At 44.4% G+C, this 64016-nt stretch overlaps 1 protein-coding gene and 3 non-coding genes across 4 annotated transcripts; 1 reads left to right on the plus strand and 3 right to left on the minus strand.

The window, feature by feature from the left end:
- Positions 1-9510: 9510 nt before the first annotated feature.
- trnar-ucg (transfer RNA arginine (anticodon UCG)) lies at positions 9511-9600 on the minus strand. Its single transcript is given in 2 exon segments — positions 9511-9546; positions 9564-9600. It is a non-coding gene; the product is annotated as a tRNA-Arg (tRNA).
- Positions 9601-14188: 4588 nt separating this feature from the next.
- Positions 14189-14283, minus strand: trnai-uau (transfer RNA isoleucine (anticodon UAU)). The gene is made up of 2 exons: positions 14246-14283; positions 14189-14224 (listed from the first exon to the last, which is right to left on the minus strand). It is a non-coding gene; the product is annotated as a tRNA-Ile (tRNA).
- Positions 14284-20496: 6213 nt separating this feature from the next.
- Positions 20497-20579, minus strand: trnal-cag (transfer RNA leucine (anticodon CAG)). Its single transcript has one exon. It is a non-coding gene; the product is annotated as a tRNA-Leu (tRNA).
- A 29171-nt stretch (positions 20580-49750) lies between these two features.
- On the plus strand, positions 49751-60478 carry LOC137315197 (probable G-protein coupled receptor 139). Its single transcript, XM_067980076.1, has 3 exons — positions 49751-49867; positions 55871-56006; positions 59574-60478. The coding sequence occupies exons 1-3, from the start codon at positions 49751-49753 to the stop codon at positions 60476-60478; spliced, it is 1158 nt and encodes a 385-aa protein (XP_067836177.1).
- The last annotated feature ends 3538 nt before the right edge of the window (positions 60479-64016 follow it).

Consider the following 64016-nt stretch of genomic DNA (forward strand, 5'->3'; position numbering starts at 1 on the left):
TCGGTAAACACATCCCTTCCCAGGGGCCATACTGTAATTAATTACATTTCCAGGCACCATCCAATAAACACTTATGATCCGAGGGACAAGCTGGCAAACACCTAAATTCCACGGGACCATCCCAGAAACACTTTCATTCCCAAGGACATTTAAATTTCCAGGGACCAGCCGGCAAACTCTTACATTCTAAGGGACCATCCCTTGAACAATAACCTTCCCGGGGACCATCCGACAAACATTTACATTTCCAGGGACCATCCGTGCATTACTTACATTTCCAAAAGACATAGGGTAAACATTTACGATTCACATAACCTTCCGGTAAACAAGAACATTCCAAGGGGCCATCGGTAAACACTTACATTCCGAGGGGCCAGCCAGTAAACACTTAACATCCAAGGGACCATCCAGTAAAAACTTAGATTCCCAGCCACCATCCGGTCAGCACTTACATTCCCAGCGGCCATCCGGTAAACACTGCCATCCCCATGGACCACCCGGTCAACACTTATATTCCGAGGGACCGTCCGGGAAATATTTACATTCCTAGGGACCGTCCGGTAAATATTTACATTCCTAGGGACCGTCCGGTCAACACTTACATTCCTAGAGACCGTCCGGTAAATATTTACATTCCGAGGGACCATTCGGTAAAAAAAAATGACAATTCCCAGGGACCACCCGTAAACACTCAAATTCTCAGGCACATTCCGGTAAACACTTCAGTTTCCAGGTCCCATCTGGTAAACACATTCTCAGGGGCACCCGGTAAACACTTTCATTCCCAGGAACCATCCGGCGCCTACAAACCTTGGACCTGCTTTAGCTCCCGCCCCATTCACACACTGGTCACCGGCACCTACAGTCCCGGGATCACCTCTACCTCCCGCCCCATTCACACACTGGTCACCGGCACCTACATTCCCGGGATCTCCTCTACCTCCCGCCCCATTCACACACTGGTCACCGGCACCTCCAGTCCCGGGATCTCCTCTACCTCCCGCCCCATTCACACACTGGTCACTGGCACCTGCAGTCCCGGGATCTCCTCTACATCTCGCCCCATTCACACATTGGTCACCGGCCCCTACAGTTCCTGGATCTCCTCTTCTTCCTGCCCCAATGACAGACTGTTCACCGGCACTTACAGTCCCGGGATCTCCTGTACCTCCCGCCCCATTAACACACTGGTCACCGGCACCTACAGTCCCGTGATCTCCTGTACCTCCCGCCCCATTAACACACTGGTCAAAGGCAACGACAGTCCCGGGATCTCCCCCACGTGACGCCCCAATAACACACTGGTCACCGGCACCTGCAGTCCCGGGATCTCCCCCACCTGACGCCCCATTAACACACTGGTCACCTGCACCAACAGTCCCGGGATCTCCCCCACCTGACGCCCCATTAACACACTGGTCACCTGCACCAACATTCCCGGGATCCCCTTTACCTCCCGCCCCATCAACACACTGGTCACCGGCAGCAACAGTCCCGGGATCCCCTTAACCTCCCGCCCCATTCACACACTGGTCACCGGCAATTACAATCCTGGGCCCTCCTCCACCTCACGCTCCATTAACACACAGGTCAACGGCACTTCATTTTTTTTAATTTCCCTGTATATTTCATTTACTTGTAATTTCTCCAATATGATCAAACATTTGGTGAAATTAGTAGCCTCCTATTATTTTACAACTTATAACTGCATGAGATGTAAACATTCACAAACGCTGTAAATTGAGTTCAGAGTTAGCATCAGGTTATAAATGTTTCATTGATTGCTGGATACACAGTCTTTGCAGCACCGCGGTCTGAGCACATTGCGGATGCCCTAACTATCATCTTTCAAAGTTCTCCAGATTCAGGAACTGTCCCTCTGAATTGGAAAATTGCACATGTCACTCCGCTTTTTAAGAAAGGAGAGAGAGGGAAACCGGGGAATTATAGACCAGTTAGCCTAGCATCTGTTGTGGGGAAATTGCTGTAGTCTATAATTAATGATAGCGTGACTGAACACCTCGAGAATTTCAGTTAATCATGGAGAGCCAGCATGGATTTATGAAAGGTATGTCCTGCCTGACAAACCTGATTGAATTTTTTGAAGAGGTGACTAAAGTAGTGGACCGGGGAATGTCAATGGATGTTATTTATATGGAATTCCAGAAGGCATTTAATAAGGTCCCACATAAGAGACTGTTAGCTAAGTTAGAAGCCCATAGAATCGAGGGAAAAGTACGGGCTTGGTTCGGAAATTGGCTGAGCGAAAGGCGACAGAGAGTAGAGATAATGGGAAGGTACTCACATTGGCAAGATGTGACTAGTGGAGTGCCGCAGGGGTCTGTCTTGGGGCCTCAATTATTCACAATATTTATTAACGACTTAGATGAAGGTTTAGAACGTCTCATATCTAAATTTGCCGAAGACACAAAGATTGGTGGCATTGTAAGCAGTGTAGATGAAAACATAACATAACAAAGCGATATTGATAGATTTGCTGAATGTGCAAAACTGTGGCAAATGGAATTCAATGTAGACAAATGTTAGGTCATCCACTTTGGATCAAAAAAGAAGAGAACAGGGTACTTTCTAAATGTTAAAAAAAATAAAAACAGTGGATGTCCAAAGGGACTTAGGGGTTCAGTTACATAGATCATTGAAGTGTCATGAACAGGGGCAGAAAATAATCAAGAAGGCAAATGGAATGTTGGCCTTTATATCTAGAGGACTGGAGTACAAGGGGGCAGAAGTTATGCTGCAGCGATATAAAACCCTGGTTAGACCGCACCTGGAGTACTGCGAGCAGTTCTGGGCACCGCACCTTCGGAAGGACATATTGGCCTTGGAGGCATTGCAGCGTCGGATTACTGGAATGATACCCGGACTTCAAGGGTTAAGTTACGAGGAGAGATTACACAAATTGGGGTTGTATTCCCTACAGTTTCGAAGGTTAAGGCGTGATCTGATCGACTTTTATTGGATGTTAAGGGGAACGGATAGGGTGGATGTAGATAAACTATTTCCGCTGGTTGGGGATTCTCGGAGGAGGGGGTGACAGTCTAAAAATTAGAGCCAGACCTTTTCGGAGTGAGATTACAAAACATTTCTACAAACAAAGGGTGCTAGAACTTTGGAACACTCTTCTGCAAAACGGCAATTGGTACCAACTCAATTGCTAAATTTAAAAGTGAGATAGATAGTTTTTTGGCAACCAACTCTATTAAGGGATATGGGCCAAAGGCAGGTATATGGAGCTTGATCACAGATCAGCCATGACCTTATCAAATGGCGGAGCAGGCACGTGGGGCTGAATGATCTCCTCCTGTTCCTATGTTCCTAAAAATTAAAGCCTGGATTTCAGGATTGAAGTTCGGAAACACTTCCTCACGCAAAGGGTTGTTAAATTTTGGAACTTTCACAAACGGCAGTTGATGCTTGTTCGATTGTTCATTTTAAATCTGAGAGTGAGAGAATTTTTTTTAACCAAAGGTTAGAACGGATATGGGATTAAGGCGGGCATATCGAGATGGGTCACAGAACAGCCATGGTCTCATTGAATGGCGGAACAGGCCCGAGTGGTTAAATGGCCGAATCCTATTCCTTTCTTCCTATGTTCCTGTGTTCATTTTTAAAAGGATAGAATTGTAAATGAAGGAAGTTGTTTTAAACTTGAATAAAACCTTTGTTAGACCACGCTTGTAGTACTGTGAACAGTTCTTGTATCCATATTATAAAATGGATATCGAGGCAATGGAGAAGTTGCAAAACATATTTACTTGGATGATACCGGAAATGAGAGTTTATACCTATTCAGAAAGATTGAACAGGCTGAGGCTCTTTTATCTTCAAAGGACAAGACTGAATGTGACCGAAAGTAGTCTTTATGATCATGAAAGTGCTTGGTAGGGTAGACGAACAGAAGATGTTTCCCCTTGCGGGGGAGACCTGAAATCGGGGCCATCAACATAAGATAGTCACCAATAAACCCAGTAGGGAATTCCGGAGAAACATCTTTACCCTGGGAGTGGTTAGAATGTGGAACTCGCTACCACAAGGAACAATTGAGTCGAGTAGCAAATACGTATTTAAGGCGAAGCTGAATTAACACACGATGGAGAAAGGAATATAAGGATATGTTGATGGGGTCAGATGAAGAAGGGTCGAGCTCGTGTGGATCATAAACACAGGTTTGGACATGTTGGGCCGAATGTCCTGTTTCTGCACTGTACATCCTGTCTAATTCCATGTAATTCAGCGACTAGAGAGGCTTGTAACAAAAGCAGAGATGTTTTACTGGGAGACTTTAATTTTCTTTTAGATTGGGAAGAGCCGAGTAGATCAATTCAGACAGGAAGTTAATTTCTTGAGTGCATTCAAGATAGCTTTCTATAGCCAAATGTTATCGCACCAACAATAGGCCAGGCCATACTAGATTAATAATGAATAAAGAGCCAGACATACTTGAAAATCCAACAGTAAGTGAACATTTTTCTGTCAGTGGTCATAATATGATCGAATTCAATATTAGGATTGAAACGGAGAAACGTAACAGTTACTAAGGTTCTTAATTATGGTAAGGTAACTTAAATTAAATGAGACAGGGACTGACGCTGGTGGGAATCCCGCATGCAATTAAAGCCAGCGGGATGCCACTTGACAGTATTTATTTCGCTTGTTCAGTTCATTAACTGACCTGATTAAGGGACTGTGTGTGATTTTGGAGAAACATGGGACTGTTTCACACACTGGGGGAAACAGTCCTCGTTGAACTGGACGTGTTGCAGCCGTCAGCCTGTGGCAGCTGCAAAGGTCCATTTAACAGGTGGGGGTGGGGGGAGACCCTCAGCCATTGCAGGAGGCCGCTCTGTCACTTGGGACAAAGTGTGGCCTCCACCACCCCACTCCTGACGGTCAAAGTCACCAACCTGCACACTCACCCCGGGGTCCGGAGACATGTGTCTACCTTGCGCACCCCCTCAGATGTACATATTGCGGATGGGGGCCGTCGTAGCTGCAGTCATGACCCCCTCGGAGGGGGAACAGCATCACCAGCCTCGCCATCCATGCCGTCCACCTCTGACACGTGGAGCTCCACAACAGAGTGCTGTGACACATCCACCTGTACAGCAGGAGGGAGGACGACCGCAGAGAGAGACGCGTTGCAGAGGGCACTACCCTCACCACAGGGTCCACAGACCGAGGCGCAGCTCCCCGGACCTCTCCGAGCAGCAGTGCACACGGAGGCGCAGATTCACTCGACATGTAGTCGTGGAGATCTGCAGCCTATTTCATGCCGAGCTGCTCCTGGCTGGCCCCAGCACCATCTGCTTACCTGTCGCTGCCAAAGTCACCACTGCCCTCCACAACTTCTCCTCCGCATCCTTCCAGGGTGCAGCCGGGTACACCGCCGATGTCTCTCAGTCGTCTGCGCAGAAGAGCCCTGCAAATACACCTGCACCTACTCTGCAGTAACACAATGGGTGGATTCAGTGGTGGGTCCTCATACTGATACCCAGGAGCGGGCAATATCGGACACAACAGACAGGATTCGCGGAGACATGGCAGTGGTGGTGCCAATATAATGTGTGATGATTGTTGCTCTGAAATTCAATATAGGTAACACCCATGGCAAACCCTCAGACATCCTTGTGCACCCCCTTCATGCTCACGACACGTTTGCCTTACGCTGCCTACTGCACATATGTGATGCATGCCCTGTGGCTACAGCACAGGTGGTGGCAGGTTGAGTGAGGCTGGCCGTGAGGGAGATGCACGACAGGGTGAGTATGGGATAGAGCCATGAGATTGTATGAGGATTGGGTTGCGTGTTAGTGGCGGGGTGAGTACTGGCGAGGTGAGTAGATGCAGGTAAGATGAGGATGGGGTTTGAGTGTGTATGAGGGGTGATGTGACAGAGTAGTCTTGGCGCAGCCGAAGGAGATGTGGGGTGGGGGCAGTGTTGTTGCAGACGGAGTGTAGGTGAAAGACTACGTGTTCTCACAGCGGCTGAACTACTGCGGTCATTGGAGCGCCTCCTGCACTTTATGCAGGTGGGCGATATGTTGGTGGCGCTGGTGACCCCCTCTGCCACCTCGAGCCAGGCCTTCTTGGTGGCAGAGGCAGGCCGCTTCCTCCCGCCCGCCGGGTGGAAGATCTCTGTCCACCCCTCCTCCTCACCCCATCTGATGATACCTGGGGTGAGGCATCATTAAACTGGGAGCAGCCTTCCCCCTGGGCTGCTCCATGCTGTAATTTGTTCCATTGGTTGCGGCATCTGTCAGTGGAGGACTGCCCCTTCAACTCGAGAGCTTCCAGCTGACAGATTGTACTGCGCATGCGCAGCCTTCCCGACGCGCAGACCAGCAGCGCGGACCCCGGAGGAGCAGGTAAGTGATTCCAACTGGTGCATTGCCTGCTACGATCGTGCGGGCAACCCACTAATTTCACCGGGCGCGGAGGCCACGCACCCGAAACCCAACCCGCCGGAAACCCGCAGGCCTGCTAAAATCAGGCCCGAACCGTCTGAAAGGATGGCTGATCGGCTGTGGGTGGCAGCGAAATTTTGCCGTGGCTGCATGGTTCAATTGCCAGCAGTTCGTTGGTCTACGGGTGTAAATCTCGTTTTGGGGCTTTCATTGATTGATAGGTGAGAAATCCGCGTTTCGAATCCCAGCCAAACCTACCTATGCTTTTGTTCTTAGTCAAAAATCATCAAATCGCTTCTCTCAGAGTTGTGGATTGCAGAAGCGCCATTTTCCGAGAAAGAACTGGAACAAAATGTTGCCCCTCAGAGAAAGAGAGTGAGAAGGCAGGAGAGAAGCAGAGAGGCTGAAGTCTGTGACTTTTCTCAGTCATTTCTTGCTGCCTTATACTTCATTTCCCCTTATTGTCCAATTGCAAGTGGCTGCGGCGCGATTAATGACGAAAATAGAGAGAATGCGCGATCGCCGTTGACGGCAAAGGTGGGCTGAGCGACGAAAACAACTTTGTTTATTTAATCGAGCCTTTCGGAGGAGCGGCGCAAATGTTCTAGAAATTATGGGCAAATCACCACATCCCGTATCTCACTTGCTACAACATTTTCCTCTCGAAAGTGGCGCACGACGTGAATGCATCATTATGGCTCGAGGTTCCAGCAATTGCACGATTGTTATGATAGTGAAATAATTCTGGTCCAACAAAAGTTCGAACTTGTTCCACTCCTGGTTCCAACAGTCTTCTCTGTCCTTGCTCTGTCCACTTATCCCAGTTATTCACACAGAAAATGAGGCAGGTCCAGTATTGGAATAACTTGGTGAAGGAGAAAATCTGTCTCCTTCACCCGGAGAGAACCAGCGTCGAACAGGGAACCAAACCAAATGGTGGCTGAGCACAAGCCCGGAGATCTCAGTGAATCAGCCGTCGGTGACATTAACCTCCCGATCAAGTCAATAAACACCAGCCAGTTGTTTCTATCTCTCTGCCTGGTGCTGAATCCAGATATAAACGGTGGTCCCAGGGGCAATTGGTGAAAGCAGAGGGAAACCGATCAGGGAGAAAACAGTGTTGGCGACCGAGACCAGACCGGGATCCCGAGCCACACGGGCTGGATCCAATCACTGAGCAGCTCATCGCTTCAACCACCTTCGCGCTTCACTCTCGGATCAGTTTCACCAAAACCGCTTCCTGTTTCTGGGTCAAATTCAATCTGATCGAGGGGATCAAAAACCAAAATCGAACTCATATTTCTCCAGTAGCGTCGTCGGCAAGATCTTATTCCAGATCCTATTCCTGAGTCTTGGAACACGAATCCCTAACTCGACAGCACGGGATGCAAGGACAATTTTGATTTAATAGCAAGAACTGAGGGTTTTCAATCAAGTCCCGAGGGCCAGATTTACTGCAGCGCTCACTGAAACCTCTGTGGGGAAACACCGTGGGATTTCTAGGATTCCTCAGAACATTAAGGACCCGGATTTCAGTGAACACTCGGGAATATGCTCCCAATATTTCTCAGTGACTTGGATGAAGGAATAGAGAGTTTTATATCCAAGTTAGCAGATGACAGTAAGATCGGAGGCACAGTTACCTGTGTGGATGGGATCAGGAAGTTACAAAGGGACAGAGACAGATTAAGTGACTCGTAAAACTGTGTTAAATTGAGTTCAATGCTGGGAAGTGTGAGGTAATTCACTTTGGATCCAATCAATCGGAAAATGTTCTAAATGTCGAGAGATTAGGAACAGTGGAGGAGCAAAGGGATTTGTGTGTCCATGTACACAAATCACTAAAAACTCGTGGACAATGCAAAAGGTAATCAAAAAGGCTAAAGGGATGTTGGACTTTATCTTAAGGGGACTGGAATATAAAGAGGAGGAAGTTATGCTTCAGTTGTATCGAGCCTTGGTCAGACTACATCTGTGGGACTGCATTCAGTTCTGGGCACCGCCCCTCAGGAAGGATATATTGGCCTTGGACGGGGTGCAGCGCAGATTCACCAGAATCATACCTGGTCTTAAAGGGTTAAATCATAAGCACAGGTTGCAAAAACTTGGATTGTATTCCCTTCAGTTTGAAAGGTTGATCTGATTGAGGTATTTAAAATGATGAAACGATTCGGAAGAGTAGATACGGAGAAGTTATTTCCTCTGGTGGTGGGGGTGGGGTGGGGCGGGACATAAAATTAGAGCTCGGATTTTCACTGGTGAACATACAGACGGCAATGTAGTTTCTCATCTAATATATTCGTCAAAGTCTTACTTGATAATGCAAGTCACACATTGAAAACGATGTTGGTAAAGAAGGCCTGACAGTGATCGATAGTGTACAACATGAATTTCGATGGACAGGGCAGAATTTCAAAGTTTCCAGATGACACGAAACAGAAAAACATGTACAGACTTGGTGGAAATCTAATAACTGGACTGATTCAAGATTGTTGAAATGTTTTGAAATTAGATTTCTTCCTGATGGATAAAGTTAACCCTTTATGTTCCAACTCCCTTATCATTTGTTATTCCCATTAATCTTTCATTCGCTGTAAACCCCAGGGGCAGCAAGGAAGGACAAAAAGACTTCTCTCCGATCTGCCCTCCCTACTCGACCATTATTCGATTAGGGCAGGTGAATAATTCCAATTATCCCTCTCCATTTAAACAAAATGTAAACAATCCAGAGACACAGACTTAAAACACTGGTGTCGGATTGATAATAATAGCATTCAAACCCGTTTTGATTGTACAAAACTTATGTCGGTCATATCAAAAGTTCAAGACAATAACGACGCGGATGGGAATCGGACCCATACGAACACAGCACAATAGATCAGCCGATCATTTCTGAATCCAAACAGTTGAAATAAAGTCACTTTCACACTATGTCCTGACCGTGCACCCAGATCGACAATATTGAAAATGCAGAGTCAGCTTCTGTAAGCAAAGGAATTTACATATTTCCGTTCCATTCGGTCAGTTGCTGTGAGAAACGGTCGTTGCAAAACAGATGTGGTGCACGTTAGAACAAATGTAAAAACGACCGCGGCAGGACTCGAACCTGCAATCTTCTGATAACATCATCAATTAATGCCGAAGTCAGACGCCTTATCCATTAGGCCACGCGAACGCTGTTGGAGTTTTTCACCAAATGATCTTAAACCCGTGCCGGGGGTGGTTAAGACTCTGCTTGTATCTTTCTCTTACTTTCACTTTGTTGATGTTGTTAATTTATTGTTTTCTGTCTTGCAGCAAGTTGGCTCGACTGTTTCCGACTAATCAGGAAAATAAGAACTGAACTCCAGCTGGGTCTCCGAGAAACCTCCAATCAGAATAAACAATGTTCAAATCTTTGATCGAAATGTTTCTCCTCCAAAGCGAACCTCTTTCCTACTCAGTCTGCAAAATAGAGAGAAGGAAAATAAAAGAAAAGACAAATCATTAAATTAAAAATGTACACGGAGAACAACTCCGAGCGGAGAATGTGAACAGAATTTACTATCCAAGCCCGACGGGTCGAGCGGCCTCATCCTGTCCTGTAAAATACGAACAATCCCCAATTCTGCTGGGTGAGATCATTATTTTCTGCTTTTCGTTTTTTGGTAAATATAAACGCGGACAGGTTCCCGCACCATGGGGTAAACGGGTCAGATCCAGACCTGGCGCTCAGTGTTAATGTTAATATTGAGCACGGGATTCTATCCGTGTAATAATAAAATCGCGGGTTTCTTGCTATATATTCGACACATCCCCTTGCTGTGTGTTTAATCAGGGCAGGGAATGTTTTGCTGGTTTAGTGATAGTCATTTTTCAGGAAATTAGTAAACTCTTCTCAAAACATGAGATTTCCAGTTTCTATTTCGCTGAATGGAGTTGAGGTGCAGATCAGCGATGAGCTGCTGTGACTCCGCCGCGCCGGTTTAACCGGAATTAGACGTTTCAGTGAAGTGAAGTGAACCGCCTCAATCCGGTTTATTTCATTATTTATAACATTGTTTATTTTGAGTGACAGATTGATCGAAAATTCATTGAGAGTTCAGTTGTCAGTTTTCTGGTCAGTTGGAATCTGAAGAAAATAAAAAATAAAGAAAGAAAATACATGAAAAATGTCAAAACTCGAACTGATACAATCACCTTGTCTTCACCTTTTAATGTGATGACTTCTTCCTGGAGCCCATTCAATATTTATCCCTTCAGCCACATCACTATAATATTTTATCCGGTCATTGTTACATCGCTGTTTTTAGGGCCTTGCTGTGCGCAAATTGGCTGCCTCGTTTCCGACATGTGAGCAGTGACTACAATTCAAAAAGTGCTTCATTGTCTGTGAAGCGCTTTTCGACGTCTGAGTGGTGAAGAGCGCTATCTAAATGCAATCTTTCTTCCTGTGGCCCTTGTGCCAGGTGCCATAATGAAATCTGAACGGAGATCAAACATCGCACACGCAAAACACAGACGCAGGGTCCATTCCTATGTTTGCACACTGATGAGTTATGTTGAAACATTGAATAAAAGTTGTACGCAACTGAATCCCTCATCCTCCAATCTGCACGCCAAACCTCACCAATCTGCCGATCTGAGTTGGTACCAGGCCTGGAGAGTGCATCCACCAAGGTTCTCTGCTGATGCTGAGAGACCTTACTGCAAGAGGCGGACAGAAGGAGGGACATCCTATATCCGCAGAGTTTGGGGTGGGGGCGGGGTGGGGGGGGATGCGGGGCGCTAGAGGCGGCATCAATCCAAAAGGCTGCGGGAGGCAGCCGGGGACGAATTTATTGCCAGGGGAACAGCAACATGGACTTGGATGCAGTGCAGGAAGAAGTTCAATACTTTGAGAATGAGTCGTCAAGGTGAGTTATGTCAACTCTCAAGTGACGTCTCCTACCACCTGCAACACGCACGATACCCTCCAATCCGCCACATACGAACAAACTCTTCCCATCAGTGCTCAACTCTTTTAACCAGAGACTTCCTCTCACCCTTACACATTCCCACTGTTGCAAGCCGCACACCCATAACTCGCAGGTCACACACACTGGCAGCTATTCAACCATGAGAGGCACATCACACAGGCACACAATCCGAAGATGGCGCATAACAGGAGGCCGCAAGTGGAAGTGACATTTAGCCCGTCAAGTCTGTTCCACCTTTCAGTGAGATCATGCTTGACCTGTGACCTCACTCCATATCACCGTCTTTGCCACATATCCACAAATAACCTCAGTTCACAGAAATCTATCAATCACAGATTTAACATTCACAAGTGAGCTAGCATCAACTGCCGACTGCAGAAGAGCGTTCCAAACGTCCCCCAAACTTTCCGTGTCGATGCCGAGGTTTTGTGGATGCAACACACCAGGAGAAAAGAAAATGTCTCAAGATGTTGTCCAGATTGAGGCTGAAAATGAATTTATCCCAATTCACGCGATGTCATGAATGCAGAATGAAAATGCTCCTGCATTGGGCTGTAATCGAACCCCAACTTCTTGTGTGGCAGGTAAGAACTCGACCAATTTTACACCAAAGTCCAAGCAGCAGTTGGTTTCATGTGTTCACATGGAAATCTGTCTGAGAGAACATACAATCTTACAGGCCAAAAATGAGGCTGTTTGATGACAGTACCAATGCTCGGTGGCGCAATCAGTTAGCGTGCGGTATTTATATAACAGGATCAGGCTCAATCAATGCTGAGGTTATGAGCTCGAGCAGTTAAATATTTTGCATCTGAATATTTCCACCGGAGTTCAAGGTACAGCTGGTCTGTTCAATGAACCATTTCCTTCTTAGTGTTCTTCTGTGGGAACTTCAGGTGCTCTGGCCGGACGTATTGCAACAGCAGCTGTGATTTTAGTTGTTAATCGGCGGGAGAGTGGGCGATTGGCGACAGCATGAAATGGGAAAGGAGGCGCAACGAGATCTTTAAGTCTAAACAACCGAACACACAATTTTTCTTTTCGTGAAACAGGCATTCTTCTGTTTGAAGTGTCGTATTGGAATATGGGGATCGGGCGGGAAATAGATTCGAGGTCGAAAATCAGCCATGATCTTATTAAATGACGGAGTAGGCTTGAGGGGCCGTAAGGCCTACTCCTGCTTTTATTTCTTATCTTCTGATGGAACAGCTGACCCGCTCCTCGTTGCTTGGCTGTTTGTTTTGCAATATCCCGTCCCGCCTATCCGCTCGATCCAATTTGTTGCTCCAACTTTCACATTGAACTTGTTTCACTTCCTGGTCATGTGATAAAAATAGCGGATTGCAGAAGGTTCATTGCGCGCAGGATCATCAACGGTGGAAGGAAAGAAAGCAGCTCTTTTGCGTCGCCACCAATGAAGAAACGCTCACTTTTGCTTTATTTTTCATGGTTCTCTCTTAGAATGAATATTGGGGAAAGTGAAGCGAACTTCAGTGACTGTAAAATGACCAGGGGTTCTGGCTGCACAGGATGAAATTGGCGACATCGGCATCTGAGAGGCTGAAATGGTTCACATTGTTCCCGAGTTTCGCTAAGAGGCAGCACGGATTGATTTGTAGCGCTGAATGTCGCCGCATTCTACCGCCCACGGAGATGATGCTGGAAGTGTCTGCACGGAGTGGGTGGCGGTTAAAAAGTATCTAATTTATTCGAACAAAGTTATCAGATCAGCGCAACTAAACTCGGTGTTAACCATCCAATTGACAAGCTGCAGATAACTGCACCAATCCAAACATTTCCAGATAACTATGGAAAAGACTCAGATTGAAGCAGTTTATACACTAATCAATATCCGTACAAACAAAGGACGGGTGGTGTGAACGGGCAATCAGTGGCCTTTCAAACTGATCATCTACTGTCCGAATGTTTCTGGTAAAAATGGTGATCAGAGAAGATCAAAGCCCTTTTCTGAGAATGCTCACCAAAGGTCAACAAATCGCAGGCATCGTCTCTCCCGCAGTTGATGCTCCAGTGGGCTGGCAGAACTTGACAACTGTTCTAAAATTGCTCGCATGAACAGGGACTTTGAACCCTGGACTCTCAAATCAATTTTTAACTTAAAGGTCTGATGCTCTACCGACTGAGCTGTCCAGGCTCGTGGTTATAGCTGTTTCCATCATTCAGATTCATGGTCGGTCTCTGAATTATCCCTTGTGGCCGTCGACCTCGGGTGAGGATCCGATTTATAAAATTCTCAGTAACATATTGAGAAGAATCTGATGTAAGAAACATGGAGAGGAAACTCGTGAGTTTACAATTCTTCTTGTTTGTGCCAAATGTCCTGTCATTCGTTCGCAGCAATAAAAAAAAACACTTTACCCAATGGCTCAAAAGCTAAACTTGTCCCACACGGGATCTGGAAAAGTTCTCTCGACCTGTCAGCGGATCAACAACTGAAAGCGAAATAATTCCACCCGTTGCTCAGTGACTCCGGGAAACACATTTACCTTCCGAATTTTCCTACACGACACTTCAACCAGAAGAATGTCTGTTTCACGAAAAGAAGAATTGTGTGTTCGGTTCTTTAGATTTAAAGATCTCGTGCCGCCTCCTTTCCCATTTCATGCTGTCGTCAATCGCCCCCTCTCCCGCCAATTAACAAATAAACTGACACCTGCTATTGCATTACAGCCGGCCAGAGGACCGTAAATGCCCACATGAAAACACGAAGAAAGAGATGCTTCATGGAACATTCTCGCTGTCCCTTGAACTCGGGTGGAAATGTTCAGAAGCAAAAGATTAAACTGCTCCAGGTGAGGCTCGAACTCACAACCTCGGCATTTCTCGAGCCTAATACTGTTATATAAGTACCGCGCGCTAACCGATTGCGCCATTGGAGCCGCACATATTTAAAGCGCCCAGCTAACAACCGCATTTGCGGCCGGTGAGACAGTCTGTTCTTCCAGTTTGTTTCCAAGTGCAGCCAACTGCCGTTCGGCCATTGATGTTTTCGTGGTCAAATTCTTGCCTGCCACACAGGAAGCTGGGGTTCGATTACCGCCAAATGCAAGAGCATTTTCATTCGGTATTCATGACACCGCGTGAATTGGGATAAATTCATATCCAGCTTCAATCTGCACAACATCTTGAGACATGTTCCTTTCTCCATTTGTGTTGCGGTGACGAAACCTCGGCATTCTATCCTCTGGAGCTGAAACAGGTCTAGAATTAAGTCAATCCTGCCTTCTGCATCGCTGAAACGATGTGAGAAACAAATGAGTGAATTTTCACCAAAAGTGGAGAAATAACACTGCTCGATTGGGATTTGAACTTGCGACCTGTCGCATATATAATCAGCAAAACCGCCTGCAGTGAGAATTATTCCCCTCGACATACCAACCGCCACGAATAGGGCCGTGCAGCCAGTGCACAATTCGCAACCACCCACAGCCGACCACCCAGCCTTGCAGACCACTTCTGACCATCCAATCGCGTTTTCTATTCCGATGTACAGCAATGTCAAGTTGAGCACTGACTATTTCAAGTCACCAATATCAGGCTCTCTTTATCACATTCGTTTTGAATGTACCACTTACATTATAAAGTAAAACTTTGCAGAATTTATTGCTCTAAAGCGACATTGTCATCTGTCTCGCCATCCGCAGGTTGTACACTGTACCATAAGTATAATAAAAATGCTATTTTTTCACTGTGAGGGCGAAGAGCGATACGTGTGGAGACATTAGCTCCGAATTCATCAGCTTTGTTGCACCTTTGCTTTTCCTACCGTCTCAGTCTTTCTTTCTTTACCCTTCTCTGTTGGTTTTGCAGGTTCGATCAAACTTGGCCGTTCAAGGCAGCCTGAGAAGTCCATCAGGGGAAAATACAAAGAGTCAAGAGACTGAAACAGGGAGAGATAGAGAGATTAAAGTACAGGAAAAAAGAGTGTAAATGTCAACTTGTGTGAATTAGCAGAATATAAGTTGGAGCTGGGAATAATTCCTTCATGTATTTTCAAATCTTGCAAGAGACCATCGGGCGCCCAATCCAAATTGTCCATGTCGCCGAGTATCTCTCCTCGAGTTGGAAAATTGATCATTTAGTTTGAACTCAAACAGCTGCGATGGAAGGAAAATGCGAAAATTCCTAGGAAAACCCCATTAGATTACAAGTCCCACGGCTTAACCATTCAGCCATTGCTGTACGAGTGTACATTAGAATTCGTACGGTTATCACAGGCGATCTGGCAAACTGTAAATTCTTTCAGACAGGTGTCCAAAGCGACATATGTAATTTGTTGCCGTTCAGGCATTGGTGGTTAAGCAGGAAAAATCTCGCTAATTTTGCAAGTTAGTTGCATTCGATTCCCGGCCATTACAGAAACTTTTTGCATTGTGAACCCATGAGATTGCCTGAATTCGGAACAATTCACATTCAGATTCAGTCTACACACCATCCTGAGACATTTTCTGCTTTGCCCGTATGTTGTGTCGACAAACCCTTTGCATTCTGTCTTTTGGTTCTCAAACATGCTCTCAATATAAATCAATTCTGCCATCCTCAACGCTGAAACGATGTGAGAAACCAACTGGTGATTATGGACTAAAATAGTGACACAGAGGGCGCTCGTCTGGCATTTGAACCAAATGCTCATCTGTCATTGGAGATTCTCCCATTTCAATCTCCATCTACGGGCTGCGCCTGAATAAATCTGTCAGCTTGTGATTCTTTGCGAGAGAGCGGGAGATGTTAAGAAATGTGCTGAAGATTTCCCTGCATTCATTAACAGTGCACATTCTCACAGACATCAGATAATGGACTTTCACACAGACGTTCAACCCTTTTATTTATTGATCACATCCTGCTGGAGGGAGGAGCGCATTGGTACATCCGGGTTTATTGGAAAGCCTGTGCTTGTGCGGGGACCAAAGGGCCAAATGGCCGAGGGGACCTGTTTGTTCCCCGAGTCCATCACAGCCTCAGACTGACGAAAGGAAGAGGAGGTTAGTGATGAAATGGGCGAAGAAGTAGTTATTGAGTAGATTTTGAAGGTAGCAGTGTCAGTTAGCAAGGTCACTTTTCCCCAGTTCTGCCACTTCCTTTGCTGTTTCCAAGCCTAAATTACGCTTATCTCTTCTCTCCGCTTATATTGAATGGCCCGCCGTGAGTTTTTGTAATTAATGTTGTTTGTTTAAAGCTCGGTTTTACGATGAACCAATGGACGTCAAAACGTGGATGGAGGACGGTTTGATTTTCTGGAAGGGGCAAATCTCACTTGGCAGGAAAAGGGACCTTCAACCGAATGCACAGAAATAACTCCGTTAGTGAACCCCCGTCTACAGAAGCGATCGTAACTCTAAACACTTCACCAGCCTGATCACAGGAGCCAACACGGGAGACTACCTTCCTGTCTGAAATCTGTGTGTGGGAGTTAGGCCTGAATTGGTCCCCTTCAGTGTGAAGCGGCCCGGCAGGCGGCTGGCAGACACAGCTCGGAATGGGACTCGATTCATTCCTGCATCAGTGGCTGGTTCAGAAACCGCTCTGGCTGCTGCTGCTCCCACACTCTGGCTGCTCCGCGGCGGTTGGTTCTGATTTATCTGTTCTGGATCCGGCTCCAACTCTTTACTGTTGACTGGAGCGGGTCAGAGCAGTGTGCAAATCAGGACCCAAGTACATCGACTCGGGGACTGGCGATTGGTTTAATATTGTTTGAGGTATGAGCAGTTCAAAGTTTGTGTCATAGTAATTATCATAATTATTTCCAGCTCCCCCTGCTCACTGGTGCTCGGTGCTTCTCCCTATGAGATACCCTCAGTCTCACTATATACATCCTCTCGAGAGGGTGCACCTGGGCTGGTGATGGAAACGGTGAACCAGGTGCAGCAATAGATGGTTCGGAGTTACCAAGCTTACTGTCATATCCTTACTTCTTTAAATGGTGGGAGACCTTACAATTAACAACAGCTTACATTTATATAGCGCATTTAACATAATAAAATGACCCAAAACGCTTCACAGGAACGTAATTAGATACAATTTCACACAGATCCACAAAAGGAGATATTCGGACAGGTGAACGAAAACTTAGTGAAAAAAGGGCGGTTGTAATGAGCGTCATAAAGGAGGAGAGAGAGGCGGAGGGGTTTAAGTCGGGTATTCCAGCGATTTGGGCCCAGGCATCTGAAGCCAAGACCGCCAAATGTGGACCGATTAAAATCAGCAGTGCACAAGAGGCCATAATTTGAGGAGTGCAGTGATCTCGTAGGTTTGTAGGGCTGGGGGAGGCTACAGCGATAGGGAGAGGCGAGGCCAAGGAGGGATCTGAACACAAGGATGAGATTTTTAAAATCGAGGCTTTGGCGGAACCAGAGCCAATGTAGGTGAGCGAGCACAGGGGTGATGGAGAGTTTCAAAGCTGAGCACCGTGTGCAGGATCGGAGGGACAGTGCGACTCGGGATAATTGGCCTGGGGCAGTGAGAACATCTCTTGACCAAAATCTTTCTTTCCCTCCCCCTGCTTTCCTGGTAAAGGTTTTTTGTTCAGTCGCTTTATTTGCTTCGAGCATCTAATTCCCCGGCATGGGAAGGAGCAGAGGAAGCTGGTGGAAAATAACCTACAGAAGCAGAAGGAGATGGCAGGTGAAACTGGCAGAAAATGTGAGTGTCACTTGCTTCAAGTGAGGCCCGAGAGGCCGGCGTTGCCTTGCACCTTTCCAAGGAGATGCGTTGATCATTTTGGAAATGGGAACAGTTACACCAGCGGCTTGTGATAGTATTTCCCCTCACTGTCCATTCCATGTTCAAGCCTCCCCGCACTTGGTGCTTTCATTCTCTGAACAAGTCTTTCGTGTTCTTATAGTAAATGCCATTTTGTACGAGCAGCTTGTCTGGGGCGAAAGTGACCTGAGTTTGAAAGGGATAATTCGGACAAGCAGCGTTGGTCGTCTTGCTTGCAGGAAAATTGCAGCAGTTTCCCTGGTGGTCTGGTGGTTAGGATTCGGATGCAGGTCGGGTTGGTTTTCTGGATGGACCAAATCAAATAGGCCGAAAAACCACCTCGAGCCGAATGCAACAAAAATTGTTCCATCTTTGTCAAGGACTGAACGTCTAGACTGGGATCCGAACCCACGCCTCCAGATTAGCTGAACGCAGCGCCTTCGACTCCCGATTCCTGGGTGCAGTGGTTACGTTTTCTCATTTCCAGATTAAAAGCCAAAGTAATTTTCACTCATTCCGGACTTCGTTCAATGCTTCTGGAGGTCTGAGTGACTGGGATATTATTTCCACAGTAATTTCTGTCCATGTGCTCGGTGTATGGGGAGGTTTGATCAGGCCGTGTTATTTTGTTTCCCAGGGAGGGGCACTCATGCAATGTCTGAGGCTGCATTCGCTGCTTTCCGCCGGCAGCGGGTGATTGGAGAGATCGGGACCGGAAAGACGGTCTCAATGTTGCTGCTTGTCGCGGCCTCACTCACTCCGGGAGTCGGGGAGCAGCGAAAAACTGATGACTTTGTTGCCGCGGCTGAAATGCGTTTACGACCTATTGTTATTAACAGAGGCAGCGCTGCAGGATCCTTTAATGATCTCTCACAAATAAACTGAAAACATTCGGAATGTGTAGCTTGGAGAGGGGCTTTCTGCATCGTCAGAGCAGGAAATGGGAGTGATTTAGAAGCACTGCCGGTATCTGTGTAATGTTTGACTGTGCGTTGAACTGTACAGAGAAAGAAAGAACACAACGGGGCTGTGAGATATTGTATTATTTTCATTTTACCCTCAAAATGATGTTTGTAATTATTCATTTTTAATGAAGAATGTCTTCAAAATGATTCCACCCGACATTGAACCGGGAACTTTCTTTACATGAGGCGAAATGTGATCACTGCAACGGAAACTCGGCGCTATGAACCGTCATAGGAACAACTCAAAGAAGAGAATTTCGGTCTACAAATGCTTGTAGTGCGGGAAATACATTCGATTCCGGTTGAGGGAATTAAACTTCACAAAACATTTTACCATATTAATCACGCAAAACTCATTAAATTGTCAAAAAGATGAATAATTGTTCTCGTCGCCATTAATCAATCGATTACTTTTTGTTTCAGACCGAAGGAAATCCTAACATGGTAACCGAGACAGTCAAAAGTTTAATAAATTGTTGTGTTTTGCATGTGTTGAATTGTCTTCCGTTCTCATTGTGCAGACGGTATTTCAGGACTTGGTTAAAAATATTCCGTGCTTATGACACCAGGAACCTGGTGCAGCCTTTGTTAAATTCACCATCTCATTAAAACACAACGGTAACTCCTGCTCCACTCTATCATACAACCCCAACTAGTGCCCCTCATTTAAAGAACCTTAACTAGTGCCCCCCACTATTGTACAACCTCAAGTGTGGATGTGTTTATTTGACTATGATATTTATGTAATAGCAGCCTCCAATCCCTCCATGTCTTTGGAAAGTTTGTGAGTGGCGAAAGTCGAATCGCGCCCTGACAATACTGGACCGTCAATATCCGGGCTCAGGCCACTCCACCACGCTCTATCCCAATGTTGCCTCATATAAATTGCTGACTTATCGCAGGTGTGACTATGGCGACACCGTTTTATCCACATGAACGGATTTTAGTGGAAAATATCTCGCGCACACAATACAGGGAAATGGACTTCACATGTGTGTATTTCATAACATCTTTCACCATTCAGTAACCAAAGAAGTAAAACACTCACAACGACGAAACAACACTCGCACACTCTGCTTTTCATCTTATCATTTCACCAACAACATAAAAAGGTTAAAGTTCACATGCAAACTGCATGCGAAAATGAGCATTGTGATCACAGGCCCAAAGACTGTGTTCATCACTCATTTTATTCAATGCCCAAGGTATTGGACAACACTGGTCTGTGTCACAATGGATTGATTGGACGGACCGTGTTCTGCTGAACCCCAGGACTATACATTCTTACAACAAATAAAAATAAACCTGCCGTGGAAGGATGTCGGGTCGGTTTTCTGATTGGTTTTCTGGAAGGAACAAATCAATTGGGCAGAAAAATCCCTTCCAGCCGAAAGAACAAAAAATAGCTCGGTGCGTTTAATGACGAAATGTCAGAAGTGGGATTTGAACCCACGCCTCCACAAAAGACTGCAATCTGAATGCAGCGCCTTAGACCGCTCGGCCATCCTGACTATATACGTTCGAATTTTACTGACCCTGATTTTCCCAAAAAGGCCAATGGATGTTTCACTCTCTGGTTCTCGGTTCATCCTGCTGGAAGGCCGAGTGACCAAGTTCCCACCTCCCCGGATTTTCCTGTGCCTGTGCTCGGTGTTTTGGGACGTTTGGTCGGGCCGTGGAATATTGTCTGTGACTGGTTTCGGTGCTTTCCATATCAAAGATTTGGATGAGGGAACCAATTATAACATTCCCAAGTTTGCTGACGACACAAAACTAGGTGGGATCGTGAGTTGTGAGGAGGCTGCAAAGAGGCTTCAAGGCGATTTCGACAAGTTGAGTGAGTGGACAAATACATGGCAGGTGTAGCATAATGTGAAGTTATCCACTTCAGAAGGAAAAAGAGAGGCAAAGTATTATTTTAATGCTGATAGATTGATGTAAAAAGGGATCTCTGTGTCCTTGTCCACCAGTTACTGAAAGGAAACATGCATATGCTGCAAGCAGTTAGGAAGACAAATGGTATGTTGGCCTTCATTACAAGACGATTTGAGTACAGGAGCAAGGATGTCTTACTGCAGTTCTCCAAGGCCTTTGTGAGACCACACCTGGACTATTACGTGCAGTTTTGGTCTCCTTACCTAGCGTGCACCTCCCGTATCCCTTACCTCCCTTATCAACTCATCTCCTTGGAAAGGTGCAAGACAACGCCGGCCTATCATGCCTCATTTGAAGCAAGTGAAACTCACATTTGCTGCCAGTTTCACCTGCCATCTCCTTCTGCTTCTGTCTGTTATTGTCCTCCAGCTTCCTCTGTTCCTCCAGATACCGAGGGAATTGGATGTTCGAAGCAAATACAACAACTGAAAAAAAATCGCTCCCAGGAAAGCAAGGGGAGGGGAAGAACGATGTTGGTCATCGAGAGACGATGGATTTTGCAGATGCCAGGATAAATAAACACAAAGATCTCATCTCCCTGCCTCTTTTAGCTACTGAACATCTTAATGCTCAAGAGATGTTTTCACTGCTCCAGGACAACTATCTCGAGTCGCACTGTTCCTCCAATCCTGCACACGTTGCTTAGCTTCGAAACTGTCCATCACCTCTGTGCTCGCTCACCAACATTGGCTCCCGGTCCGCCAATGACTCGATTTTACAATTCTCATCCTTGTGTTCAGATCCCTCCATAGCATCCCCACTCCGTATCGCTGTAACCTTCGACAGCACGACAACACTCCGAAATCACTGCATACCTCAAATTATGGCCTCTTGTGCACCCCTGATTTTAATCGCTCCACCATTGACGGTCTTGCCTTCAGCTGCCTGGGCCCCAATCTCTGGAATACCCGACTTAAACCCCTCCGCCTCTCTCTCCTCATTCATGACGCTCCTTAAAACCGACCTTTTCTGACTAAGTTTTAGTTCTCCTGTCCGAATATCTCCTTTTTTGCACCTGTACTAAATTTTATCTGATTAAAAATGTGGTCTGTCTCACGCTGACCTTCAGCCCAGCCGAGCCCATTCCCAGCACTCGTGACCTGCAAGGAGTGGTTGTAGATTTTACTGTTTCTGATAACGCGGATAATGAGGTTGTGTCATTCCAGTGTGTGGTTCTGGACTGAACCCAGTCGGCATTAGATGTACAAGGGGGATGAGAACAGAAACAGGTCCTGCAAGAACATTAAGATCCCATCAGTCCAAGTCTCATTGCTGCTGCTGTGTTGGATTTGACACAGAATAGCTGTGCGGAAGATAGTGTGCGTTACATTGATAACAGGGTTAAAAGTAAAACGTTATATTCCTTATACCCAAGTTGACCGAGGCGCCCAGACATGAACAGTGTATTAGTACAGGGACAAAGTGTTTGACTATTCGAGATGTGGAAAGTGACTTGACACTTTGGGCTGCTTGACAGATCATCAGTGAGTTCAATCTGGAGTGAACCTGCTGAGTGAGCAGGATCAGGTCGGAGGATGGTGACTGCACCCTGTGGATTATCAAGCGATGAAATGGAACTTCGGCGGGGCGGAATTACAGGCGGCGGCACATCGGCCCTCCGTTTTGAACCCCTTGACTTCAATGGAAAGGAGAATTGAGTGGGATGTATAATAGGCGGCCGATCCCTTACCGCCTGTGTTGTGTCCTGGTCGAAGTTGAATTTTACCCCCATTGTTTCTGAGTTGCTTTCATCAGGATTTTCAGTTTTTCCACGTTTAGAATCTGCTCCTTTAGTAACTGTGGAGCTGATGCAACTGGTCGAGTAGCGGGGTGCGGAAATCTCGGGCCCCCAGGCGGGTTTGTTCTGTCTCCAGTCGGTTTAAATTAATGAGTAGAAAATAAAGCGCTGCCACTTTGTGGTTCTAAGATCGGCTTTCCCTGAGAGTGCAGCTCATCGCTGGGAGCGCCCATTCGTGGATTCAGGCCTGACATCAACAGCACTTGCAGAATGAAATTGTTCTATCACAAGTTGTTCTCAGACAGACTGTCCACACAATCGCAGGGTCTCCCATCGCACACTATTTCCCCCGATAATTACAGAATTCAATGTTCCCTGAAAAAAAAACTGGGGGTGAAATTGGTCTTCGGCAGTAGTGGAAAAAGAGCGATTGTGGAAAATGAGTTGAAACCACGTGTTGCATTGAATGGAGCATAATAAGGAAAATAGGTTAAGAATACAAAAATCAGTATTAATGTATGATGAGAAAGTATTCTGTGTGATAGAGGTTACATATGATTTAGATGAGGTCGTTAGGATTCCAAAGGGGAAGGTGTCAGGTTAATGCAATTTAATGAACCATCAAAGGCTTTGTGTGAACATTACACCTAGTTTGGAGACAATGTGTCTTACTTTCAGCTGTTATTATTCTATTAAAGTGTGATGTTTTTAACAATACAAAATTTTCTCATCTTCTCCATCAACAAAACACACATTCCAGTCAGAGCTTGTTATGGTGAGAGACATGGAAAGGGTTCATTTATTGTTCCTGTTAAATCACTGTTGCACAATATTTAAAGAAACAAGCTGAGTGGGAATGACACTAGTTGGTGTTAAACACAAAGACAGCCGTGCATTGAAGGAATTAACACCAAAATGCGAATTTCTGCAAAAAATGTATTAACATTTGATTATTTCGCCGTTACGCTTAAGGAGAAGGAGAGAGCAGACATTCGGAGGAAAATACAAAGTAGTCATTTTTTGTAAAGAATATAATTCGTGATACTATTAAATGTATCAGAGTGAAATTGGACTCAATCTGAATGTAGTTCTGATCTTGGATTTGGTTTATTTCTCCATTACTCGTATTTTTCTTTAATCTGAAACAATAGCGCTATTTGTAACAATAACAGAGCAGGACAGTGCTGCGGGACACTGTCCAGTCTGTTAACACAGCGGAAGGGTGTCAGAGTACATTGTGCTTTATTATAGGATCCAGCAGGTCACTGGGAAGGTGACACATGACACAGATTTCGGAGCAGAAAGGTGCAAAATGATTGTACACTTTAATTTGGTTCAATGCATTTTTATCTGTAATAGGTTTAATCGTATACTTAATTGAATGGGTTCTTCTTCCAAATGAAACTTCAGGTACAAACCATTGCATTATAAAGAAAACAATCATTTATTTGTATTAATGCACTAGAAGAATTGACATTACAATTTAAAGAACATCATAGGTTCATGTTCCATTTAAAATTGCTTCACTAACAATAAAACAACACATTCTGAATTCCGAAAATGCATAACAGTTTGGAAATTAAAAGTTATGGAGTGATATTGGCTCAAGCTTGCCGGGAAGTTTCCAGGTATTGTGATGGATACCGTTGTAATGTAGCCAGGTCATCTGCTTCACAGGCAATCTGTAAACCTGCATCGAGGCATCAAGCTGGGAGTTAGTGAGCAGTCATGATGATTCCAGGTGAGATGGTGCTGCAAGGAAGCAAAAGGTGAGGTTGGAGCAGCCGTAGTGGATCCGTGTCTCTCCCCAATCAACTTCTGCCCAGCTTTTAAAGATCTTTTTAACACAGAACCACAACTTTTGGACGGTGACTTGTCAACAATAGGTTCCTACAAATACAACCCACGATTGATTGGCAGTTCACTTGTTTTCTCTCAGTGTCCACAATGTAACCAAGTTAAGTCGGCAGGTGTTCAAACGACCTCTAGCCCTCCTGGAATCGTTCTTGTTGCTATGGTGATTCATACTCTGCTGTGTTATCTTTTACAATGTGTCATCAACGGTCTTTTTAAAAGTCCTTCCACCTTTTAAGATTCCTTTTCCTTCAGACATGCTGAAACCGATTTCATATCAGGCTTTCATTTATCAGGTGAACTTTTACGACACAGAACAGATGTGTAACTCCTGCAGTAAGTAATGGTCAGGGTCAGGTACGCAAGACTGAGTGACTTCATTGTTCAGCTTCCAGGCATCAGATTTAGGACTGTCAAAATTAAATCCACAGGAGTGTTACCCCAGAACAAACATGAACTGTCTGGCCTGCTTCAACTGCTGCTTTTCTGCGAGAGAGCACTCTCTCACACTCCGGGCTGATCATACACTTTATTTGGTTAATTAATGCTTTCTGTGTTCTATTTTCACTCCTGCCTCTACAATCCTGTCACTTTATATGATTGTCTGTCTTTCATTGTGTCTGTTCTTTGTGTATATCGTTTATCTCACATATTCTGTTTGTTTCTCCATCTTGATGTTACCACTTTTACTTTAATTTCTGTCTCAATGTCGCTGTTTACGTCTCTACCTTTTTCTATCTGTTAGTTTTGGCGTTTTCTTGATGCCCCTCACCCCCTGTCTGGATGTCGCTGCCTGTCTTTTCTCTCTGCCTTATCTGTCTTTTTTCATAACTGCCTCCTGCCCCTTTCGCTTGTTGTCTCTCTCACCCTCTGACTTCACCCGTCATTTTGTCTTCCACGTCGGTCTCCATAGCCTTCACTCTCTTTCTGTTTTCCTGTCTTTGTTTCATTCGGTGTATCTACTTTCCCCTTTCTTTCTCTATATCTAGTTCTTCCTCTTTCCCTTTTCATCTGCCTTTGATTCGTTCTGTTTATTTCCCACTCTCTCCAGCTCAGTTTCTCTCTACTTCTTTCTTTCTGCTGCTCGTTGACTTTTCGATCTCTTCTTTTCATCTCTTTCTGTATTTCATTCCATTTCTTTCCATCTTGGTTTTAATCTTAGCATCTCTCCCCTTCTCTCCCGCTTTCTATTTTTCTCCTTGATTTGTATTCCTCTTACTCTCTTTCTCTTATTGTCATTTTATGTCTGATACTCTCCCGTTCCGCCCTTCTGTTGCTAGTTATTTTGTATTGATTTCTTCTGTCTATTTACCTCCCCGCTTCAACCATTTAGTAATTCTCTTTCAGTGTCTTTCTCTCGTTCCGTCCATGACTGTGTTCTCTCTTTGTCTCTCGCTCTGTCTCCCAATCTATATATATCTATATATCTTATTTTTTTCTGTCTTTATTTTTCTCTCCTGTCTTAATAACTCCCTTCATTTTTCTCCGTCACTAAGCAACTCTGTCTCTGCCCCTCTTCGTTTCTATCTGTCTATCACAAACAAACGCCCTCCGTTTTATGAGAATCCATCTTGATTTTCGGTGTTTTTAATCGTTAAATTTCTTTTCTCCATTTGTTCTCTCTCCTTGTCTTTCTTTCTATTTTAATTTTTGCCTCTCTCCACATCACTTCTTTTCTCTGGCCCACCTTCTGCCTTCTCTATGATTCTTCATTTCTTTCTTTTCCTTTCTGTCTTTTTCTGACTATCTGTGTTTGTTTCTCCGGCTATTTCTCTATCTGTCTTTATGTCTTTCCAGTGGACTCTCATGTTTTTTTCTCAACCTTTACTTTCTCCTCCTCAGTCACTGTCTATTATTTTGTATGTTCCTTCCGCTTCCTTTTTATCTCTCTCTTCCCCGTTCTCTCTCTCTCTATCTCTAGAACTCTTTCTGACTTTGACTCCGACATTCTCTCACTCTCCCTTTCTGTCTGCCTGTATTAGTATGTCTCCTTGTGTAACTGTGTCTCCTCCTTTCCATGCCTCTCTCCCTACCTTTCTTTCTCCTTCGCTCTCTCTCTCATACACAAACACAAGCACAGACACACTCGCTCACTCCCCAGAAGCAGCAGTGAATATCCGACAGGGGTAGTTCTACACAAGGTAGTTACATGATTCTAGTAACAGACTTTAGGTGGACATAGACAGACTGGTGAAATGGGCAGACACGTGGCTGATGAAATTTAATACAGAGAAGTGCGAAGAGACGCATTTTGGTAGGAAGAATGAGGAGATGCAATATAAACTAAATGGTACAATTTTAAAGGGGGAGCAGGAACAGAGAGACCTGGGGTGTATGTACAGAAATCTTTGGAGGTGGCAGGACAGGTTGATAAGACTCATGAAAACGCTTGTGGCATCCTTGGCTTCATAAATAGCGACATGGAGTATAAAAGCAATGATTTAATCCAAACCTTCATGATCACCGGTTAGGCCTCAACTGAAGTATTGTGTCCAGTTCTGAGCACCACAATTTATGAAGGACGTCAAGGTCTTCGAGATGGTGTGAAAGAGAATGGTACCAGGGGTGAGGGACTTCCTTTGTGTGGAGAGACTGGAGAAGCTCGGATTGTTCTCCATGGAGCAGGGAAGGTGAAGGGGCGATTAAATACGGATAATCAAAATTATGAACGGTTCCGATATGGTAAATAGGGAGAAGCTGTCTCCACTTTCAGGAGAGTCGATAACCAGTGGACACAGATATAAGATAAATAGCAAAAGACTGAGGGGAGAGATAAGGAGACATTTGAGTTCTTTGGGGACTTAACGTACAAGGTGGATAAAGGGGAACCAGTAGACGTTGTGTATTTAGACTTCCAGAAGGCATTCGACAAGGTGAAACATAAAAGATTATTGCTCAAGATAAAGAATCACTGGATTGGGGGTAATATTCTGGCATGGGTGGAGGATTGGCTATCTAACAGGAAGCAGAGATTTGGGATAAATGGTTCATTCTCGGACTGGCAACCAGTCGCCAGTGGTGTTCCGCAGGGGTCGGTGCTGGGCCCCCAACTCTTTACAATCTATATTTACGATTTGGAGGAGGGGACCGAGTGTAACATATTAATGTTTGCAGATGATACAAAGATGGGAGGGAAAGTTGAGAGTGAGGAGGACATTAAAACCTACAAGGGGATATAGACAGGCTGGGAGAATGGGCGGAGATTTGGCAGATGCAATACAATATTGGAAAATGTGAGGTTATGCACTTTGGCAGGAAAAATCAGAGAGCAAGTTATTATCTTAATGGCGAGAAACTGGAAAGTACTGCAGTACAAAGGGATCTGGGGGTCCTAGTGCAAGAAAATCAAAAAGTCAGCATGCAGGTGCAGCAGGTGATCAAGAAGGCCAACGGAATGTTGCCTTTCATTTCTACGGGGATAGAATATAAAAACAGGGAGGTATTGCTGCAGTTATATAAGTTATTGGTGAGACCGCACCTGGAATACTGCATACAGTTTGGGTGCCCACACTTAAGAAAAGACATACTTGCTCTCGAGGCTGTACAAAGAAGGTTCACTCGGGTAATCCCGGGGATGAGGGGGTAGACGTATGAGGAGGGGTTGAGTGGATTGGGACTCTACTCATTGGAGTTCAGAAGAATGAGATGCGATCTTATTGAAACATATAAGATTGTGAAGGGGCTTGATCGGGTGGATGCGGTAAGGATTTCACCAAGGTTGGGTGAAACAAGAACTAGGGTCATAATCTTACAATAAGGGGCTGCTCTTTCAAAACAGAGATGAGGAGAAACTTCTACACTCAGAGGGTAGTAGGTCTGTGGTATTTGCTGCCCCATGAAGCTGTGGAAGCTTCATCATGAAATAAATTTAAAACAGAAATAGACAGTTTCCTAGAAGTCAAGGGAATTAGGGGTGACGGGGAGCGGGCACGAAATTGGACATGAGTTTAGATTTGAGGTTAGGATCAGATCAGCCATGATCATATTGAATGGCGGAGCAGGATCGAGGGGCCGATTGGCCTACTCCTGCTCCTATTTCTTATGTTCTTATGTTCTTATTTTTTAACAAAACGAGTTTTTATGATCTCGAATAAACTCCCTGAAAAGGTGTTGGAAGCATGTTCAATAGTAACGATGAAAAGAGAATTGGATAAATACTTGAAGGGGAGATAATCGCAGGGCTACGGGGAAAGAGCAGGGGTGTGGGATTAATTGGATAGCTTTTTCAAAGAGTCGGAACAGGCACGATGGGCCAAATAGCTTCCTACTGTACTGTATGATCCTATGACCTTATAATTCTATTATTCTAATTGGGTGATCACTACGGGAAGAATGTTGGACGGAGGGAGATCAAGAACTTTCATTTCCATAAGGCAAGTGAGGGGTATTGGTCGGGGGAAATTTCGAACGAGAGTTACAGAAGGGGAATTCTGTATAGGGGGATTATAAAATTGATTCTGCTTCAGAGAATTATGCGCTACCTGTAACTCTCCATTTCTCTATTGGTCTCCGTCTCTGCCCCTCTGAATTTATCTCTCTCTCTCTTTCTCATACTCTGTTTTTCACTCTCGGTTCACCTCTTTCTTTCTCTCTCACCTCCCACGCTATCCCTATTTATCTTGCTTTCTCGCTCTCACGAACTCGCTCTCTCTTCCTCTGTTTTTCTCTGTTTCCGCTCTCTTTCCTCCCTCACCCTCTCTCTCACCCTTTATCTCTGTCTTCGCTCCCCCGCCCAGTTTTTGTGTCGAGTACTCCCTTTCTATCTCTCGCACCCTCTGTCTGCCTGTCTCCAGCTGTCTCAATCTCTGTCTCTCCCTCTTTCTTTCTCTCACTCTCCCTCTCTCTCTGTTTTTTTCTTTCTCTTTAACTTTCCCTGCCTCTTTATCTCTCCATCTGTCTGTCAATTTCTCTCTCTCTCTCTCCCTGTCTCTCTCTCCCCCTCTGTCTCACTCTATCTCCATCTGACTGTATGCCATTTCTCTCGTTCTCGCTCTCTCCCACTTTCACTCTGTTGTCCTTTCTCCCTCTATGCCTCTCTCTCTCTCAAAGTTATCTCTCTCTACCTTTATTTACGTGTCAACATGGTTTAATAAAAGTGAAATCGTGTTTGACAAATTTATTAGAGTTTTTTGAGGATGTAACTAGCAGGGTAGATAAATGAGAAACCAGTGGATGTAGTATATTTGGATTTTCAAAGGCATTCGATAAGGTGCCACATAAAAAGTTGTTTCAAAAGGTAAGGGCTCAAGGTTTGGGCGTCATATATTAACATGGATGAAGGATTGGTTAAAGATCAGAAAAGAGAAAGTAGGGATAAATGGGTTATCCTCAGGGTGGCAGGCCACAACTAGTGGAATGGTGCAAGGATCAGTGCTTGGGCCTCAGCTACTTAGAATCTATATTAATGACTTAGATGAAGGGACCGAGTGTAATGCATACAAGTTTGCTGACGATATGTGGCTAGGTGGGAAAATAAGCTGTGATTATGACACAAACAGTCTGCAAAGGGATATAGACAGATTAAGTGAGTGGGCAAGAAGGTGGCAGATGGTGAATAATGTGGCGAAATGTGAGGTTATTCACTTCAGTCGGAAGAATAGCAAAACATAATATTTTTAAAATGTGAAACTATTAAATGTTGGTGCTCGGAGAAACATGGGTGTCGTGGTACAAGAAACACAAAAAGTCAGTGTGCAGGTACAGCAAACAATTTTGAAAGCAAATGGCATGTTGGCTTTTATTGCAAGGGGGTTGAGTACAAGAGTAGGAAGTCTTACTAGAGTTGTACCCGGCTTAATCAGACCTCACCTGCATTACTGCGTACAGTTTTGTCCTCCTTATCTAAGGAAGGATATGCTTGCCTTGGAGGTGGAGCAACGAAAGTTCACTAGATTCATTCCTGTGATGAGAGGGTTGCCCTATGAGGAGAGGTTGAGTAATATGGGCCGATTCTCTCTGGAGTTCAGAAGAATGAGAGGTGATCTCATTGAAACATACACGATTATGAGGGGGCTTGACAGGGCAGATGCTGAGAGATTATTTCTCCTGGATACAGAGTCTAGAACTAGGGGGCATACCACCTGGATAAGCAGTCTGTTATTCAAGACTGAGATGAGGAGGAATTTCTTCAGGCAGATTGTTGTGAATATTTGGTGTTCTCTACCCCAGACGGCTGTGGATGCTGAGTTTTGAATATATTCAAGGCTGGGATAGATAGATTTTTGAACTCTAGCAGAATCAAGGGATATGGTGATTGGGCGGTAAAGTGGAGTTGAGTTCGAAGATCAGCCATGATCGGATTGAATGGCGGAGCAGGCTCGAGGGGTCATATGACCTACTCCTGCTCCTATTTCTTATGTTTTCATGTTCTTATATTCTTACATGGAGTGACCCCATTCTGACCAGGCCCACAGCAGGTCAGATTGCTGGGTTTGCTTAATTTGCAGGGCAGCCATTTATCTGAAGTCCAGCTGAGCTTTTTACTGCAAATATTTTGAACAACTGGACATGTGTCGTCTGCAGAACAAATCCCGCCTCAATAGGTCAGATTATCAATAAAATATATCAGAATCAGATTTAAGATCATTTCATGGCCCCGTGCTGCTCATTTAAATTGTTCTTTCTGTCCCCTGGAAAGTGTAGAGCATTGAGTATCAAATGGGATTTAGTTCTAGTGTTTGAAACCCTTCAGCTCTTCCCATGATTGCATTAATTGAACAATTTGATTGAGTGGGTATTTCACCGCGTTCTTCAGCTCCTCTCTGAATTTCGTCTGGGTCAGTACATAAATACATGTGTTTGTGCAGGAACTGAGAAGCTGCAGCATCTTTGTTGTCTGTTCTATGATATAAACAGTGTCAGTGGTGGAGTAAATATACCGAGTGCCTTCAATTTGCGCATAAATGATAAATATAACCCAGCCCACCCATAACAGTATAAAACTGCCCGATATACTGAAGAGTAAAATGATGGATTTATTTCGGTTCTCCATCTCTGGATCATTGTGATTCTCTCCTTTGCTGCGGACCTGGAGTTCCCTGCGGACTCGGCTGGACACTAAAATACGTCTGACCGTTAAAACATTGAGCAGCAAAATCAGACAGAACGGGACACAGGGGGTTAATATGAGGTGAAACATGTCAAATGCGGCCCATGCGATGGAAGTAACAAAGCTCGGTTTAGTATTACAATACCAGGGAACATTATCAATTTCAAATGCAGGTTCATATATAAAGAACCAGGGGACACTCTCTAAACAGCCCAGCACACTCACTGTTCCCAGAACCACAGCCGCCGTTTTCTCGGTGCAATATTTCGTTTTCAGCTTCTCACAACAAATGGCCACAAATCGATCAAAGGTGAAAGCGACTGTGAGCCAGACAGAAATCCCCGCGGTTGCATACCCCAAGAACATAGTGAGGCTGCACACGGGAGTGATGTCCAGGAACGAAAATAGGTGATAAAATGGAACAATCCAATTCAATATCACGTCAGTGACAACGACCAGCAGATCGGCAACTGCCATTCCCACCAGGTAGCGACTGGTACATTTGGAGAGACCGCACTTTCCTCGGGGCAGGATCACAATCGTCACCAAGTTAACTGTAAGAGAGAGAAAAGGAAGCAGAGAAATTACTGATCAGACCTGAAGCCAAACAGCAGTTTGAGAGGATCTGGGATGAAATTTCCAGCTTTGTTGCTGCATCGAACGGTGGAAAGTGATTCATTGACTTGGGCAGCTTTTTCGGGCAGAGAGATGATTTAAACACAATGTTCAATAATGAATTTGGAGATCGATACCGAAAGTGAATAAAATGAGCACAGGATCCACTGGAAGGCCTGAGTGAGGGTGCAGTGAGGGTGGAGAAGGGAGACGCGGATTTATCGTGCGGTAATCCAGCGGATTAAACCCGGATTTGGCTCCATAAGGATAGCAATGAGAGCGAAGTGTTGGAAAAGTGATGGGACAGGGGGAGACGCGGCTAGTTTGTTGCTCTGGATCGACGCAGCCGACAGGCGCTGGCACTAAACGGGAAAGGCAGCTGGAGACCGAGCCAGTGAGTGAGATTGGGAGGGAGTCAAGGAAAAGGGCATGAAGGAGCTGGAGGGGAGTCAGGAGCAGATGGTTTGGGATATCGGATAAACTGAAGCAACGGATGTGTAAACAGTGGATTAATGCATTGGGAAGAGAGGCTGGGATTCACAGGGAGAGACTGCAGCAGAGTTTTCGGGGAAATCTAATCTAAAGGTCCCAATAACACAATCCAACTATTACATTCAACAGTTCAATTCACTGGTTATTGGTGTCAAGGAGCCGTGTTGTGAATAAAATTTGCTCAAAAAATTTACTTTGTCCATTCAATTAAAATTTAATTCAAAAATATTAAATGAATCAACCTTGTTGTTTATTGAATTCAGCCGAGTTTTAAAAATATAGTTTCCGAATAATTCGTTACGATCAAGAAATTACAGGTTCTATTTTTGAAGTACATTTTATTTATGTTTAGTGCTAAGGTAGAAAACAAGGAACATTCCCGTAAACAGACTGAGGAACTGACAGGGATATAAACATGAGGAGCGAGTCCCAAGTTAAAAATTCACCACATTTGACAACATCATAATAACACCTTGAAGTCACATGTTCTACGTTTATTTATACCAGAAGTTTCAGCCAGTCATTCTGATGAATTATTCACACCAGAGCCTCTCGCTTTCCCTCTCAGTCACCCTCTCTATCACTCACTCTACTCTTTTTTTCTCAAGTCCATATTCATATCCGATTAGATCTATCATCTTGCCCCTCCATTCTGTTCACCAGCGCCGTGTTCCTTCGAAACTATTCTCAGTGTCAATTTGTTAAATAGTGAATATTTTAATGATTCTACAGATCATCCAGATCTCCACCTGTTCACCTACACCGTTCACTTCATCTGCAAATCATGGAATAAACAGAATCTAATGCCTCTTCCAGACAGATCTCGCAACATTTGAGAAAGCTTCTACTGTAATTATAAAGCAAAGTTATAGATGGTTGGATGGTTCAATTAACGAAACGCCAAAATCATAGTTACAATCTACAGATAAATAGAAGGGCTCCTGATTCAAACCGATACAGTGCAACCTGATACAACATAACTTCTAAACATTTCATTTCACAATGAAGTCCAGTGACAGTCAGTGAATTTATCCACAGTGAAGCAGTGAAGGAGATCTGAAAGAGTCAGCAGCAAACTCAGTTCAGTAACCAGACATCTGAAGCGGTGTCAGATCCACACATAATGAAATGACATTTAAGAACAGTGATAACCAATTGAAATGCCAGTTAAATTGAACCATGATATTGGGGAGGGATGACATTGTGCTGCCTCCTTGTCATACTAGACCGTGAGCTGACTCATTATCAATCACTGAAAACACATTTATGAAATAATATTCCAGGACAGATTAGATCCCCAACATGAAACTTTTAGCAGCTCTTAGCCCAGACACCTGATTCCAATCCAATCAGTGGAGAGAATTGTCCAATAACACTGGATACACAAAGTTCATTGCAGATGTGCTGTAACTCCTACAAGACCGAACGTCTAGAAGTTGAAGAAATACCATTATTCAACAATATATACAGTACAGAGAATTATCCACTTACAATAACAGGGTTCGATATTCAATGAACATTCAGGTATGGAGACGTGCACGGAGATCTACGCACGGATGCAGAGGGCATGGCTGAGCTACAAAATGAGGGCTTTGCATCTGTCTTTACCCAGGAAGAAAATGCTGCCAAAGTTACAGTAAAAGGGGAGGAAGTTAAGATACTGGATGTGGTAAAAATTGATAAAGAGATGTACTAGAAAGGTTGACTGTACTTAATGTAGATAAGTCACCCGGACCGGATGGGATGCATCTCGGTTGCTGAGGAAAGCAAGGGTGGAAATTGCAGAGGTGCTGGCCATCATCTTCCAATCCTCTGTTGATACGGGAGTGGTGGCAGAGCACTGAAGAATTGCACATTTTAAACACTTGCTCAAAAAAGGGGTGTCAGAATAAATCCGTCAACTGCAGGCCAGTCAGCTGAACCTCAGTGGTGGGGAAGCTTTCAGAAACGATAATCCCGGACAAAATTAATAGTCACTTGGACAAATGTGGAATAATAAAAGAATGCCAGCAGGGATTTGTTAAATGCAAATCGTGATTAACTAACTTGATTGAGTTTTTTGGTGAGGGAACAGAGAGGGTTGATGAGGGTGATGCATTTGATGTCGTGTATATGGACTTTCAAATGGTGTTTGATAAAGTGCCGCATAATAGCGTCAGCAAAATTAAAGCCCATGAAATAAAAGAGGCAATGGCAGCGTGTATACATAAATGGCTATGTGACAGGAAACAGAGAGTAGTGGTGAACGGTTGTTTTTCAGACTGAGGAATGTATACAGTGGTGTCCCCCAGGGGTCGGTACTCGGACCACCGCCCTTCTTCACTTATATTTTAATGATGGACCTGGGTGTACCGTCACAATTTCAACATTAGCAGATAACACAAAACTTGCAAGTCTGGCAAACAGTGAGGAGAATAGTAGTCGATTTCAATAGGACATTGAAAGGCTGGTGGAATTGGCAGACACGTGGCAGATGGAATTTAACGCAGAGAAGTGGGAAGTGATACACTTGGGCAGGAAGAAAGAGGAGCGGCAATATAAATTAAATGACACAATTCTAAAGGGGGTGCAGGAACAGAGAGACCTGGGGGTGTTTATGCACAAATCCTTGAAGGTGGCAGGGAAGGTTGAGAAAGCGGTTAAACAAGCATACGGGGCCCTGGACTTTATAAATAGAGGCTTAGAGTATAAAAGCAAGGTAGTTATGTTGAACCTTTATAAAACACTTCTTCGGCCACAGTTAGAGTATTGTGTCCAATTTTGGGCATCGCACTTTAAACAGGTTGTGACGGCCTTGGAGAGGTTGTAGATCAAATTGACCAGAATGATTCCATGGATGAGGGACTTCAATTTCATGGATACACTGGAGAAGCTGGGGTTATTCTCCTTAAAGCAGAAAAGGTTGAGAGGAGATTTGATGGAGGTGTTCAAATCATGAAGGGATAATATTAAGTAAATAAAGAGAAACTGTTCCCATTGGCGGAAGGGTCAGAACCAGAGGACACAGATTGAAGGTGATTGGCAAAAGAACGAAAGACGACAAAAGGAAAAACTTCTTTCCGCAGCGAGTAGTTATGATCTGGAATGAGCTGCCTGAAAGGGTTCTGGATTCAATTGCTGCTTTCGGAAATGGAATTGAATAAATATTTGAAGGGAAAAAAATGCAGGGCTATAGGGAAAGAGCGGGGTGATGGGACGAAATGGATTGCTCTTACAAAGAGATGGCATGGGCTCGACGGGCCGAATTGCCTCCTTCTGTGCTGTAAACATTCTATGATTCTATGATTCCATATAATGTAATTCCTAGAAGAACGAAAGAGCATATACTTAACACATTCCATCATTCAACCGATAGAACAGAACAGGCGACTGTGTATAACATGCAGGGAGAAAAGAAAGAACTTGCCAATACAGAGCAGAGATAACACCGATTTATACCATTAACAGCTGAGATAACAGCTTACCCAGAACTCCAAAGGCTGCAAGAACTGGATAGTAAATACGTTCTATCTGATGAATTACTGGAGATCCCATTTCTGTGAGCAGCACTGACTCCGGCAGCTCCGGCAATCATTCTGAGCTGATCCAATCCAACAAGCCCTGGTTTATACAGGTGATAAGTCTCTACTGACACAATTATACTTCTCACCTGATCATTGCTATTAGTTACAGTCAGTGGAACAAACACATTACATCAGCAGCATTGACTCCAATGGAATTACTGTGGTGGATATAACACAAACAGCTCTAAGTCCAGCACATTATCTGAATCAGATCTCTCTTGGCAATAAAGTTAAACGCCGTGTTCATACAGGACTGACCCAACAATCACGAACGGCTTAATTGACAGTTTTCATATAATTGTAGTGACAATGTTCACTCATTTCGATTCATTAATAATTTGTGTCGATTTCTCCGCAGTGTGGAGTGAATCCAGGGACAGAAAAAAACCCGTTTCACTCTGTTCCTGCAATTTCTCAGTTAAAATATGAATTTTGAGTCTCTGACAGGAGGACAGACAAAGGGCAGGTTGAGGATTGCAGCCTCCAAATGGCTGTTAGTGATATTATGGGACAGATACTGAACGTGCTGCATTGCCATACCTCTCTCCGCTATTGCTCTGCAGATGTTTACCCGTTTATTTTACATTGGTTAATGGCTCCAGTAATACTGGCCCCCTGTAACAACGAACTGAGCTTATGACCCGATTTGAACTCCATCTCAAAGCCCTCGCGCTTGCCTCACACGCTTCCTTTCCTTCCACATCCCAGTGACATTGAAACCCTCAGCAGTCCCTCAGTCCCCTCCAGACTCCAGTCCTCCAATGCTCACACTGAGACCCACATGGGCCGTACAGCACCAGGCAGAAGTGAATCGTTCCCCTTCAGCCATTGTGTGTACTGTACATGTACAGGAGCCGACACCGAGACACACATAAGCTGTCTAGTAACAGATGGGTGTGAATCGTATCTCTTAACCAGAGTTTGCTGTACATGTACTAGAGGCGACACTGAGACACACATGAGCTTTGCAGTACCAGATGGGTGTGAATCGTTCTGTTTAACAGCGTGTGTACAGTACATGTACAGGAGCTGACTCTAAGACACACACTAGCCGTACAGTACAGAGAAGGAGATATAGAGTGAGGGAAACATTTTAATTAAACGCAAAGGCAGTGACTTTGATTCAGTTGCAGGCCTTAATTTTGTATTTATTCAGGACCACAATTTTGTGTTAACACAGCACTGGGAGACTTATTACAGAGTACCTCTCCCCACTCGAAAGATCCACACTGTACAGGGGGACACGAAATACAAAGTGAGACACAGGTAGAGAAAAGTTGAATCATGGAGCCTTCCAGCATGGAATGAGGCTCTTCAGTTCGGTTTGCCTGTGCCAGCTCTTTGAAAGAACTGTCCCATTCATTCCTACTGTGCAGCTTTCCCCCCATAACTCTGCAATTTATTCCTCTTCACGTACATGTCGAATTGCCTTTTGAAAGTTCCTCTGGAATCTGCTTCCACCCCCTTTCAGGTAGTGTGTGATCGATCTTAACAACACTCTGTGCAAAAAAAAAAAATCTCCTCATTACCCAGCTGGTTCTTTTCCCAATCATTTTAAATCTGTGACCTCTGGTTGCCGACCCACTTGACAGAGGAAACAATTTCTCTCTATTTGTTCTATCATAATCCCTCATTATTTTAAATGCTTCTATTCGGTCTCCCCTTAACCTTCTCTGCTCCAAAGAGGACAATCCCAGCATCTCCAACCACTCCAAATAACTAAAGTCCCTCACCCCTCGTACCATACTGTAAAACCTCCTCTGTATCCTCTGCAAGGCCTTCCCATCCTTCCTAAAGTGTGGTGCCCAGAATTGGACACAATGCTTCAGCTGCGGCCTAAACAGTGAGTTGTAAAGGTTTAGCATAACTTTTTTGTTTCTTTTTTTGCATTCAATGCCCCTATTTATGAAGCCAAGTAATCAGTACGCTTTTAAAACGCCTTATCATGCCCTGCCACCTTCAAAGATTTGTGAATATTCACTCCAAGGTACCTCTGCTCTTCCAACTCCCTCAGAATGGTATCCTTTAGATAACACTCTCTCTCCATCTTGTTCCTCCCAAAATGTATCATTTCACACTCATCCGCATCAAATTCCAACTGTCAGATCAGAAATTGTAAAAATAAAACAAAGGTGCAAATCTCATTGTTATGTTTAAAAATTAGTGTTTTATTTTAAAGTATTGAATAAACGTTTCTCCAAACTTTACCTCACATCCTCCAACTTGCATGTCAGACCCGACCAATCTGCCGATATGAGTTTGTACCCGTCCATTTCTCTGCTTCGGTATCAGTCTCTCTCTCTCTCACACAAACTGTCTCATTCAGTCCTGTTCTGTTTCTCATCGAATCGTTCTATCTGTTTCTCTGCCCCTCAGACTTTTTTCCTCCTTTTCTCCTTTCCCTGACTTTTTGACTCCCTGTCTGCTTTTCTCTCTCACACACACCCTCTGCCATTATTAGACTCTCTCGGCCTTTTTCGCCCTGTGTTTCGTGCTCTCTCCCTCTTTCAATCTGTCTCACTTTCACTCACACTACTTCTCATTGTCAATCTCCTTCACTATCTGTCTTTCCTTCTGCTTTTCTTTTTCCCATACTCAGTCTATCTGTCTCGCTGCCTCATTATCTCATTCTTTTTCTGTCACATTCTCTTTCTCTCTCTCCCATTCTCTCTGTCTCATTCACTCTGCCTCTCTCTATCTCATTCTATCTGTGTGCTGTACATGAACACTGACACTGAGACACACACAAGCCGTCCAGTAACACGCAGGAGTGAATCGTTCCCTCTTATCGGAGTGTGGTGTACATGTGCAGGAGTTGACACTGAGACACACATCAGCTGTGCAGTGCCAGAGGGGAATGCATCGTTACCTTTTATCAATTGTTTACTGTACGGGTACAGGAGCTGGCAATGAGACATACATATGACACGTACAGTGCAGAGAAGGAGATGCAGACTGAGAGACATGTTTTGAAATGGAAATGCAGTGATTTTGATTCAGGTGAAGGACTCGATTTTATATTTGTTCAGGGCGATCATTTTGTGGTAGCACAGAACTGTGAGATTTATTACACATTATCTCTCCTCACTATAAAAGACACACAGTGTACATAGAGCCACGAAATACAAAGTAAAACAGGTACAGATTTATAGAATCTTAGAGCACAGAAGGAGGCCGTTCAGCCAGTTGTGCCTGTGCCGGCTCTTTGAAACAGCTGTCAAATTTAGTAACACACTCTAACTTTTTCCCCATAACCCTGCAAATTAGTCATTTTCAAGTACATGACCAATTGCCTTTTGAAAGTTCGTTTGGAATCTGATTCCACCATCTTTCAGTTCACAATCCAGCTAGTCCCTCTCACCCGGCCTTTGCCGTAGCCCTGCATTTTATTTTCCTTTCAAGTACTTATTCAGTTCCCTTTTGAAGGCCACGATTGAATCTGCCTCCACCATCCCCTCGGGCAGTGCATTCCAGATCCTAAACACTCGCTGTGTAAAAAGGTTTTTCCTCATCTCACCTTTGGTTCTCTTGCCCAACGCCTTAAATCAATGTCCTCTGGTCCTTGACACTTCCGCCAATGGGAACAGATTCTCTCCATCTACTCTGTCTAGACCCTTCATGATTTTGAATACCTCTATCAATTCTCCTCGCAACCGTCTCTGTTCCAAGGAGAACAATCCCAACTTCCACAGCATATCCACGTAACTAAAGTCCCTCATCCCGGGAATCATTCTAGGCTATCTCTTCTGCACCCTCTCTAAGGCCTTCACATCTTTCCTAAAGTGCGGTGTCCACAACTGGATACAATACTCCAGCTGTTTCCGAATCAGTGATTTATAAAGGGTTATCATGACATCCTTACTTTTCTACTCTCTGCCTCTATTTATAAAGCCCAGGATCCCGTATGCTTTTTTCACCATTTTCTCAACCAACCCTGCCACCTTCAATGATTTGTGCACATACACCCGCGGAACTCTGTATTCCTGTACCACTTTTAGAGTTGTGCCTTCCAGTTTATTTTGCCTGCCTTCGTTCTTCCTACCAAAATGTATCACTTCACATTTTTCTGCATGAATTGCATCTGCCGCGTGTCCGCCCATTCCGCCAGCCTGTTTATATCCTCATGAAGTCCTCATGGAGCGATTTAAGAGAATTTTAAAATTAAGGGGTATGGAAATCGGAACCAGTGAGGGTCAGGGAGGCCCAGCAGGACCTGTTGCTGGTTGGACATAGACAACAGAGTTTTGGACGAGCTCATGTTTGTGGAAGGTGGAGCTTGGGTGGCCGGTTAGGAGTGCATTGGATGAATGGAGACTGGAGGGGACAAAGGCATTGATGAGGGTTTTATTGGCAATGGGCTGAGGAAGGAATGGAGGCTGTTGAGGGAAGCATGGGGCCTTTGTGATGGAGGTAAAATAGGGTCATGAGCTCAGTTCGGTATCACACGGGGCTAATTTTACTGGAGCCGTTAGCCAATTTAATATAAACGGATGGATATCTGCAGCAAAATAACGGAGAGAGGAGTGTGAATGGGGCACGTTCAGTGTCCATCCCCTCATATGACCTACTGTCGTTTCTTGGCTGCAATGCTTAACCTGCCTTTTAACTGTCCTCGTGTCAGACACTCAGTATTCATATGTTAACTGAGAAACTGCAGGAACGGAGTGAAACGGGTCTGCTTGAGTCCCTGGATTCAGTCCACACAGTGGAGAAATCGGTATAAATTATGAATGAATTGGCAGGAGTGAACATGGTCAACATAATTATATGAAAACTGTAAATGAGGCCGCTCACTATTGTTGGATAAGTCCTGTATGAGCACAGATATAACTTTATTACTGATAGAAGTCTGATTAAGATAATCTCCTGGACTTTGAGATGCTGGCGTTATATCCACCACATTATTTACATTCGAGTAAAAGCTGCTGATGTAACGTGTTTGTTCCACTGACTGTAACGAATAGCAATGATCAGGGGTGTAACCTTATCTGTGGCGACGTTTCTCCTGTATAAAGCAGGGCTTGTTGTGATGGATCAGCTCAGACTGCCCGCCGGAACTGTGGTTTCCAGGTCAACAGAAGTCAGTGCTACTCACTTATTATCCTGTTCTTGCAGCCGTTGTAGTTCGAGGTAAGACGTTATCTCGTCTGTTAATGGTGTAAATCGGTGTTAACTCTGCTGATTTAAATGGATAAGATATAATTGCGATTAAGGAGACATGGCTGCAGGGTGACCAAGGCTGGGAGCTGATTATCCAAGGGTGTCCGATATTTAGGAAGGACAGATAAAAAGGAAAAGGAGGTGGGGTGGCATTGTTAGTAAAGGATGAATTCAGACCAATAGTGAGAAAGGATATTTGCTCAGAAAATTAAGATGTCGAATCAGTCTGGGTGGAGTTAAGAAGCACCAAGGGGCAGAAGCCACAGTTGGGAATTATCTATAGGCCTCCAAACAGTAGTGGTAATGTAGGGGATGGCATCAAACAGGAAATTGGAGATGCATGTAACAAGGGTACTACAGTAATCATGGGTGACATTAATCTACATATAGATTGGCCAAACCAAATTAGCAATAAAACTGTGGAGGATGCATTCCTGGAGTGTGGACGAGATTTGTTTTACACCAGTACGTTGAGGAACCAACCAGGGAACAGGGTATCTTCGATTGGGTATTGTGCAATGAGAAGGGGCTAATTTATAATCTTGTGGTGCGGGGTCCTTCAGGGAAGAGTGATCATATCATGATAGAATTCTTCATCAAGATGGAAAGTCAAGTAGTCCAATCTGAAACTAGGGTCCTAAATGTAAACAAAGGAAACTACGAAGGTATGAGGAGTGAGCTGTCTATGATGGATTGTGAAGCTTCATTAAATGGCATGACGGTGGATAGGCAATGGCTGACATTTAAGGATCGAATGCATGGATTGCAACAATTTGCATTCCTTTCTGGCGCAAAAACACAAATGGAAACGCGACCCAACCATAGCTAATAAAAGAAATGAAGGATAGTATTAGATTCAAAGAGGAGTCATATAAAGTTGCCAGAAAATTAGCAAGCCTGAGGATTGGGAGCAGTTTAGAATTGAGCAAATAAAACCAAGAGATTGATTAAGAGGGGAAAAATCGAGCATGAGAATAAATTTGCAAGGAACATAGAAGTGGACTGTAAAAGCTTCTATAAGTATGTAACAAGAAAAAGATAGTGAATTCAAATGTAGGGTCCTTACAGTCAGAAACGGGAGAATTTTTAATTGGGAACAAGGAAATGGCAGAGCAATTAAACAAATACTTTGGTTCTGTCTTCAAGGAAGGGGACATATATAACTTCGCAGAAATGCTAGTGAACCAAGGGACTAGTGAGAAGGAGGAATTAAAGGATAATTGTATTAATAAAAAATAGTGCTGGGGAAATTAATGGGACTGAAAGCTGATAAATCCATAGGGCCTGATAATCTGCATCCCAGAGTACTAAAAGAGGTAGCCATGGAAACATGTTTTTTTTATTCGGGATGTGGGCGTCGCTGGTGAGGCCGGCATTTATTGCCCATCCCTAATTGCCGTTGAGAAGGTGGTGGTGAGCCTCCTTCTTGAACCGCTTAGTTCCGTGTGGTGAAGGTTCTCCCACAGTGCTGTTAGGAAGGGAGTTCCAGGATTTTGACCCAGTGACGATGAAGGAACGAAGGTATATTTCCAGATCTGGATGGCGTGTGACTTGGAGGGGAACGTGCAGGTGGTGTTGTTCCCCTGTGCCTGCTACTCTTGTGGTAGAGGTCGCGGGTTTGGAAATAATGGATGCATTAGTTGACATCTTCCAAAATTCTATAGATTATGAAACAGTTCCTGCAGATTGGAGGTTTGCAAATGCAATCCCACTATTTTAAAAAAGAAGGCAGAGATGAAACAGGGAACTACAGACCTGTTAGCCTAACACCAGTCGTTGGGAAAATGCTAGAGTCTATTATAAAGGATGGGATAACAGGCCACTTGGAAGATATCAACGGGATTAGACAAAGTCAACATGGATTTATGAAAGGGAAATCATGTTTGTCAAACCCACTGGAGTTTTTTGAGGATGTAATTGGTTGAATAGATAAGAGAGAATCAGTGGATGTGGTTTATTTGGATTTTAAGAAGGCCTTTGATAAAGTCCCACATAAGTGGTTAGTCTGCAAAATTAAAGCACATGAGATTGGGGGTAATATGCTGTCATGGGTTGAAAATTGGTTAACAGACAGGAAACAGAGAGTAGGAACAAATGTGTCTTTTTCTGGGTGGCAGGTAGTGACTAGTAGAGTATTGCACGGATCAGTGCTTGGGCCCTAGCTATTCACAATATATATATCAGTGATTTGGATGAGGGAACCAAATGTAATATTTCCAAGTTTGCTGACGACACATGACTAGGTGGGGTCGTGAGTTGTGCCGCGGATGCAAAGAGGCTTCAAGGCGATTTAGACAAGTTGAGTGAATAGCCAAATACATGGCAGATGCAGTATAATGTGGATAAATGCGAAGTTATCCACTTCGGAAGGAAAAACGGAAAGGCAGAGTTCTATTTAAATGGAGATAGATTGGGAAATGTTGATGTACAAAGGGACCTGGATGTCCTTATACACCAGTCACTGAAAACAAACATGCAAGTGCAGCAAGCAATTAGGAAGGCAAATGGTATGTTGGCCTTAATTGCAAGTGGATTTGAGTACAGGAGCAAATATGTATTACTGCAGTATTACAGGGCCTTGGTGAGGCCACACCAGGAGTATTGTGTGCAGTTTTGGTCTCCTTACCTAAGAAAGGATATAAATTGCCATAGAGGGAGTGCAGCAAAGGTTCACCAGGCTGATTCCTGGGATGGCAGTACTGACGTATGAGGAGAGATTGGGTCGACTCGGCCTGTATTTACTCGAGTTTAGAAGAATGAGAGGGTATCTTATTGAAACATATATATTTCTGACAGGGCGAGACAGACTGGACGCAGGGAGGATGCTTCCCCTGGTTTGGGATGTCCAGAACAAGGTGTCACAGTCTCAGGGTACGGGGTAGCCATTTTTTTGGTTATTCGATCATGGGATGTGGGCGTCGCTTGCCCTTGAGAAGGTGGTGATGAGCCGCCTTCTTGAACCGCTGCAGTCCGTGTGGTGAAGGTTCTCCCACAGTGTTGTTAGGAAGGGAGTTCCAGGATTTTGACCCAGCGACGATGAAGGAACGGCGATATATTTCCAGGTCTGGATGGCGTGTGACTTGGAGGGGAACGTGCAGGTGGTGTTGGTCCCATTTTCCTGCTGCCAATGTCCTTCCAGGTGGTAGAGGTCGCTGGTTTGGGGGGGGGGGTGCTGTCGAAGAAGCCTTGGCGAATTGCTGCAGTGCATCCTTTGGATGGTACACATTGCAGCCACTGTGCGCAGGTGGAGAAGGGACTGACTATTCAGGGTGGTGGATGGAGCGTCAAACAAGCGGGCTCCTTTGTCCTGGTTGGTGTCGAGCTTCTAAAGTGTTATTCGAGCTGCACTCATCCAAGTGGAGAGTATTCCATCACACTCGTGACTTGTGCCTCGCAGATGGTGGAAATGTTTGAGGAATCAGGAGCTGAGTCACTCGCCGCAGAATACCCAGCCTCTGACCTGCTCTTGTAGCAACAGTATTTATATGGCTGGTCCAGTTAAGTTTATGGTCAATGGTGGCTCCCGGATGTCTTTGGTGGGGGATTCGGCGAAGATAATGCAGTTGAATGTCAAAGGGAGGTTGGTAGACTCTCTCTTGTTGGAGATGGACATTGCCTGTCACTTGTCAGTCGTGAATGTTACTTGCCACTTTTCAGCCCAAGCCTTGATGTTGTCCAGGTCTTGCTGCATGCGGGCTCGGACTGCTTCATTATCCGAGGGGTTCTGAATGGAACTAAACACTGTGCAATCATCAGCGAACATCCCCATTTCTGACCTTGTGATGGAGGGAAGGCCATCGATAAAGCAGTTGAAGATGGTTGGGCCCAGGACACTGCCCTGAGGAACTGCTGCAGCAATGTTCTGGGGCCGAGATGATTGGCCTCCAATAACCGCTCCCATCTTCCTTTGTGCTAGGTATGACTCCAGCCACTGGAGAGTTTTTCCCCTGATTCCCATTGACTTCAATTTTATTAGGCCTCTTTGGTGCCACATTCCTTCAAATGATGCCTTGATGTCAAGGGCAGTCCCTCTGGAATTCAGCTCTTTTGTCCATGTTTGGATCAAGGCTGTAATGAGGTCTGGAGCAGAGTGGTCCTGGCGGAACCCAAACTGAGCATCGGCGAGCAGGTTATTGGTGAGTAAGTGCCACTTGACAGCACTGTCGACGACACATTTCATTACGTCGATGATGATTGAGAGTAGACTGATGGGGCGGTAATTGTCCTGATTGGATTTGTCCTGCTTTTTGTGGACAGGACATACCTGGGCAATTTTACACATTATCGGGTAGATGCCAGTGTTGTAGCTGTACTGGAACAGTTTGGCTTGAGGCGCGGCTAGTTTTGGAGAACAAGTCTTCAGCACTACAGCCAGGATGTTGTCGGGGCCCATAGCCTTTGCTGTATCCGGTGTACTCAGCCTTTTCTTGCTATCACGTGGAGTGAATCGAATTGGCTGAAGACTGGCTTCTGTGATGGTGAGGATATCGGGAGGGGCCGATATGGATCATCCACTCTGCACTTTTGGCTGAAGATGGTAGCAAACGCTTCAGCCTTGTCTTTTGCACTCACGTGCTGGACTCTGCCATCATTGAGGATGGGGATGTTTACAGAGCTTCCTCCTCCCGTTAGTTGTTTAATTGTCCACCACCTTTCACGACTGGATGTGGAAGTACTGCAGAGCTTTGATCTGATCCGTGGGTTGTGGAATCACTTAGTTCTGTCCATAGCTTGTTGCTTCCGCTGTTTAGCATGCATATAGTCCCGAGTTGCAGCTTCACCAAGTTGGCACCTCATTTTTAGGTGCTGCTCCTGGCATGCACTTCTACATTCCTCATTGAGCCAGGCTTGATCCATTGGCTTGTTGGTAATCGTAGAGTGAGGAATATGCCGGGCCATGAGGTGACAGATTGTGCTGGATTACAATTCTGCTGCTGCTGATGGCCCACAACGCCTCATGGATGCCCAGTTTTGAGCTGCTAGGTCTGTTCTGAATCTATCCCATTTAGCACGGTGATAGTGCCACACAACACGTTGGCGGTGTCCTCAGTGCGAAGACGGGACTTCGTCTCCACGAGGACTGTGCGGTGGTCACTCCTACCAATACTGTCATGGACAGATGTATCTGCGACAGGTAGGCTGGTGAGGACGAGGTCAAGTAGGTTTTTCCCTCGTGTTGGTTCGCTCACCATCTGCTGCAGGCCCAGTCTGGCAGCCAGATCCTTTAGCACTCGGCCAGCTCGGTCAGTAATGGTGCTACCGCGCCACTCTTAGTGATGGCCATTGAAGTCCCCTACCCAGAGTATATTGTGTGTCCTTGCTACCCTTAGTGCTTCTCAACATGGAGGAGGACTGATTCATCAGCTGAGGGAGGACGGTAGGTGGTAATCAGCAGGAGGTTTCTTGGCCCATGTTTGACCTGATGCCATGCGATTTGATGGGGTCCAGATTCAATTTTGAGAACTCCTCAGGGCCACTCCCTCCTGACTGAATATCACTGTACCACCAACTCGGATCGGTCTATCCTGCCGGTGGGACACGAAATACCCAGGGATGGTGATGGAAACGTCTTGGACGGTGGCTGAAAGGTATGATTCTGTGAGTAAAACTATGTCAGGCTGTGGCTTGATTCGTCTGTCGGACAGCTCTCTCAATGTTGGCACAAGTCACCGGAAGTTATTGAGGAAGACTTTGCAGGGTTGACTTGCCTTGTTTTGCCTTTGTCGTGTGCGGTTTTATTCTCATGATGACATTTTCTTTAGCGACATTTTGCAACTGAGTGTTTTGCTAGACCATTTCAGTGGGTGATTAAGAATCAACCACATTGTTGTGGATCTGGAGTCACATTTTGGCCAGACCGGGTAAGGACGGCAGGTGTCGTTCCCTAAAGGGAATTAGCGAAGAGATTGTTTTTTACAATAATCCGGTAGTTTCTTGGCCACCATCACTGATACTCGTGTCTCTTTTTTCAATTCCAGATTATTATTTAATTAAATTTAAATTCCCCAGCTGCACTTGAACGTATAAGTCGGGATTATTAGTGTAGTAACTCAACCACAATGCGATCGTACCCTTTCGGACTAAGGCAGGGTGAAGTTGCATTCCTCAGAGGATGGTGATGCTGTGGAATTCTCGACCACAGAAGGCTGTGGAGGTCAAGTCATTTAATATACTTAAGAAGGAGCGAGATAGATTTCTAGGCACGAAAGGCATCAAGGGGATAATTTCACTGATTGTCACCGGACTTCATTGTACAATGAAATGTTTTGGTTTAATGTTGTCTCAGTTTGCACTGTATCTGTTGGAATCTGGAGCCCATCTATTTATCTGTAGATTATAAGTATCATGTTGACGTTTTGTCAATTGACCAATCCCCCATCTACAACTTGACTTAACATGTACAGGAGAAAGAATCTCAATTATTGTGGGATCTGCCTGGAAGAGGCATTAGATTCTGGTTATTCCCTGATTTGCAGAAGTGAGCAGTGTAGGTGAACAGATGGAGCCTTGAATGATCTGTGGAAACTTGAAACTCTCCCACAGAGGCGTCAGTGTTTTACAAACTAACACTGAGAATAGAATCGGTGGAACACGGGGCTGGTGAACAGAGTGCAGGCTCAGGATGGTCGGATTTTCTGAGATCTGAAATAGACTTGAGAAAGAGAGTAGAGTGAATGATAGAGAGGGCGACTGAGAGAGAAAGCGAGAGGCTGCGATGTGACTAATTCATCAGAATGAACTGCTGAAACTTCCAATACAATTAAAAATTGGAAATATGACTTGAATATTCTATTATGTTGTGTTCTGATTTTTGCGTTTTACTGTGGGACTCGCTCCTCATGTTTATATCCCTCTCAGGTCCTCATTCTGTTTTTGTGAATGTTTCTCGTTTTCCAACATAACAGTAAACATAATTAAAATTTACTTAAACAATAGAATCAGTAATTTCTTGATCGCAATGAATTATTCGGATGCCATAATTTAAACACTCGGCATTAATTCAATAAACAACGAGGTAGATTTAATTAACACTGTTGAAAGTAAATTTAATTGAATGTACAAATCTACTGAATCAGCACATTTTAAAGCCAGCACAGGTTTCCAGGCACCAATAAGAATACAAAAGGACTGTTGAATACATTAGATGAATTGTGTTCATGGGACCTATAGATTTAATTTCCTCGAACAGTCCGCTGCAGTCCCTCCCTGTGGAACCCCAGCCTCACCTCCCACTGCATTGATCCGCTGTCTCCTCATCCGTAACTTCCTATTATCCGCTTTCCCAAACTATCTGCTCCTAACTCCCCTCCAACTCGTGCACGTCCTTTTCCTTTTCTCCCTTCTAATCTCACTCACTGGATCGGTCTCCAGAAATATAACGATTAAAAAGCGCAGAAAATTAAGGCGGATTCAAATAAAAGGGATGGAGTGTGTGTGTGAGAGAGGTTGAAACAAGGAGGGGCAGTGACACATATTTATTATATGTATCAGTGCGAGAACGCAGACATGGATGGAAAGTCAATGAGACGCTGATAAAGAATTACACTGATGAAGAATTACAAAGTGATAGAAGCGGAGAGGCAAATAGACAGAAGAAATCAATCCCAAATAACTGGAGACACAGAGTGAGGCAGAGCAGGAGAGTGTCAGACATAAAAATACAGTTGAAAGTTGATAAGTCCCCAGGGCTGGATGGATTGTTTCCTCGGCTATTGAAGGAAGCCAGGGAGGAAAAACTCTGAGGATCACTTTCCAATTCTCACTGGATATAGGGGAGGTACCGGAGGACTGGAAGACAGCAAACGTAGTACCATTATTTTTTTTAAAGTACGAGGGAAAGGCCGAACAATTATAGGCCGTTCAGTCTTACCTCGGTGGTGGGCAAACTATTAGAATCAATAAGGAGAGATCGGATAAACTGTCACTTGGAAAGGCATGGTTTAATCAAGGATAGTCAGCTTGGGTTTGTTCAGGGGAGGACTTGCCTACCAAATCTGATTGAATTCTTTGAGGAAGTGACAAGCAGGATTGATGAGGGTAGTGCAGTGGATGTTGTCATTTGACAAGGTCCCGCATGGCAGACTGATCAGAAATATAAAAGCCCATGGGATACAGTGGAATGTGACGAATTGGATCAGTAACAGGAAACAAAGGGTAAAAGTCGATGGATGTCATGGCGAATGGAAATCCGTATCCAGTGGTGTACCACAGGGCTCAGTATGGGGTGCTTTACTGTTTGTGGTAGATATTAATTATTTGGGCCTGAATGTAAGGGGAATGATTGGTAAATTTGCGGAAGACATAGCCGTGTCGTTGATAGTGAACTGGATAGCTGTCGACTCCAAGAAGTTGGTGGAAAAGTGGAAAATGGAGTTCAACCCAAAGAAGTGTGAGGTAATGCACTGAGAGAGGGCAATCAGTAAGAGGAAATACGCAGTAAACGGGAATATTGAGAGGGGGGGAGAAAGTGAGAGACCTTGGAGTGCATTTCCACACGTCCCTGAAGGTGGCAGTACAGGTAGATAAGGTTGTGAAGAAGGCATACGGAATGCTCTCCGTTATTCGCCGAGGTCGATAATAGAAAAGCAGGGATGTAATGATGGAACTGTTTAAAACGCTGTTAAGGCCACAGCTGGAGCATTGTGCGCAGTTCTGGGCACCACATTACAGGCATGACGTAATTTCTCTAGAGAGAGTGCAGAGAAGATTTACAAGAATGTTGCCAGGGTTTGAAAATTTAAGCTACGAGAAGAGATTGGACAGCTGGGGTTGTTTTCCATGGAGCATAGAAGGCTGAGGGGAGACTTGATTGAGGTTTCGAAAATTACGAGGGGCTCAGATAGAGTCGACAAGAAGTACCGGTTTCCCCTAGCGGAAAGTTCAAGAACTAGAGACATGGATTTAAGCTGATTGGCGGAAGGATTAGAGGGGACATGAGGAAATACTTCTTTACCCAGAGGTTGGTGGATGCATGGAATTCGCTGCCCAAATTGGTGGTAGATGCAGGGACGCTCAACTCTTTTAAAAATACCTGGACCTGCACATAAAGTGCTGTAAGCTGCAGGCCTACGGACCGGGTGGTGGAAGGTGGGATTAGAATGGGCACCTGGTTGTTCTTCGAGCCGGCGTGGACACGATGGGCCGAATGTTCCTCTTCTGCGCCGTATCTATTCTATGGTCCGATGGTTCTCTGGCGACAGAGAACCATACAGAGAGAGTCTAGGAGATAGAGAGAGACGCATATAGAGAGAGAAAGAATGGGACAGGAGAAGAGAGAGGTAATGAGGCATGGAAACAGGTGGAGCCAGTGTGGGAGAGAGAGATAGAGAGATAGAATGCGACAGGAAAAAAAACAGCGAATGAGACAAAGACACAGACAGAGAGAGTGTAGGAGAGAGAGAGAGAGAGACAGACAGAGGAAAACTGAGAGAGTGAAAGAAAGAGGCAATAAGACATAATGTGAGAGAAAATGACAGAGTGAAATAGGAACAGAGGAAGAAACGGGGAGAATGAAGAAGTGACAGAGAATGGCAGAGGATGAGAGAGAGGGAGAAAAACAGACAGGGAGACAAAGAGTAAGGGAAATGAGAGAATGAGGAAGAAAATTAGAGGGAGAGGAAAACTGAAAGAAGGAATACAATGAGAAACAAACAGGATTAAATGGGATAGACCGTGTGCTTGAGAGACAGAGAGAGAGAGACGAGAGACTGGCACCAAAGCAAAGGAATGGACTGGTACAGACTCAAATCGGCAGATTGGTCGGGTCTGGAATCCAGATTGGCGGATGTGTGATGTAGTGGCCAATGTTACACCCTTGTTCAAATAAGGATAATCCCAGAAACTACAGACCAGTCCGTTTAACATTAGTGGTGGGGAAACATTTAGAAACTATAATCTGGGACAGAATTAACAGTCACTTGGACAAGTGTGGATTGATTAGAGAAAGCCAGCACGGATTTGTTGAAGGCAATCCGTATTCAAGTCACCTTATAGAGTTTTTTATGAGGTGGATGAGGGCAAGGCAGTTGATGTGGTGCATATGGATTTTCAAAAGGCGTTTGATAAAGTGCTGCAAGGTAAGCTTATCATTAAGATTGCAGCCTAAGGAATAAAGGGGGCAGTAGGAACATGGATGTAGAATAGGCTAAGGGACAGGAAACAGAGAGCAGTGGTGAACGGTTGTTTTTCAAACTGGAGGGAGGAATACAGCGGTGTTCCCCAGGAGGCAATGCTGGGACCACTGATTTTCTTGGGTGTACAGGGCACAATATAAACATTTGCAGGTGACACAAAATTTGGAAGTGTAGTAAACAGTGAGGAGGATAGTGATAGACTTCATGAGGATATAAACAGGCTGGCGGAATGGGCGGACACGTGGCAGATGCAATTCATGCAGAAAAAAGTGAAGTGATACATTTTGGTAGGAAGAACGAAGAAAGGCAACATAAACTGGAAGGCACAACTCTAAAAGGGGTCGAGGAATAGAGAGATCTGCGGGTGTATGTGCACAAATCATTGAAGGTTGTAGGGCTGGTTGAGAAAATGGTGAAAAAAGCATACGGGATCCTGGGCTTTATAGATAGAGGCAGAGAGTAGAAAAGTAAGGATGTCATGATAACCATTTATAAATCACTGATTCGGAAACAGCTGGAGTATTGTATCCAGTTCTGGGCACCGCACTTTAAGAAAGATGTGAAGGCCTGAGAGAGGGTGCAGAAGTGATTTACAACAATGATTCTTGGATAGGCTGTGGAAGCTGAGATTGTTCTCCTTGGAACAGAGACGGTTGCGAGGAGATTTGATATCGGTATTCAAATTCATGAAGGGTCTGGACAGAGGAGATAGAGAGAAACTGTTCCCATTGGCGGAAGTGTCAAGGACGAGAGGACATAGATTTAAGGTGATTTGCAAAAGAACCAAAGGTGACATGAGGAAAAACCTTTTTATACGGCGAGTGTTTTGGATCTGGAATGCACTGACCGAGGGGGTGGTGGAGGCAGATTTAATCATGGCCTTCAAAAGGGAACTGAATCAGTACTTGAAAGGAAAACAAAATGCAGGGCTACGGGAAAAGGCCGGGGGAGAGGGACTCGCTGGATTGGTAACTGAAAGGTGGTGGAATCAGAAAAGGAACTTTCAAACGACAATTGGTCATGCACTTGAAGAGGACCAATATGCAGGGTTATGGGGAAAAAGTTAGGATGTGGTACTAAATTGGACATCTCTTTCAAAGAGCCGGCACTGCCACAACTAGCTGAACGGCCACCTTCTGTGCTCTAAGATTCAATGAATCTGTACCTGTTTTACTTTGTATTTCGTGGCTCTCTGCACACTGTGTGTCTTTTCCAGTGAGGAGAGATAATGTTTAATAAATCTCCCAGTTCTGTGCTACCACAAAATGATCGCCCTGAACAAATATAAAATCGAGTCCTGCACCTGAATCAAAATCACTGCATTTCCATTTCAAAACATGTCTCTCAGTCTGCATCTCCTTCTCTGCGTTGTACGTGTCATGTGTGTGTCTCATTGCCAGCTCCTATACCTGTACAGAAAACAATTGATAAAAAGTAACGATGCATTCCCCTCTGGCACTGTACAGCTGATGTGTGTCTCAGTGTTAACTCCTGCACATGTACACCATACTGCGCTAAGAGAGAACAATTCACTCCTGGCTGTTACTGTGCGGCATGTGTGTGTCTCAGTGTCAGTGTCAGTGTCAGTGTACATGAACAGCACACAGATAGAATGAGATAGAGAGAGGCAGAGTGAATGAGACAGAAAGAGAAAGAGAATGAGACAGAAAAAGAACGAGAGAATGAGGCAGTGAGGCAGATAGACTGAGTATGCGAAAAAGAAAAGCAGAAGGAAAGACATATAGTGAAAGAGATTGACAATGAGACATAGTGTGAGTGGAAGTGAGACGGATTAAAAGAAGTAGAGAGCAAGAAATATAGGGCGAAAAAGGCCGAGAGAGACTAATAATGGCAGAGGGTGTGTGTGAGAGAGAAAAGCAGACAGGGAATCAAAAGGTCACGCAAAGGAGAAAAGGAGGAAAACAGTCTGAGGGACAGAGAAACAGAGAGAACGATTCGATGAGAAACAGAACAGGACTGAATAAGACAGATTGTGTGTCTGAGAGAGAAACTGATATCGAAGCAGAGAAATGGACTGGTACAAACTCATATCGGCAGATTGGTCGGGTCTGACATGCAAGTTGGAGGATGTGAGGTGTTGTTTGGAGAAACCTTTATTCAATACTTTAAAATAGAGCACCATATTTTAAACATAAAAATGAGATCTACAACTGTGTTTTATTTTTACAATTTCTGATCTGACAGATGCAATTCAATGCGGATGAGTGTGAAGTGATACATTTTGGGAGGAACAAGTTGGAGAGAGTGTAATCAAAAGGATACCATTCTGAGGGAGTTGGAAGAGCAGAGGTACCTTGGAGTGAATATTCACAAATCTTTGAAGGTAGCATGGCATGATAAGGCGTTTTAAAAGCGTACTGATTACTTGGCTTCATAAATAGGGGCATTGAATGCAAAAAAAGAAACAAAAAAGTTATGCTAAAGTTTTACAAATCACTGTTTCGGCCGCAGCTGAAGCATTGTGTACAATTCTGAGCACCACACTTTAGGAAGGATGTGAAGGCCTTGCAGAGGATACAGGGGAGGTTTTACAGTATGGTACCAGGGATGAGGGACTTTATGTATTTGGAGTGGTTGGAGATGCTGGGATTGTCCTCTTTCGAGAACAGAAGGTTAAGTGGAGACTTAATAGAGGCATTGAAAATAATGACGGGTTATGATAGAACAAATACAGAGAAATTATTTCCTCTGTCATGTGGGTCGGCAACCAGAGGTCATAGATTTAAAATGATTGGCAAAAGGACCAGCGGGGTAATGAGGAGATTTTTTTTTTGCTCAGAGGGTTGTTAAGATCTATAACCCACTACCTGAAAGGGGGTGGAAGCAGATTCCAGAGGAACTTTCAAAAGGCAGTTGGACATGTACCTGAAGAGGAATAAATTGCAGAGTTATGGGGTGAAAGCTGCACAGTAGGAATGAATGGGACAGTTCTTTCAAAGAGCTGGCACAGGCAAAACGGACTGAAGAGCCTCCTTCTGTGCTGGAAGGTTCCATGATTCAACGTTTCTCGACCTGTGTCTCACTTTGTATTTCGTGGCCCCCTGTACAGTGTGGATCTTTCGAGTGGGGAGAGGTACTCTGTAATAAGTCTCCCAGTGCTGTGTTAACACAAAATTGTGGTCCTGAATAAATACAAAATTAAGACCTGCAACTGAATCAGTCACTGTCTTTTCGTTTAATTAAAATGTCTGCCTCACTCTATATCTGCTTCTAGCTACTGTCCGGCTTGTGTGTGTCTTAGAGTCAGCTCCTGTACATGTACTGTACACACGCTGTTAAACAGAACGATTCACACCCATCTGGTACTGCACAGCTCATGTGTGTCTCAGTGTCGCCTCTAGTACATGCACAGCAAACTCTGGTTAAGAGATACGATTCACACCCAACTGTTACTAGACAGCTTATGTGTATCTCGGTGTCGGCTCCTGTACATGTACGGTACACACAATGGCTAAAGGGGAACGATTCACTTCGGCCTGGTGCTGTACGGCCCATGATGGGTCTCAGTGTCAGCATTGGAGGACTGGAGTCTGGAGGGGACAGAGGGATTGCTGAGGGTTTCAATGACACTGGGCTGTGGAAGGAAAGGAAGCGTGTGAGGCAAGCGCGAGGGCTTTGAGATGGAGTTCAAATCGGGTCATAAGCTCAGTTCGTTGTTACAGGGGGCCAGTATTACTGGAGCCATTAACCAATGTAAAATAAACGGGTAAACATCTGCAGAGCAATAGCGGAGAGAGGTATGGCAATGCAGCACGTTCAGTATCTGTCCCATAATATCACTAACAGCCATTTGGAGGCTGAAATCCTCAACCTGCCCCTTTTCTGTCCTCCTCCTGTCAGATACTCAAAATTCATATTTTAACTGAGAAACTGCAGGAACAGAGTGAAACGGTTTTTTTTCTGTCCCTGGATTCAGTCCACAATGCGGAGAAATCGATATAAATTATTAATGAATAGAAATGAGTGAACATTGTCACTACAATTATATGAAAACAGTAAATTAAGCCGTTCGTGATTGTTGGGTCAGTCCTGTATGAACACGGCGTTTAACTTGATTGCGAAGAGAGATCTGATTCAGATAATGTGCTGGACTTAGAGCTGTTTGTGTTATATCCACCACATTATTTCCATTGGAGTCAATGCTGCTGATGTAATGTGTTTGTTCCACTGACTGTAACTGATAGCAATGATCAGGAGAGAAGTATAACTGTGTCAGTGGAGACTTATCCCCTGTATAAACCAGGGCTTGTTGGATTGGAACAGCTCAGAGTGCTTGCCGGAGCTGCCGGAGTCAGTGCTGCTCACAGAAATGGGATCTCCAGTAATTCATCAGATAGAATATATTTATTACCCTATTCTTGCAACCTTTGGAGTTCCGGGTAAGCCATTATCTCAGCTGTTAATGGTATAAATCGGTGTTAACTCTGCTCTGTATTGGCAAGTTATTTCTTTTCTCCCTGCATGTTATACACAGTCGCCTGTTCTGTTCTATCGGTTGAATGGTGGAAGGTGTTAAGTATATGCTCTTTCGGTCTTCAAGGCGTTATATTACATGAAATCATAGATTCATTGAATGGTTACTGCACAGAAGGAGGCAATTCGGCACGTCGAGCCCATGCCATCTCTTTGTCAGAGCAATCCAGTTAGTCCCATTACCCCGCTCTTACCCTGTAGCCCTTCATTTATTCCATTTAAACATTTATCCAATTCCCTTTTTAAACCCGAATTTGAATCTGCTTCCACCACCCTTTCAGGCAGTGCATTCCAGATGATAACTACTCGCTACGTAAAGAAGTTTTTCCTCATGTCGTCTTTGGTTCTTTTGCCAATCACCATAAATCTCTGTCCTCTTGTTCTCGACCCTTCCACCAATGGAAACACTTTCTCTTTATTTACTTAAAATTATCCGTCATGATTTTGAACAGCTCCATCAAATCTCCTCTCAACCTTTTCTGCTTTAAGGAGAATAACCCCAGCTTCTCCAGTGTATCCATGAAATTGAAGCCATTCATTCATAGAATTATTCTACTAATTTTTACTTGCAACCTCTCCAAGGCCTTCACAACCTGTGTAAGTGTGATGCCTGGAATTGGACACAATACTCTAACTGTGGATGAACTAGTGATGTATAAAGGTTCAACATAACTTTTGTACTCTTAGCCTCTATTTATAAAGTCCACGACCCCGTATGTTTTTAACAGTTTTCTCAACCTGCCCTGGCACCTTCAATGATTTGTGCACATACACCCCCAGGTCTCACTGTTCCTGAACCCCCTTTAGAATTGTGCCATTTATTTTATATTGCCGCTCCTCATTCTTCCTGCCCAAGTGTATCATTTCCCACTTCTCTGCGTTAAATTTCATCTGCCACGTTTCTGCAATTCCACCATCCTCTCTATGTCCTCCTGAAATAGTTTACTATTCTCCTCACTGTTTGCCAGACGTGCATGTTTTGGATGATCTGCAAATTTTGAAATTGTGCCTGTACACCCAAGTCCAAATCATTAAAATATATTTAAAGAAGAGCGGTGGTCCGCGTACCGACCCCTGGGGAGCACCACTGCAATTCTCCAGTGCTCTGGCACCACCCCCATACCTAAGGAGGATTGGAAGATTATCGCCAGCACCTCTGCAATTTCCACCCTTACTTTCCTTAGCAACCGAGGATGCATCCCACCCGTTCCGGGTGACTTATCTACTTTAGGTACAGTCAGCCTTTCTAGTACCTCCTGTTTATCAATTTTTACCCCATCCAATATCTTAACTTCCTCCCCTTTTACTGTTACTTTGGCAGCATTTTCTTCCTCGGAAAAGACAGATGCAAAGCCCTCGTTCAGTAGCTCAGCCACGCCCTCTGCCTCCGTGCGTCGATCTCCTTTTACGTCTCCATATCCGAATGTTCTTTAATATCGAACCCTCTTACTGTATGTGGATAATTCCTTTTCCTGAATGTATGGTTGAATAATGATATTTCTTTAACTTCTAGGCGTTCGGTCTTGCCGGAGCTGTAGCACATCTCCAATGAACTTTGTGTATCCAGTGTTACTGGACTATTCCCTCTACTGAATGCATTAGAATCAGGTGTCTGGGCTAAGAGCTGGTATCAGGCCCTCAGGAGCTGTTAACAGTTTCATGTTGGGGAACAAACCTGTACTGGAATATTTTTTCATAAATGTGTTTTCAGTGATTGATAATGAGTCAGCTCACGGTCTAGTATTACAAGGAGTCAGGATAATGTCCTCCCTCCCCAATAACATGCTTCACTTTAACTGGCATTTAAATTGGTTATCACTGTTATTAAATGTTATCTCATGATGTGTGTATCTGACGCCGCTGCAGAAGTCTGGCTACTGAATTGAGATTGCTGCTGAATCTTTCACATTTCCTTCTCCGCTTCACTGTGGATAAATTCACTGTCACTGGACTTCATTGTAAAATGAAATGTTTAGAGGTTATGTTGCATCAGTTTGCTCTGTACGGTTTGAATCACCAGCCCTTCTATTTATCTGTAGATTGTCACTACGATGTTAGCGTTTCGTTAAATGAACAATCCCACCATCGATACCTTTGCTTTATAATTACAGGAGAAGCAATCTCAATTATTGTGCGATCTGTCTGGAAGAGGTATTAGATTCTGTTTATTCCATGATTTGCAGATGAATTGAACAGTGTAGGTGAACAGGTGGAGATCTGGATGATCTGTAGAAATATTAAAATATTCACCATTTAACAAACTGACACTGAGAATAGGATGGGAGGAACGCGTGCCGAGTGAACAGAACGCAGGGGCAGGATTAGAAAGAGAGTAGAGTGAGTGATAGAGAGGGTGATCGAGGGGGAAAGCGAGAGGCTCTGGTGTGAATAATTCATCGGAATGACCAGCTGAAACTTTTAGTATAAATTAAAGTAGAAAATGTGACTTGAAGGTTTTATTCTGATGTCAAGTTGGGTGAATTTTAAACTTGGGACTCGCTCCTCATGTTTATATCCCTGTCAGTTCATCAGTCTGTTTACTTGAATGTTCCCAGTTTTCTAACTTAGCACTAAACATAAATGAAATATACTTCAAAAATAGAACCAGTAATTTCTTGATCGTGGTGAATTATTCGGAGACTGTATTTTTTAAACTGGGCGGAATTCAATAAACAATAAGGTTGATTTAATTATTAGTTTTGAATTTAATTTTAATTGAATGTACAAAGTGTATTTATTGAACACATTTTATTCACAACACAGGTTCCTTGACACCATAAACAGAGAAATGAACTGTTGAATGTATTAGTTGGATTGTGTTCGATTACATTTCCTCGAAAACTCTGCTGCAGTCTCTCCCTGTGAATCCCAGCCTCTCTTTCCAATGCATTAAATCCTCTGTCTGCACATCCGTTGCTTCAGTTTATCCGATTTCCCAAACCATCTGCTCCTGACCCCCCTCCAGCTCCTGCATGCCTTTTTTCCTTGTCTCCCTCCCAATCTCACTCACTGGCTCGGTCTGCAGCTGCCATTCCCGTTCAGTGCCAGCCCCTGTCGGCTCTCTTGACCCAGAGCAACAAATCAGCCGAACCTCCCCCTGTCCTCTGATCTTTCCAAACCCTTCGCTCTCTTAGCCATCCGTCTGGAACCGAAATCCGGGTTTAATCCGCTGGATTCCCGCTCGGAAAAAAAAAACCCGTCTCCCTTCTCGACCCGCACTGCGCCCTCCCGCAGCCTTTCGAGTGGATCCGCTGCTCATTTTATTCACTTTCTTTATCGATCTCCCAATTCATTATTGATCATTGTGTTTAAAAACAATTCTCTGCCCGAAAGCGCTGCCCAGGTCAATGAATCACTTTCCACCGTTCGATGCAGCAACAAAGCTGGAAATTTCTTCACAGATCCTCTCAAACTGTTGTTTTGGCTTCAGGTGTGATCAGTAATTTCACTGCTTCCTTTTCTCTTTCTTACAGTTAACTTGCTGGCGATTGTGGTCCTATCCCGAGGAAAGTGCGGTCTCTCCAAATGTATCAGTCGCTACCTGGTGGGAATGGCAGTGGCCGATCTCCTGGTCGTTATCACTGATGTGATATTGAATTGGATTGTTCCATTGTATTTCCCATTGTCGTTCCTGGACATTACTCCAGTGTGCAGCCTCACTTTGTTCTTGAGTTATGCAACCGCGGGGATTTCTATCTGGCTCACAGTCGGTTTCACCTTTGATCGATTTGTGGCCATTTGTTGTGAGAAGCTGAAAACGAAATATTGCACCGAGAAAACGGCGGCTGTGGTTCTGGGAACAGTGAGTGTGCTGGGCTGTTCAGAGAGTGTCCCCTGGTTCTTTATATATGAACCTGTATTTGAAATTGATAATGTTCCCTGGTATTGTAATACTAAACCGAGCTTTGTTACTTCCCTCGTATGGGCCGCATTTGACATGTTTCACCTCATATTAACCCCCTGTGTCCCGTTCTGTCTGATTTTGCTGCTCAATATTCTTACGGTTAGACGTATTTTAGTGTCCAGTCATGTCCGCCGGAAACTCCGTGGCCGCAGCAATGGAGAGAATCACAAGGATCCAAAGATGGAGAATCGAAGGAAATCCATCATTTTACTCTTCAGCATATCGGGCAGTTTTATACTGTTATGGGTGGGCTGGGTTGTATTTATCATTTATGCGCGAATTGAAGGCACTCGGTATATTTACTCCAACGCTGACCCTGTTTACATCATAGAACAGACAACAAAGATGCTGCAACTTCTCAGTTCCTGCACAAACACGTGTATTTATGTACTGACCCAGACGAAATTCAGAGAGGAGCTGAAGAACGCGGTGAAATACCCACTCAATCCAATTGTTCAATTAATGAAATCATAGGAAGAGCTGAAGGGTTTAAAGCACTAGAACGAAATCCAATTTCATACTCCATCCTCTACACTTTCCAGGGGACAGAAAGAACATTTTAAATGAGCAGCACGGGGCCATGGAATGATCTTAAATCTGATTCTGATATATTTTATTGATAATCTGACCTATTGAGGAGGGATTTGTTCTGCAGACGACACATGTCCAGTTGTTCAAAATATTTGCAGTAAAGAGCTCAGCTGGACTTCAGATAAATGGCTGCCCTGCAAATTAAGCAAACCCAGCAATCAAAGTACCTGCTGTGGGCCTGGTCAGAATGGGGTCACTCCATGTAAGAACATAAGAACATGAAAACATAAGAAATAGGAGCAGGAGTAGGTCATACGGCCCCTCGAGCCTGCTCCCCCATTCAATCCGATCATGGCTGATCTTTGAAATCAACTCCACTTTCCCGCTCAATCACCATATCCCTTGATTCTACTGGAGTTCAAAAATCTATCAATCCCAGCCTTGAATATATTCAAAACTCAGCATCCACAGCCGTCTGGGGTAGGGAACTCCAAATAATCACAACAATCTGCGTGAAGAAATTCCTCCTCATCTCAGTCTTGAATAACAGACCCCTTATCCAGGTAGTATGCCCCCTAGTTCTGGACACTGTATCCAGGAGAAATAATCTCTCAGCATCTGCCCTGTCAAGCCCCCTCATAATCTTGTATGTTTCAATGAGATCACCTCTCATTCTTCTGAACTCCAGAGAGAATAGGCCCATTTTACTCAGCCTCTCCTGATAGGACAACCCTCTCATCACAGGAATGAATCCAGTGAACTTTCGTTGCTCCACCTCCAAGGCAAGCATATCCTTCCTTAGATAAGGAGACCAAAACTGTACGCAATAATGCAGATGAGGTCTCACGAAAGCCGGGTACAACTCTAGTAAGATTTCCTTACTCTTGTCCTCCAACCCCCTTGCAATAAAAGGCAACATGCCATTTGCTTCCAGAATTATTTGCTGTACCTGCACACTGACTTTTTGTGTTTCTTGTGCCACGACACCCATGTTTCTCCGAGCACCAACATTTAATAGTTTCACATTTTAAAAATATTATGTTTTTCTATTCTTCCTACTGAAGTGAATAACCTCACATTTCGCCACATTATTCACCATCTGCCACCTTCTTGCCCACTCACTTAATCTGTCTATATCCCTTTGCAGACTGTTTGCGTCATAATCACAGCTTATTTTCCCACCTAGCCACGTATCGTCAGCAAACTTGTATACATTACACTCGATCCCTTCATCTAAGTCATTAATATAGATTCTAAGTAGCTGAGGCCCAAGCACTGATCCTTGCATCATTCCACTAGTTACAGCATGCCACCCTGAGAATAACCCATTTATCCCTACTTTCTCTTTTTTTTGTTCTTTCACCAATCCTTTATCCATGCTAATATATAACGCCCAAACCTTGAGCCCTTACCTTTTGAAACAACTATTTATGTGGCACCTTATCGAATGCCATTGAAAATCCAAATATACTACATCCACTGGTTTCTCATTTATCTACCCTGCTAGTTACATCCTCAAAAAACTCTAATAAATTTGTCAAACACGATTTCCCTTTCATTAAACCATGTTGCCACGTAAATAAAGGGAGAGAGAGGTGACGTTGAGAGAGAGAGAGAGAGACATAGCGGGAGAAAGGGCAACAGAGTGAACGTGGGAGAGAGCGAGAACGAGAGACAGGCATACAGTCAGATGGAGATAGAGTGAGACAGAGGGGGAGAGAGAGACAGGGAGAGAGAGAGAGAGAGAGATTGACAGACGGATGGAGAGATAGAGAGGCAGGGAAAGTTAAAGAGAAAGAAAAAAACAAAGAGGGAGAGGGAGAGAAAGAAAGAGGGAGAGACAGAGATTGAGACAGCTGGAGACAGGCAGACAGATGGTGCGAGAGACAGACAGGGATTACTCGACACAAAAACTGGGCGGGGGTGCGAAGACAGAGAGAGAGGGTGAGAGAGAGGGTGAGACAGAGAAAGACAGCAGAAAAAGCGAAAAACAGAGGAACAGAGAGCGAGATCGTGAGAGCGAGCAAGCAAGATAAATAGGAATAGCGAGGGAGGTGAGAGAGAAAGAAAGAGGTAAACCGAGAGAGAAAAACAGAGTATGAGAAAGAGAGAGAGAGATAATCAGAGGGGCGGAGACGGAGACCAACAGAGAAATGGAGAGTTGCAGGTAGCGCATAATTCTCTGAAGCAGAATCAATTTTATATTCGCCCTATAAAGAATTCCCCTTCTATAACTCTCGTTCTAAATTTCCCCCGACCAATACCTCTCACTTGTCTTATGGACATGAATGTTCTTGATCTCCCTCCCTCCAACATTCTTCCCGTAGTGATGACCCAATTAGAATTATAGAATTATAGTGTCATACTATCATGCAGTGCAGGAGGAGGCCATTTGGCCCATCGTGCCTGTGCCGGCTCTTTGAAAAAGCTATCTAATTAATCCCACAGCCCTGCTCCTTCTCTGTAGCCGTGCAATTTTCTCCCCTTCAAGTATTTATCCAAGTCTCTTTTCATCGTTACTATTGAACTTGCTTAAACCACATTTTCAGGGAGTTTATTCGAGATCATAACAACTCGCTTTGTGAACAATGTCTCCTTATCTCTCCTCTCAGTCTTTTGCTAATTATCTGATATCTGTGTCTACTGGTTACCGACTCCCCTGACAGTGGAAACAGCTTCTCCCTATTTACCATATCGGAACCCCTCATAATTTTGATTATCCGTATTAAAACTCCCCTTAACCATCCCTGCTCTATGGAGAACAATCCGAGCTTCTCCAGTCTCTCCACATAAAGGAAGTCCCTCACCCCTGGTACCATTCTCATTCACACCCTCTCGAAGACATTGACGTCCTTCATCAAGTGTGGTGCTCAGAACTGAACACAATACTCCAGTTGAGGCCTAACCGGTGATAATGAAAGTTTAGTTTAAATCATTGCTTTTATACTCTATGTCTCTATTTATGAAGCCAAGGATCCGGCTTGCTTTTTCATAAGTATTATTTACCTGTCCTGCCCCCTTCAAAGATTTCTGTACATACACCCCCAGGTCTCTCTATTCCGGCTCCCCCTTTAAAATTGTACCATTTGGTTTATATTGCATCTCCTCATTCTTCCTACCAAAATGCGTCACTTCGCACTTCTCTTCATTAAATTTCATCAGCAACGTGTCTGCCAATTTCACCGGTGTATCTATATCCTCCTAAAGTATGTTACTTGAATCCCGGAACTACCTTGTGTGGAACTACCCCTGTCGTATATTCACTGCTGTTTCTGGAGAGTGAGAGAGTGTGTCTGTGCTTGTGTGTGTGTGTCAGAGAGAGCGAAGGAGAAACAAAGGTAGGGAGAAAGGCATGGAAAGGAGGAGACACAGTTACACAAGGCGACATAATAATACAGGAAGAGAGAAAGAGAGAGTGAGAGAATGTCGGAGTGAAAGTCAGAAAGAGATCTAGAGATAGAGAGGGAGAGAACAGGGAAGA

This window comes from Heptranchias perlo, unplaced genomic scaffold (assembly GCF_035084215.1).
Source record: "Heptranchias perlo isolate sHepPer1 unplaced genomic scaffold, sHepPer1.hap1 HAP1_SCAFFOLD_54, whole genome shotgun sequence".
Lineage (NCBI taxonomy): Eukaryota > Metazoa > Chordata > Chondrichthyes > Hexanchiformes > Hexanchidae > Heptranchias > Heptranchias perlo.

Bases quoted from the DNA above. Each gene is read 5' to 3' on its own strand.
- LOC137315197 (XM_067980076.1), top strand. From the start codon at position 49,751: ATGATTGGTAAATTTGCGGAAGACATAGCCGTGTCGTTGATAGTGAAC. The intron at 49,868-55,870 runs GTAATGCACTGA...TGTATAAACCAG, and splicing joins TCAACCCAAAGAAGTGTGAG to GGCTTGTTGGATTGGAACAG. The intron at 56,007-59,573 runs GTAAGCCATTAT...TCTTTCTTACAG, and splicing joins TGCAACCTTTGGAGTTCCGG to TTAACTTGCTGGCGATTGTG.